Source organism: Homalodisca vitripennis, chromosome 4 (assembly GCF_021130785.1).
Source record: "Homalodisca vitripennis isolate AUS2020 chromosome 4, UT_GWSS_2.1, whole genome shotgun sequence".
NCBI classification, from domain to species: domain Eukaryota; kingdom Metazoa; phylum Arthropoda; class Insecta; order Hemiptera; family Cicadellidae; genus Homalodisca; species Homalodisca vitripennis.
Window position 1 is genome coordinate 68,766,563 of NC_060210.1, and position 72,089 is coordinate 68,838,651.

At 32.7% G+C, this 72,089-nt stretch overlaps 1 protein-coding gene and 1 pseudogene across 2 annotated transcripts; one reads left to right on the forward strand and one right to left on the reverse strand.

Moving 5' to 3' along the window:
* The window catches only part of LOC124359480, a 17,454-nt pseudogene extending 8,890 nt beyond the window's left edge, over positions 1 to 8,564 (forward strand).
* Positions 8,565 to 12,951: 4,387 nt separating this feature from the next.
* Positions 12,952 to 37,846, reverse strand: LOC124359481 (probable cytochrome P450 6a14). 2 transcript variants are annotated; one of them, XM_046812243.1, is made up of 5 exons: positions 37,780 to 37,846; positions 20,233 to 21,167; positions 16,480 to 16,701; positions 16,110 to 16,361; positions 12,952 to 13,262 (listed from the first exon to the last, which is right to left on the reverse strand). In XM_046812243.1, exons 2-5 carry the CDS (start codon positions 21,164 to 21,166, stop codon positions 13,084 to 13,086), a joined length of 1,587 nt encoding a protein of 528 aa, XP_046668199.1. In that variant the 5' UTR covers position 21,167; positions 37,780 to 37,846; the 3' UTR covers positions 12,952 to 13,083. The 2 variants fall into 2 exon arrangements, with proteins under 2 accessions (XP_046668199.1, XP_046668198.1); XM_046812242.1 differs by lacking the exon at positions 37,780 to 37,846 and adding an exon at positions 25,222 to 25,244.
* Positions 37,847 to 72,089: the final 34,243 nt, after the last annotated feature.

The window sequence follows — 72,089 nt, forward strand, 5'->3', positions numbered from 1 at the left end:
ATTTGGATAAGTGACAGTGAGGTGGGTCAGTACAATTTGCCTACTTTCTTGTTAAATGTTCAATGTAATAATAAGTACCGTGCGGGGGGCGTGGCGGTGTTTGTATCCGACCAATTGAATTGTGTACGTCAGGTTAAAACAACAATGGCGACGGCAGATGTCGTACACCTTCACTTCAATCTTGAACGGGGCATAGCTGTTAATCTTTTAGCAGTTTACAGATTACAGACGTTCTCAATCAATATGTTTAATGACGAATTTCAAAACATACTAAGCGGTATAAAATCTGAAAATTTTATAGTGAAAGGGGATTTAAATATTAATTTGTTGGATACATCTATTAGAAGTGTAGAGGACTATTTAATTTTAATGGCAAGTCATGGACTCAACTCACTCGTCAATGAACCCACAAGGGTAAATAATCATTCAGAAACCTGTATAGACCATGTTTTTTGTAGAAGTAAGTTTGATAGTTCTGTTAAGTACACAGCAGAAGTCTTGAAGATAAATATAACCGATCATTGGATGACAGTTTTGGTATTAAATATTAAAAATACTTGTATATCACGTAAAACAAAAAACTTTTTTGAACATGTTTCAGTAAATTTAAATACACTTAAATTACTTATAAGCCAAGAAAACTGGTTGGAAATATACAACTGTACTTCAATATCCGATGCATTTGAAATGTTCCTGATTAAAATTCAAAGTTATGTTTCAGTCTCTACGAATTGTGTAAACGTTAGTAATAAGTTTTTAAAACCCTGGGTCAATGCAAGTATTGTAAAAGCCGTTAAAGAAAAAAATAATTTGTACAAAAAAGTTGTCAAGCAGCCTAATGATGTGAATTTAAGAAATAGGTACAGGATTATTAACCAGTTTAAAAAACCAAATAAAGCGCACTAAACAATTGTATTATTCAAATGTTATAGAGTCAAACAAAACCAATACAAAAAAACAGTGGAAAACTATAAAGGAATTAGTAGCGGATAAAGTTAAAAACTCAGGTGTAATTCTGGTGAAAAACTACAATGATATTATAACTTCAAACCCGAAAGAGGTGTCCAACATTTTGAATAATTTCTTTTGTTCAATTGCAGTAGACCTGAGACAAACAATAGAAGCAGAAAACACTAATCCCACTCGTATGAATAGTTGTCACCAAAATATCTTTCATACTGTAGCGATAAAAGACTCGATGTATGAATGAAAGAAAAGTGTGCGCTGGACTATTTGTCGACGTCATGAAGGCGTTCGATACAGTGGATCATCGAGTACTTTTAAATAGAATCAGGCATCAGGGGAATTGCTTTGAAATGGTTTTGTTCTTATTTGACAGATAGAACCCAAGTAACTAGAGCTAATAAAACTTTTAGTGAAGTAGGTAAACTAGGTATAGGGATACCCCAAGGATCAGTTTTGTCTGGCCCTCTTTTTCTAATTTATATTAATAATTTGTGCAATGGTAATTTCAAGGGCAAGATTGTAGCATTTGCGGATGATACTGCTTTATTTTATAAAGCAGACTCACTAGCACAAGTACAACTGAGTATGCAACATGATGTAAATGCTTTAAGATGGTGGTTTTCTAATAACTTCATGGTAATGAGCCCTAAAACCAAATACTTATTATTTAACTTATGTAGAAAAGTATCCTTTATTTCACCTGTTAAATACCATGTTTTGAGTTGTCATTCTAATAATAATATAGTGTGTAATTGTTCAAACTTAGAACAGGTTGATAGTATTAAATATCTTGGATTACTGGTAGATTCAAAGTTGAATTGGAAATCTCATATAGCTGAAGTTAAGTCTAAACTAGTGAAGTATGTTAGACTTTTTTATTCTCTTAGAACGGTATGCTATACAGGATTGCTTAAACAAGTTTATTTTGCCTTTATAAATTCTAAAATTGAATACGGTTTATAAATTTGGGGAGGAACTTATATTACAACCCTCAAACCAATTATTACTCTGCAAAGACATTTCATAAGAATAATAAAATTTAAGAATAAAATGGAGAGTTCAGCTCCAATTTTTAGAGATTTAAATGTGTTACCGATAAAAAATCTGTATATCTATAAAATATTAAAATCATTTTATAATCAAAGCAGCAGTTTTTACAATGCAAATTCACATTATAGTCAGAGAAGAATAAACGTTCAAGTTCCGAGACCCCATCTAACCTTGTTTAAAAAATTCTATCTTTTTTTAGGACCAAAGTTTTTTTTAATTCTTTACCAGAATATTTAAGAAAATGTAAAATAAAAAACAAGTTTGTTAAAATGCTTCGGCATTTTTTGTTATTAGAAGAAGATGTAGACAGGTTTTACATTACAGTATGATCATTACACTTTTAAATTGTAACTTTATATTATAATTTACCTGAAAATCTGATCAACATTTCACGTATATTCCGTTTTATGTTACTTTTTTTTAGAAGTTAATCTAGTTATAGTTGTTTTAGAGTGTATCATTACGAGGATCTGGTAGGGCAGTCCTTTTTTTTCGAGTTGCTGTTTCTTTCTGTGTACTAGTGTAATTCCCGAACAGGTATTTTGTTACCTCGGGCTTTATTGTTGATTTTAGTTTAAGATCTACTGTATGTAAAATGTAAAACTGACAACAATAAAGAAATTTTTCACTCAATTCATTCAATTACCCTGCGGTATTCAGATTTGAATTCACTGGAATCTGCCATGTTTGTTGAGAAGCTGCAGAACTCAAACTGAACCAAATGAAGAGATATCATGAGAGCGTTACCAAAGAAAGATAAGAAAGGAATCAGCCTAGGAGATAATTCTAGGATGCTTTCTTTAAAGCTTTATCGCAGAACTTTTTGATCCACACAAACAAACATTTTCACTTAAGTAAGACGTTCCATATATTTTATATTTTTATATTATTATCGTATCAAGACAACTGGTATAAGATTATGTTATTACCGACGCAAATAACAGGCTGTAGAAGTTTTTTTTAAAATTCGTTATTGAATACGAACTCATCTTACAAAATTTGTTTTTGTTTCAGGATGTTCATTGAGATCTTAGTGGGGTTGGCTGCTATCTTAGTGTCACTTTATTTATATCTTACACACAAATATGATTATTGGAAGAAAAAAGGGGTTATATTTATCGAACCAAAATTTCCTCTTGGAAACCTCCATGATCAGTTCTTTGGAAAAGCAGATTTTGGGACTATAATGCAAAGGGAATACACCAAGTATAAAAAAATGGGACTGAAGTATGTCGGGTCCTTCACTCTTCGACAACCAACCCTCATGCTGATTGACCTGGATCTATGTAAACAGGTTCTGTCGAAAGACTTCAATCATTTTACTACTAGAGATTTTACAGTTACGACTCATGAATATATTTCTAAACATCTGTTTGCCCTCGAGGGCCAAGAGTGGAAGGAAATGAGGACAAAACTGACTCCAACATTCACATCGGGGAAGATGAAGAACATGTTTCAGCTGATGGGAAGATGTGCGGACCAACTCCAGGACCACATCGAAAAAGTTGTCCTACAGAAAGGAGAGTTTGAGGTGAAGGATCTGATCGCCAGGTTCACCACAGACATCATCGCTACTTGCGCTTTTGGGCTGGAGGTCAACTCCATCGAGAACAGGGACGATGAGTTCTACAAAGTTGGCCAGCTTATATTTGTATCAACACGAGAGTTTTTCTTAAAATTCATGATACACCGAGCTTTTCCTATAATTGCAAGAACACTTAAATTGGACATGTTTCACCCAAGAATATCAGAGGTTCTTCAAAGAATCATGAGCGATACTATCGAATACCGCCAAAAACATAACGTTGTAAGGAATGATTTTGTCGAATTGCTTATGAAAGTGAAGGAAAACAAAAACCTTGATGATGAAGATGATAAAACTTGCACCGAAGCAAATACTTTCTGCAAACTTACGAACATAATTAAGAATGGTCATCATAGTAATTCAAAAGAACGTAAGTATGAATTTTATTCAATACAATAAATATTACTGAAGTAGAACATAAAAGAAAGTATAAATCATATAATGTAGTTAACTTAAGTGGTAACTTAATTAAAAGATAATTACCATTTATAAAATTTAATTGGTTGTTTACTGAAAGTGTTAAAAGTACTGGATTGGCAGTACTTACAATAACGAGTTTGCCAAGTTTATAATCAGTTCATTGTTGCAGAGTGATTAGTTAAAACTCTATTTTAGTTCATTTAAACCAGCTACAGAAGATTAATGTAAACATTAACTTTATTGAACATTAGAGCAGATACAATGCTGTTATACATTCATGAACAATCTGCACAGAAATCATAAATTCTTTTAAAATCGTGCTTTTTGTTGCCAGAGCTGACACTTGAGGAAATGACCGCGCAAGCGTTCGTGTTCTTCGCTGCGGGATTTGAGACTGCGGCTTCTACCACCAGCTTCTGTCTGTATGAACTGGCCAAGAATCCATCAGCACAAGAAAAACTTTCTAGAGAAATAGACGAAGTGTTGGCCAACTATGACGGCAAGATAACATACCAAGCGCTTCAGGACATGACTTACATGGACCAGGTCGTAAATGGTAAAATTATACTGCCTGACATCCTGTCAACATTGACGGGAAATTAATTTAAATAACATTTAAATGTAAAAACTCATGTTAATCTTTTTCCAACTTAAAATATAAAAGAATATTGCCTATCTTGTTCACAAAGTCAATCACAGGTATTCAACATGAATAGCAAATTGGGTAATATGTTTTATCGTTTACTTTCATAGTCATCTGAATATTTCTAATTATTTTATATTTAAAAAGCTTCCCAAAATAAATGTTTAAAGGTTATCACTTTGAGCCATAATGACCGTATCATCAAAAGCATAATACTCTTATTTTAATAAGGATTTTCATATCCTATTTGTGTTATAAATACAATCTTTTGTAAAGAATATTGTTTGAAAATTTCATTGTGTGTTTGGGTATTTAGCAATTTGATACTTCAGGACAAAAAATCTAATGGACATATTTTAGTACAAATTTGGCATGTATAGCCTATTGCTCATATATAAGAATAACACATAGTGATGTGATCCTAGAAGGAGGTCGAAGAATTTTTCTTCTGATGGCCAGAAGGTTTTATGTCCAGTGGTTTCAGTAATCTAAGCCTTTTACGAACTGCAATACGTATGTTGAGATTGAATTGTTATTAACAAGAGCTACTTGATATCTTTACTTAATATCTGCTAAGTTAACGTTTAAAAGAAAGCTTCGATCGCTCGTGTAGACGTCGCAATCTTGATCAGACATTCCTGGTAGTTGGAGTTCTCATTATACATGATGTTTCAGAGACTCTGCGGATGTACGCTTCTCTGCCATTTCTGACCAGAGTCTGCACGGAAAAGGTACCAGTTCCCTGGCACCGACCTGGTCATCGATAAGGATGTAAGGGTGAACATCCCTACTTACGCCATCCATCACGATCCCGACATCTACCCGGACCCTTACGAGTTCGATCCTGACCGCTTCTCTGTGGAAAACTCCAAAGACCGACATCATTACGCCTTTCCTCCCCTTCGGCGAAGGCCCTAGGATTTGCATAGGTAATAATAAATCCTTATATATAAGAGTAATGCAGATATTTTAGCTTTGCAGATGCTGTTATTGTTTATTATAGCTACGGAACAATATAAATTTTGTGATGTGTGGAAACATACTTAATCAAATTCGATATGTAAAATTCATTGATATTTTTCATAATACCATAATAAACTTCTGGAATCTCTTATCATTAGCAATATAACTTCTGAAAGTGAGTAGGGGAGGGGGTTGAAGATCAATTTCAATTAACGATTCCATCATGTTCAAAGACAGCAACATAAGGAGAAAATCGATCGCAACTACAAAACTCTTCCCAACTTTATCATCACATCCAGATGACTTAACTATATTCTAAAATGACTTGTTTTAACGTCCTTGCATTCTTTCTTCCGGATGTCAGGACACATACCCTAAGTATGACTAGTGAGTTGTTAAAATACGAGAAGTTTAAAAAAATTGTATTTTTACATTACATTCAGTTTGTTTTTGTTTCTTATTTTTAATTTATATTTTTAAATCAGAGGAAGTTTTTTTGTAGTTTATGATAAAGTTGAATAGAAGGTGAATAGTAATACAGTTTTGGTTTATTTGCGCATGTATTCCAAAAGTTGCTTTAAAATAAGGCATATTAGTTAATGTTTTTTAAGCAGCTTGCTATAAAAATGTTTGTTTATTCAAATTGAGTATTAGATCAGTATATTCGTGTAATAAACTTAACAGGGTTTTTTAGAGAGGAATTAAACATCTCTGATATATATTGTGCTTTAGTCTGTATAATCTTTTAGCCAAATAATAAACAAACCTGATTTGTTGTAGTAATTAATATGAATTAATGTACTATTATTAGCATTTTGGGTTGTTAAAGAACTATTCTCTTTATTTGTGAAAACGTCTTTCTCTGTACACTGCGGCATATCAAACATTAATGTTAACTATACCGCGAGACGAGCTATTTACAGTTGATTTGTTAAGTACAGTTTATCAATGTTCTTTTAATATATGTCATAATGGATCATAAATATGTGCAACAAAAATTATAGTTTGAATATATGATCGTTGGTGTCTCATTTTTGACTGTTATAGATTTTAAAAGGAGACCATTATATACTTTTTTTTAACTTTTTTTGTGAATGAACAATCAGTCTTGAAAAGCGGAATTATAGCGTTCAGTTGTGCATACAAAACAACACTGCAACCTTTGGGGGTAACACAAAAAGGTCATTAAGTTTGCCCTTGGTAAGAGTCAATTGTACTCATCAGATACGGTGTTCAAAGATCTTAAAGTTTTTGATATTAGGAAATTGTGTGTTAGACATCTGTTAACCTATATCTTCAAATATTCAGAGGCCCTTTAAGATCAAGTGACACCAATATCAAACGAGGAATGCAGTTAAACTGAGATTTCGTTTTCCAAGACCTCTTTAAACCTATTTCATTACTAGTATTTTCTCAACTTCGCACTAATTATAAAGAAATACACTATAGCCACTTCGGAAATTTGAAGAGTACATACACATTGTCTATTTTTAAAGTTACAGTAAATGATTTGTTGCTGTGTATAGGAAGGGTAAACTCGCAGTGTAGATAACACTAACCCGGGTATCTGATCCACCACGTGGTTGTTCTGTGTGTGTGCGTGATATGGGTATGCGTGCGCATGAGTGCAAGTCTGGTTGCAGGGTCTGAGAATGTGCAAGTCAAAGGACACAAAATGGTAACAAAGCCCAACTCCAACAGTCATCTCTCGCAGTAGACTAGACCATCGAATTACTCTTGCGCCCCAGAACTCGGCATTTGCGGTTAGTGATGTGCCGCTCCTGGACATATAAGATTACATAGATTTAAGTGACACACCGGGTTTTGGTGTACTCAATGTGGGTTCACCTGGGAGGTTCAACTCTTCGGCACTTTGGAAAATGATGATAGATTTTCTCTGAAACCTCGAAGTTGTTATCAGCGTTTTGTATAGCCACGAGCTTTAACACTGTGTGCCACTAATGCTTAATTACATTTCCGTAAAGTAAAACTGTTTCGTAAAGGCATCTAAAAGAAGAAGAAAATTAGGTACAACATTTATTTTAAATTATTTTACAGTTTATGTTTTAGATTAGTATAATTTAGATTTATTTCGTATTTAGGCCTGTAACTTCATTCGTTCTTTCTTTGTATATATATATATATATATATATATATATATATATATATATATATATATATATACAAACATATATATATATATATATATATATATATATATATAATTTACATCTCTGATCACTCATTTAGTAGGCTAATTAGTAGACATTAAATAAATGAAACTTTACTCCTTCGTCTAGAATCTTCCTAGGAGCATTGTAATACATGTATTATCAATATACGATTTTTAACGTTTTAAGAAAAATATAATTTTATTGTACTTTATTAAATTAGCTGAAATTATTATATTTATTTTTAAACTTATTTTATTTCACGACTTTATGACCTTACGTACTATGATGTTTGTAACAGCATGGACTTTTAAAAACAAAATAAAATTTACGCCTAATTCTAGGTTTTGGCAGGCCAAGTATTTCATTAAAACTTTCTGGATCTTCTAAATGTATCCATTTTAAGTATTATTTTCTTCCAGGTTTGAGATTTGGCAGGCTCCAGGTGAAAGTCGGTCTGGCCGCCATATTGTCCAAGTATCAGATATCTCCAGCTCCAGACACTCCCTCCAAGCTTGAGCTCAACCCTCTGATCGCCTTTACTACTGCCAAGCACCCTTTTAGTATTAGAATCACTAGAAGAAATGAATAATTTTAAAATTTTTTGAAACCTTATATGAAAAGTATACTAATTTTAAATTGAATTGTATATAAAAATACTAGAGTAATTTAAATACGGTTTATAAGAAGTTTATTGCATTTTTACACGAATTATTGTTATTTAGTACTCTTATTGTTATTATTACATTTATTTTCGAACTTTGAAGCAGTTTTATTTATTTGTACCAAAATGGTTTTCAAATTTTTATTTTGCAGCCCAAATTGGAATGCAAATTAACTCCTTTAAGAGCCGGATGTACCGGCGATGGCCATCCTGATTTTGGGCCTTAGGACCGCCCTATTACGTTCATTTTGGAGTAAAATGTATTTTAATCAGGTAAATATTATTTAACAACCATCCCAACATAACCTAATTTAAGCTGAATACATTAATGACCACTTGTGGATCAGTACAATATATATATTGTTACATCATTCCAACCCCTATGGGTGATTGATTCTAAAGAGAGCAAAAACAGCATAAGGCATATACGATATGTATGGGTGTCAAGTTTTATTTTTATGTTGTTATAAACAAAAACTTGTGGATCTTTAGAGGTTTGTAGCCCATTTTAATTCCTATAGATAGTTAGCTTCATGGATTTATTTTGTTTGTTGAGAAAATTTCTGACAAATTTCATCTATGTAAGACAATGGAAAGAAATAGCCAACAGTATACTTCTAACAGAAAGCACTCCTATTTAGAGTTTAAGTTCAAATAACATGACATCTAAAACCTAAAAGGGGTTAAACAATTTCTATTTCAATACCTATAGGTGGTTGACTCCATTCAAAATATTAATTTTGTCTGTTAAGACCATAAAGCACACGTGTGTCAAGTTTTATTTATCATCGGGAAGTTGAACAAATGTATTTGTTATTTGAAACCTATTTCAGCTTCTATAAACGCGCGATATTCATGAAAATGCTTTTTTATATTCAAGCTTTGAGGCATATGGAAAATTGAAAATTTTATATATCGGAATGTTGGAAAATTAGTTTAGCTGCTGTATATGTTTTGTATAAACATATACAGGGGATACACAAAGAGGGGATACACAATAAACAAAGAGGGATTTATGAAAAATGTTCAAGGTAGTTAAAAAAAGGTTTAATTCTAGCTAGGTAAGAAAACATAATCGATATTTTCTATAAAAGTTAGAGATCATAGTCGATTGAACATTATCAGCACTAGAGAACGTAGCAATAATGACAGTCATGTTGGAGACTTATGAAAGATAAATTTTTAAAGACCAAGAGGAGCAAGAGAACAATTTACTAATGGACCTAGGAATTAGATCATATTGAAGAGAAGTAATATCTGGGGAAGAACAGGGTAAGGAAGAAACTTGGGAAACCGATTTCTTCAGAACCAAGTTCTTCTTGTACCAGAGAAACTGAAAAAGAAAATCTTGCTGTTTTGTTAACAAAAGAAGGGTGGAACACTCATAGAGACAGTATACGAAAAATACTGATGATCGAAGGTTTACTGCAAGATATTTGGAGAAGGAATAGGAGGTAGAGCAGTGGTTTGTGAGGTGACAAATCATGGAGGAAAGAGGAAATACGAAAGAGAATTTACTGAAGAAGAGTTAATAGCCGTGATTAAGCAATTAAAAGATACCAGAGCACCTGGCATCGCTAATATCGGGAAAAGATCACTGACCAAGTGGAATTGACAAGCTGATGTACGGAAGAATTAGAATCTCTCTACTGGGTCTATGGTACATAATATAAGAATATTAATGGTATTTATGAAAATTGAGTAACAAGACCTAAGTAAAGAACATCGTACAGACTAGTATCGTAACTACTGTATCAGAAAAATGTTGATAGATAATGGTTAAGGAAAAACAAACTAAAATGTGAACAATATAAACTGATTTAAGGAAGAGGAGTACACTTCGCTATATAAAGGTAAGTACGATGAGCAGATTCAAGAGAAATATGTGATATGTTGGAATTCTGGATTTATTTTATTTTACCATTATTATTACCTTTTTGTTATTTTTCCTTGTAATTGGTATTAGCCAAACTTATCAGATTTATTGTGAGTATAGGTTAGTGAATGCCAACTTTGTCTATTGTATTGTATATTTATGTATGTGTGTATATATATGTAATGTTTTTCATTATATGCCTCTGGACGTTTTAGTCCGATGCAGACGTCATGGAAAGCAGCTTGTTGGCTGTAATACAGTTTTTATTTTATTACGAAAGGACTCATTTTATTTTATTTTTGTAAATTGTTTTGTTTTTCGTTACGCTGGCCAGCTTCTGGTTTTTGGTCAGTGTATTTGCAAAGAATGTAAGTTGTTTTGTATTTGTTTGTAAATGGTGGAAAATAAAGTATTTAGTTTACTCAGAGAGTAGCGGTGCTCCGCAAAAGAATTGTGAACTGAGAGTCGTCAATTGGGAAATATACAGGATCAGGATATGAGAGTTGCTAGCAGAGAAAATGTAGAAGTGTGAAAAGGTGGAAGATGAATTTTATGCATAGTAAGCAGCTGAACGACAGTCACATTTATTTAAAGAAAACTAGCTGTTTCTCGCGGCCTCGCACGCTTTTCGTAAGTTTTGCCCGTGTATGAGCATTTCAGGTTTAAGTGAATTATACTTCCAACGCCGATATAGAGTTTGCCTGGTTGCCACGATCAATAAAATGTGTAAAGTGTATGTTTATAGTCATTGCACGTGAAGATATACTTTATTATAAAGTGGTCTAACATGTAAGCTTTAAGTTCAATCATAAATTTATTTTAAAGGTAAATATACATACAAAATTTACTTTACAATAATGAACGTATAGAGGTTGAAATCTAGATATGCTAAATGTAGTCAGTATTCTAATTAATTGGCAACATCTATAATGTCTTCTATCTAAAAAATTGGCGTATGCCATCCTATTTATTACTCCCATTCTGGCAATTTTATCGTCAGGAATCAATTACTACATAATCCCCATTGTTGTATGGCAAATGTTTTAAGTATATGATGTTTGATAACGGGCGAATGCACGAAAAGACTAAGTGGAACATACGTCTGACAAAGTTTTGTGTTCTGGCTGACTTTCCATATGTATGTTTTTTAAATTCGTAAAAAGTTTGAGACAGAGTGTTCAAATTTTATACACATGCTATGATATGAACTTTCTATAACTACTAAAGAAAAGAAAAGAAATTCGTTTTATACAATAAAAATTGCATCTGTTCAAAATCCAGGATGAAAAATTTCATAAAAAAAGAATGTTTACGAAACATATTTAGGTTAGCTAAAATGTCTATTAAAATACGAGAAAATTCACCCCAAATATAAACATTTCGCTTATTTCAATACCGTTTTGACCCTAATTTGTAAATAATGTACTTTTACAGAGAAAGAGAGCATTCATATTTACCAACCTTAAGTTTACCAATCTCAAGTTTACCAATAGCTTATTAGAAAGTGCAGTTTTTGTATTAATATAGAAGGAGGACACTTTGAGCATTTGCTTCAGTTTTAAGATTTAAACCTTTTCAATATTGCTTATAACTGGGTTACTGATATTTCATTTTTATCACAAAACTTAAAAACAAAAATAACACTAAATAAAAAAATTGCCATTAACACGAGATTTGTTTTGCATATAAGTAGTATAAAAATTTGCATTGGAAAATAGTTAAATAATTAAACAAAACAGTAGCCTACTTTTTATACAATTATATCATAGCGTTACCTAGTCTAATTACACATATTCTAAATCTAAACATGGTATCTCTATAGCAGTAATTGTTTTACACATTAATGAAAAAAACTATGATATTTCAGGGTTTGTAATAAAATTGTTGCATCCTTTTCCGTAATAAAATTGTACACATTTAGACAATTTAAATTGATTTAATAAAAATTTCAAGTTTTCTTCAAACTTTGAAAACTCTGAGATTAAAAATATTAAGGTTAATATTTTTAATCTTAGATTTTGAGCGGCTGCTTTTTTACAATATAAATAGTAAAACGTTTGTTTTTGTACAGAGAAACTACTTTAATAAAATATGTTTATATTTATTATTAAGTCTAAGAGAGGACTAAGTAGTTCTAACCTAACAATTTTAAAATTGTTTATACTATTCAGATTTAAAAAATTTAATTTAGTTTTAAATACGGTTTTTTTAACACTTGTTTTAAATGGTTTATAAATAAAAAATATTTTCTAAAAACCATTAGGATAGATAGGTACAAAAGCGTTCTCGGACACATGTTTTATTACATTTTTTTCAATATCCTGAACCGATTCCCAAAATAGCAACTGCCCGGTACGAAAGACCTAGTATAGGCAGAGAATAAGCAACAATTTAATTTATTTTAGTAGATTTAACTGCGAAATGTGATAAATGCAAACTCAAGGAAAATAGTGAATAAAAATATTTAATTAGTAAAATTACGTGTGGATTCGTCATTACGATTTATAATTACGAAAGCTCAGCACTGTTTAAAAGCTCCCAACTTACTTCACCGTTCTGACAAAAGCTCTAATTTATTAGTTATTACTTTTAAGGGAGAAATAAACACTTCTATACAATATTAGCATTTTTATATTTTATGCACAAAAGAAACAATACAAATAGTTACAGGGGAATCAGATAGCACACGATTAATATATTAATATTAGATAGCATTTATATCAAGTAAAGTAGATTTTACTGATATCAAGGCAAACATTCATCCCTGTTGATGATCTTCAGACTAAATGGTTGTTTAGGGGTTGTGAATACACTAAAAGGGTTGAGTTGCAGTCTGGATGGAGTGTCTGGAGCTGGAGATAACCGGTACTTGGACAAGATGGCGACCAGACCCATCTTCACCTGGAGCCTGCCAAACCTCATGCCTGGAAACACCAGATTGTTTGTTATATTGGCAGTTAGTATTTTCGTGTAAATAATACAGAGATGTGGACGTTTACTCACCACTCGCTCACTCGCTTACGGTATGGTAACTGCAGAATGTTGAAGAATGTAACAATAAAAATCACTTAATATTCTCTAGTAACTCTAATATTAACTAGATTACAAACTAGATCTATAAAAAAGTTAACAATCCCAATCATCAATAAGTAAAAAAGTCATTCAAATTGGTTGTAAGTAGAAATAACCTTTATTATTTTGTAATTGAAAGTTGTTGATGTTTTCGGGGTAGTGTATAATATTACTTATTTTTATATTCCTTGTTCGGTTTTATATCATTAGACAAAATTTTGATTTATGATTAGAAAACAAATAAAAGACTAATATTGGCCTGAATTGGCAAAGAAATGTAAAACAAAAACTAAATGTTGTTAAAATAAACTTGTAAATTAAAAATCAACTTGACTTAAAAATCATTTGATACTTCGTTTGTGTGTTTATTTTAATGCCAGATAAGTGAATTTTAACGTCAATTAAAACTTTCAAAATTAGTCCTTCGCATAACAAATATTTTACAGATCGAACTACAAAAATTGCATATTAAATTGCCTATATTTCTATTATTTCAAAAAAAAGAAAAATACATATATCGAGAATATTCCGGGCATTTACAATTGTTCAGTGATACAGTAAAATCGGTAACACTACGTTTCGAAATCTGCAATCTGATCTCTTCTTTTTGTAAATGACTAAATGCATGACTGCAGTCTGTATCACTGGGCGATGGCAAATGTCCGGAAAGAATATTTCATAAAAATAAAACTTAACACAACAATTTTCTACATTCACTGAATAACATGTTGACCCCGGGATGCTTGATTATGTGTTTTAAAATTGCTTGCGGCATATGCAGAATAAAGGATAATATGATTGTCCAAGGTGCAGGTTACTGATGGTTACCCTGATGAAGTAAAACAAAATTTCAGGTCTGGTTAAGAGGAGTACAGTGATTAAGATTTATCCCAATGATTATCAATGATTCTGCGAGTCTGTTGATGGACAACTCGCGCTTAAGGAAAGGTCAGTAAAGGTTAATGATAATCCTCAACTTGAGGCCAGGAAAGGATGACAAGAAGAATATGAGGAAGGTTGTAATGGATTCGCCCAACAACTAATCTCAAAATAAGCTTGAAGCTGTCACGATAAGGTGGTCCAGTTATTCATGTTGAAAGTTTTGATACTCCAGATAGTATAAAATGATAGAAAGATTCATTAGATTTTTCCGGACATTTGCCATCGTTCAGTGAAACAAAAAATCAGTAACACTATGTTTCGAGATCTCTAAAACATGCACTTACAAAAAAAAAAAAAAAAATATATATATACACAACACTAATCATTAAAATTGAACTACAGATTACAGGTCACTTGTGACTGACCAGAGGCCAATAGCAAATGGCAATCGTCACGGCAGAAAGAAACAAGATGACGGAAATAAAAAGGAAGGGTGACAGGAATTGGATTTTATTATTATTATTATTGGTTCATGCGAGATGAACTTCTTAAAACCACATTATGACTCCGCATTGGTTTATTACAAATATCTGATCCGTTTGATACTTTTGTTTTTCTTTTTAGTTAATTTTTAGAATTGGCAACCGGAGCGGCCTAATCTCGACTGATGGTTGACTGACTGATTGGTTGGTCTGCCAATTTAATGTAGGTTGCCTCTATTAATTCCCTTTTGAAAAATATGGTTCCCGATGTATTATGTTGGCTTCATCCCAATTCATATGATGGACTTCATACCAACAATGGTGTGCAATTTTTGAATTTTCTGTGAAACCCATTCTCGAGTTTCCTTTGTGCTCTTTTATCCTTACGTTTAAAGGTATTTTTGTCTCGCCTATGTATTCCCTATTGAAACTACATTTTATACTGTAAACACAGTTTTTGGAATCCTTTGTGCCATTTTTGGTTTTGTTTTTACGATACTTTGTCTAAGAGTATTGTGTGTTATAAACGCGGTTCTAATGTTGTACTTTCTACTTACTCTTCTAAGTTTCTCCTATAATCCCGGCACATAAGGGATTGACATAAACGCAAATTTATCACTATTCTCTTATTCTGACTCAGGAATAATTCTTCTGGTTCGTTTGCACTTATTTATTACTAATTGAGAGTATCCATTGCTTCTAAGATCCAATTAAACATTCTTAAATTCCTCTTTTATCTGTCTTTGTCTGAGTATAAACTCTTTGCTCTATCAAATAACGAGTAAGCTACTCCTTCTATGACAGATTTTTGATGGTTGGACTGATAATTTAAATACTTTACTGTGTGTGTTTTCTTTCGAAAAACAGTTGTCTTAAGGACATACTATCTCTTCATACACACACATCCAAAAAGGGAAGCTTGTTTTGGACTTCCACTTCGATTGTGAGGCGGATGGAAGGAGAAATTAATGTGACTCAAAAACTTATTTAATTCAGGGTCTCCATGAGGAAAAATAACAAAAGTATCATCCACATACCTCACACATCGTGTTATTCGTTAGTGAAAGAAAAATAAAAATTATTATTTTTCATGAACACGTCAAGATTCAAACTATCACTAACTCAAAATCGGTGTCAAAGTTTTACAATTCCAACCAGAAATATTTGATTATCTAAGCTTTTAAAGCATGTTATTTAAGCATGTTAAATACAATAGTGATAAATATTAAGTATTTGTAGATATAGTTTATGATATATTGTTCAAATATTGGCATGTTCTAAGTTATTTACATTACAATTAGAGCTCAATTTACTCAGCTCAATTGAAACTATTACCTATGCAGTTCCTGGGACCTTCACCGAAAGGCAGGAAAGCGTACTGGTGTCTTCCTTTAAAGTTGACCTCGGAGAAACGATCAGGGTCAAACTTGTACGGGTCCGGATAGATGTCAGGATCATGGTGGATGGCGTATGTGGGGATTATTATTCGTACTCCTTTGTCTATAATCAGATCGGTGTCTGGAAACTGGTAACTGTCCGTGCAGACCCTCGTGAGAAATGGAAGGGAAGCGTATCGCCGCAAAGTTTCTGTGGAAACAAACATAAAAATACCACGAATTCAGTACAAAGATATAGATGATTCAGTATAAAGACTATTGCGTTAATCGAAAGGCTTTACATGTTTTAATTACTAAAACAATTTTACCGTTGATAACCTGGTCCATGTAAGTCATGTCCTGTAGCGCCTGGTAGGTTATCTTGTTGTCGTAGTTGGCCAACACCTCGTCTATCTCTTGCCGCAGTCGCTCCTGTACTGTCGGACTTTTGGCCAGCTCGTACAGACAGAAGCTGGTGGTAGAGGCCGCTGTCTCGAACCCTGCCAGGATGAACACGAACGCTTGAGCGGTCATTTGTTCCAGAGTAAGTTCTGAAACAAACAAGCAGACAACATAACAGAAACAAATAATATTGGAAATGCTAAATTAAATAAAATTCCTATCAATATTTGGTTTTGTTCAACCTACCCAGATAATAAACCGACACAACGGGCCTGACAGAACGTATCTAAAGAGGTAGCGCACAGAACAGACAGACGGACGGAATGCTTCGTCACTCTTATACTCTTTTACTCTTCTTGGACAAAGAGGAACATAAATGCCATGTTTCAAGTCTTTAAAACTGTTCTATCAAGTTTACGGACAGACAGACTGCCCTTTGATAAGTTCATCCCAAAATCAATAGCATTGTTCCTTGCCCAAAGAGGAACTAATATATATTATCAAGTTTTAAGTGTTGATATAAATAATATATATATATATACGGACGGACGGATATACAGACACGATACGGTTTTAATAAGTCCCTATCGTGTCTTCAATAGCAGTATAATAATATAGTACACTGGACATACATAATTGAATTGTAATTATGTTTAATTTACATTATACCGAGAAATCAAGGGTGGTTACAATTATGATTCTATACTAATTTTAACTAACCTAAATCTCTGGAAAAAGTGCTGTACACACAAAAAACCTTGACGTCATATAGGTACAAAAGAAATGAGTTTTGATATTCCCGCAGGTACCTTGCCGCAAACACCACTCTCACACTAATTAGAGAGGCCATATAGATAGTGTGGGTGCTCTACATGAAATGGACTGTGGTTTCATATTATATGGTTACCAGTTTAATGACAGGTACTCATATTCTATTTAATGTATGATTCATTATACTTTCTGGTTTGAAATTATTAGTGCTCTATTATGTAAGTTTATAATCATATCACTAGACACTTGGAAGTGACTAAAGACTTTTACAAGAACAAAAATATTATGAAAACCCATCGCAAGAGCTCTTTAGTGATATCATTAGGAGGCTTATCTGTAAGTCAACAACTAAGGTTTTTATCAGAACCTGATAAGCAGTGCTTTACATAACGTCGGTTGATAACTAAGTCGGATCCAAGATCTATAGAGTATACCTATACATCTATACAACTTTGTGTCGGATCAACAGACGTGTATTTAAGTCAGTTCTGTGGGGATAGTTATTGTACCCATTTGTATATGTACTGTTTATTGTACTAACGGGACTAAAAATATTTAAGATCAGTATTCATCGGGACATTCGACTAGAAGTGACAATTTTGTATTGTAAAATTTTTGACGTATAAATTTACACGTATTACACGTATAAATTGCTGTTATTTATGTATTGTGTCTTGTTATTTCTTGTCTAATCTTGTTTATTCTCATTGTTTCGTGCTAATTTATTGCTGTTATTGTTCGTTGTTTTCCATAGTTCAAATCACGGTACACTAATAATTAATTACGTTATTGTCATTCATAGTTTATATCCGTTTCGTCACTTAAATAGTTTATTAATCGTTATTGCTCTATTTGTCACTGTGGTTGTTTACTTTCATTGTTTAATATTATGTTCAAAACTGTAAAAATGGAGATGTCCGTTGAAATGTAAAATAAAATAAAAAATAAAAAATAAAAAATAAAAAATTCATTTCGCCAGAAATTGACTAAGCATTTTGGCAATAAGAATAAACTAACCGTTTATCCAAAAAAAGTGAATGTTTTGTGTGGTATGTGAAGATGGGGCTATTAGAGAAATAAGCCCAAGACTTATGAATTTTTTTATAATTTTAATAAGCATCAGATGGAGAAGACGAGACGACCATTGTTTAAACCCAATAAAGTAAGGAAGAGATGCATACAGCTGACTTAAGATACAGATTTAAGATGCTGACTTAAATACAGCTCCATAAATACCTTCATATTAAAATAATTAAGTATAAACAAAAGATATTGCTGCGTCATCGCATAAATAGCGTTATGTTGAGAGACTCGCAGGCACAGTTACCACTATTTCTTGGTACGTGTTGCCTTGATGCTTTTTTGATTCTATTAGGAAAAGAAGCTTAGAAAATTGTACCTAGTCCTATAAGGACCTTTGCGCTGCTTCCGAAGTGACAGGATATTCTGGACGGGGGGTAGGGGCCGCCTCCTATCTAGATTCATGAGGAAAAAGTTAGGGCACTAATCTCAATTCATGTCCCCTAGGAAGAAGGGAAAGCCAGCTCTGAACCAGCCTTTCCAGTCAAAACCGGCAGAAGGTGGCACACCCTTTGTCTAGGCTAGCAAGAACCTTTGACTCTTGGGGAACCTACCAGCTCCAACAGTCATCTCCTGCAGAAGACTGGACCTATCGAATTACCCTTGCGCCCCAGAATTTCGACATTTGCGGTTAGTGATGTGCTGCTCCTGAGCATCCATAAGGTTGCTGGGTTTAAGTGACACATCGGTTTTTGCTGTACCCAGTGTGGGCTCAACTAGAAGGCATAAACCAGTCAGAACTGAACCTGCTGGGGATACCTTGACGCTACACATCACTCCACCCAGATGACATTGACTGGAAAGTAAATGTGTTGTAATAAGCAGTTTACTGATAGTGGCAGTTCAATGGCGGGTCAAAAAAGGGAAAGTTAAGCTCGTTCGAGCGAAAGCGACCATGCGATTTGGACCCATTGCATGATCCATATAGAAGCATTAGTCGCTGAGCATCTCATTAAGGAACTCTACGATATACTTATATATATGGGTTCAATCAAATACATGTAAAACACTCCTAAAAGGTAAGATTTTTGAACAAATGTACAAGGATGTGGGATCTGACTGCTAATGTTTTATTCTTTTGCAGTTCTTGTTGGTTGCCTCTTAGTAACCACCTTTATAAGGCGTTTAGATCATTACACTGATCTAATTTCAAATATTATAATTGCTGAATGCTTTGATCATAATTTTATAAAATTTATAAAAAACGTTTAGTTTTAGTTTTGCAGTAGTCTGTTCACTTTTAGATGCATTGGTTTTATTACCCACTAAAAACAAGGAAGGAGTGCGTCACACCATGTGCAGCGTAACAGAATTTGCTGACGTTGCATGAACAATGTCAAATCTATGTTTATTTCAGTTCTGCGGATAGGTAGAAATCTTACAGAATTATAAGAAATGTTTACATATCTCAGGGGGGGGGGGAAATACGGTGACAGCCTACTGAGTGATAGGCTTCAATGGCGTTCTGCCAAATCCCATCAATGGACATCATCGAACCCGATAGTGCGCGTATGAAAATAAAATTGTATGCATAATCTTAGACGTCTATAATTCACTTCGTTCTCGAGGTGTCGAGCAAACATACAAATAAACAGAAATAAAATTTTTTCAGTCCCTCGAGTAAAAGCCAACAAATTAATGATTCAAATTATAGCACATATAAGGGTTTCAAGCACAACACAATAGTCGAAACTGTAGATGATCGAATCTACCTAAGATGAGCATTTGTGAAATAACCTACATTAACAATCTTGTTTGCCCTCTTCAGTACACTGACGTTTTATACAAATCAATATTTTATAACACAATAATTAAAATGTAATACTTACGTTCTTTTGCGCCATGATGTTCTTGGTTTACAGCACCTAAATTCGATCTGCCAGTGATTTCTGTGTTATCAGTGTTGTCATAAGGCTCCTGAGGGTTTTTGTCTTTAACCTGCATTAGTAGATCCACAAAGTCGTTCCTAACAACATTGTTTTTCATCCGATATTCTACAGTATCCTTTACTATTCTTGACAGAAAATCTGTGTCACTAGGATCCGTAATATTCAATTTTAAAAACTTAGCAATTCCTGGCAAACATCTGTGCATTAGAAGTTTAAGAATCATTATCAACTTTGGTGCAAACATCCGTAGGCCCACTTTATAGAATTCGGTTTCCCTATTCTCAATAGAGTTGACCTCCAGTCCGAACGCACAAGTGGCGATGATGTCTGTGGTGAACCTGGCGATCAGGTCCTTCACCTCGAACTCTCCTTTCTGCAGAACAACTTTGTCAATGTGGTCCCTGAGTTGATCCGCACATCTCCGCATCAGTAGGAACATGTTCTTCATCTTCCCGGAGGTGAATGTTGGAGTCAGTTTGATTCTCATGTCCTTCCACTCTTGGCCCTCGAGTGAGAACAGATGCTTCGATATGTACTCGTGAGTGGTGGGGGAGAGATCTCGCGCCATGAAGTGTTGGAAGTCCTTGGTCAGAACGTTCTTGCAAAGGTCCAAGTCTATCAATATTAGATTCCGCTCAGAGACCGAAATTGATCCAACATACCGCAAATTTTGCTCCTTGTACTCAGTGTACCATTGCTGCATCACCGTACTTGTGTCAACTTTGCCTAGAATCTGGCTCAAGATTAATTTATAAGTGGAACTTGGCTTGATATAGACTACGTTTTTCTTCTTCCAGTAGTCGTTGTTTCTCGAGAGATATAAGTACATCGCCCCTACGATAGCCGCCACTGCCGTTGCCAATTCGATCAACATTCTGGAAAAGAAACATTTAAATATATTATTACCATACTTACCTAGTTTTCAACAGTTTAGTTAAAAAGTTTTTCTTAATACAAATTAAAAAAAGAATATAAAGAATATCTAGCAATTTTGTGTAGTAAATTTATTTGAAATATACTTGAATTATATCTAAATAATTTACCTACCAGCGAAATCTGGTAACCAAATACAAACTATATTAAGTATTAGTTTTGTTATCAAAAGACTACCTATAAATATTAACGTTTACCAAGGATTTAATTTCTTTTGATACTTTTTTCCCTTAATATACATAAATGGTTAAAAAATTTGTAAAACCAGTTTGTTTTGTTCAAATACACAAGTAATATAACAAGGTATAAAAAATATATTCCTACTTTGTTAAAGTAGAATTTCTTGTGAGCATGCTGTTAGGCATAATAAACATACTTTGCTTTCCTTTTCCGATTAGTTTTGTGAAAGCATTTGATTTTTTCTAAGCGTTAAACCTATTCCTCTTCAGTCTCATTTGTAAGCTCCTTTTTGAGCTTATGCTTCTCTTTCACTAAACGTCGCTTGCATTGTGTTGTAGTTTCTTTTTGGATTTCCATTCTCATTGGCCGTTTAAGTAGCCATTACCGTTGATCATAGTTTATTAGGTTAATTATTTGAATGCATTTTGATCCCACGCATTATGGGAAAAATAATAAATAATGTATAACTATGTTAAATTAATAATTTGGCTAAAACCAACATTAGAAGAGATACACAAATAAATATATTGATTTGTGTGATTAGTAGTTTCCAAGTATACTGATTTAATTTTACATCTCTCTTAGAATCATCGCTATATGTCTAATGAAGATATAAAAATACTCTTTCAAGACTTTTTAAACACAACAGTGAGATCAGTGAACAATATTACACGTATCGTTTAGATCAGCTTTTGTTCACACCCCATGGTATGTTTAAAACTGGTTATTAGTAAAGCCACCATAGTGATGCAAATTAAAAAAAAGTGACTACAGCTCAGACTATATTTTATTCTCCAATGCATTTGATATTGAGATTTCTGCAACTTTACTTTAGAGGCCAGTGACATGGGGTTTGAGTTTAAATACAAAACTGCAAGGTGCAAAGATCGAGTAATGCAAAGTGGTTAAATTTAAGCAATATAATTTGCGTCATGACAATATACATGGGTATACTTAAAATAGTAGAAGTCAATTTAATTTAAAACAAAATTTTGCAGGAAGATTAAAATACGTTACAATAACATGTGGTACAAACATCAGCTTGGAGAGCTGATGGCTGATTGGCCGCAGAGCGGTCTAAGATGTTGGACTTTGCATCTGAGTGAAATATAGTACAATTTAATATCCTGTCTGTGACAGTACCTTTTTATCAGTTCAATCGACCTTGTCCTAAATCGACTCTCCCGCTTACTCTGTTTGGTATGATCGTCGCCTAGACCAGTGTTGGACCCTCATAAGGTGGACAATAACGTATATAAACATTCTATTAGTAAACATTTCAGAGTGTAATAAATAAAAATTGCGTAATAGCACATTATACTGGATGAAATGAAATTTATCTTCTTAGAGACAAACGGATGTGTTAACACTCATGTTAGCTACAGAGAGGTTCTTTAGCATAACACGTTGTCTGTAGCAGACACATTTACGTCTAGTACATTGTACCTGTCTGTGAGATTGACATGACTGTGCCATGTTATACTGTGCCATGTTATATTACAATGGGATAATTAGTAGCTTAAATTAGTAGCTTTAACCGGTCTACGCCTTGTAAGGAACCATATTAGTCATTTGCAATTGATCAGAATGTAAGTTGAAAGCAACATGGTTTATATGAAAATGATTCTTACAAGTCTAAAGTCAACAAGAACGTAAAATCCGAAAAATCTTCAAGTAAATGTACATAAATGATCACTTTCAGATTATTGGTCCAATAGAATACATTATGCGAAAAATTAAGGTTATAACAATGAAGAGAGAGTAAATACATATTTATTGAAATATACATTATGTAGTAGTGAAGACATACTAACACCTCATCGAAGATAATATACGAATTAGAATAAATGTAAATATATAAAATCACATTAACATAAGTCTAGAGCCTTACTAAAAAAAACCCACAAGAATGACAAGCTTGCAAAGGATAATCGTCTGATCCCAAGGTAAGCGCTATCACAGGCACAAAGTTCCCGCTTCTGTTACTTTGACAGGGTGTAAAATACTTCTGTGACTAATAGTACTTGTAATTTCAAACAATAAATGTCCTGTACTTATAGGTCGAGAAATGTGTAGTTTAAACACTAGCCGCCATCTGTATTTGTTACAAAAAATTATTATCACATGAACTAGTAAAGCTACCCATACTAAACTTGTTTATGAAAAATAAGAGGAAATCAAAAATGTTCTTATTTACTTCAACACAAACAAAATAGCGTCTGTTAAAATCCATAAAGTACAATAACAAATAAACCAGTATACTTATAAAAGGTGTACAATATACCAAATTTATTTCTATTACAATTCTAACGGCCTATCTTTGGTTGATAGTTCTCATCATTTAAAAAACTAACACTCAGCTAACTATACAACCAACTTAAAAGTAACTTTGAAAACAGCTGTAGTCTATCACATTTTTTATTTCAGCGTTTAAACTATTGAACAATTAGGTCCTACATACTGAAAAGATTGTCAAAAAAAACAACTTGTTTACTTTAGATACAGGAAATGTATTCTATTGTGTACTTCTAGATCTATAACATAGACTTTCTGTTCCTTTATCCCCATTGCAGTAAAATACTTGAAACCCTTTTATAAACATATAGATGCTGTACTAGTAATATTTTCATTTGGAGAAAGAGTGGAAACGAGCTCACTCTTTTGGGCTGCCATAGAATAATTCTTAAAAAGTAATTTTGAGTTGTTCTTAGCCGATTTATAAATGTTTTGAAAATACCTCCCCAGCATGAAATACCATATTTCAAACGTGAATGCATTAAAGTAAAATATAGACATTTTAGTCAATTATGATTACAAATGTTTCTTTGATAATAAAATGACTCTATAGAACATTTTATTTTATTGTGCAATTGTAATGTGTGATGTTCCCACCTTAACTTTTCGTCTAAAACTATTCCTCAATATTTTAAACTACTAACATTTTGTATTTTTTCCCAACTACAATTGAAATTTAAACATCCAATTTTGTGAAACTTAAGAGGGCTCTGGAAATCAAAACTTCAAACCATAAATTTAAGTATTTAGTTTTTTTTACATTTATTTTAATTTTATTATTTTCACTCCAGACTCTTAACCCGGCAAGATCCTGAGTTATCTTCGCCCTCAGCACAGCAAAAGTTATATTAGAATAAAAAAGCAAGGTCATTGGTGAAGGCGCTTTGATGACCATTACAATTTTGTTGTAGCAAGTCGTTGATGAAAATTACAAACAAAGTTGCTGATAATACTGAGCCTTGCGGCACTCCTCGCCTAACTTGTAGTGGTGCGCTCAACTGATCACCTACCCTCACTTGCTGGTCTCCGTCAGTAAAGCCGCGTTTACACGAGGCCAGTAGGCGGGCAGGTTACTTGGAGCAGGTAACCTGAGGCAAGTTACTGTACTGGGGACTTGCCGTTGACCCTGTCCACACGACTCAGTTGCGAGCGAGTCTGTGTTTAATTAAGTTGTATTAAAATGGCAGAAAGTGCATCTTCTGTGTTATCTTATGATGTCGTACAAGAAATTACGCGTAATCTTATACTGGAATTTGTAAGTGAATCCAGTGAAATATTATTGGAAGAATTGGAAAAGAAAAAACTATGGGTGAGAGAGTGGCTTAACAGGACAGACACCAGTGGAGCATCTGTTCAGTTACTAACAGAACTGCGTAATGAAGACCCAGCAGAATATCGAGCATGTTTGCGGATGTCACCTGAGAGTTTTGATGCACTTCTTAAACTTATAGAACCTGTGATAACTAAACAAGACACAACTATGAGACCGGCTTTGTCAGCTAAATTGAAATTAGAAATTACCTTGTCATACCTGGCTACAGGAAATAGCTACAGGACTCCCCAACATTTCTTCCGTGTTTCAGAGTCAGCAATCTCATTACTTATCCCAGAAGTGTGCGTGGCTCTGTATACATGTCTAAAGGAGTACATACAGGTAATTATAAAACAATGTTTGTAAATTATACGTCTATTTCAGATGAAAGAAATTGTAAGAAACTAAAATTGTAATTTTCTACAGCCATGTCATTTTTTAAATCGCATGTAGCTAAAAATTAGTCTAAAACATAGTTAGTTAGTTGAATACACATAGTTTAGTTATTTCCTGAAAAACTGTTCTCAAGCGTACGTAATGCTTCACTAACAGTGTTAAAAACACCGACAATTGAAATGTTTGACTACATTATTAACATCAACTGAGTTATTGGACTGTACAAAAAATTCTTCAGAACCATGTCCATTATTTGACGTTTGTGGAGAAGAAAGTGACGAATAAGTTTCGTATGGTGACGCTTTAGAATCAAAACTTAATTGTCATCTCTTCGGTCCAACGTGGAGCCATTGAATAGTACAGTATTACACAAATATATAAAAGTTTACAATTTAAACAATAAACAAACATCCAATAAAGCACTGTTTGTCACCAATTCGCTCTCTTGCTCATCAATGAGTTGTCCACACGGCGTCAGTGCAAGGCAGGCTGTGTGGCAGGTACCGTTTTCGAGTGGTGGGGGGGCAGGTTGTCTACTCCTCGTGCAAGTCGACCTGCCAGGCAGGTTGATAGGCAACTTGCCTGTGATTTACAAGTGTGGTCGTCCACACGGGGCAGGTTACTAGCCTCAGGTTGCCTGCTCCAAGTAACCTGCCCGCCTACTGGCCTCGTGTAAACGCGGCTTAAGGAAACTCCTGAACCAGCTAAGCGCCACACTCCTTATACCCGCAGCTTCCAATTTTTACAACAAAACCGCGTGATTTACAAAGTCAAACGCTTTTCTGAAATCAATAAATGTCTAGTTGCCATTTTATTGACTTTCAGACTACTGTAATTTTGTTCATTTACGTGTATCAAAGCGTCTTCAGTCGATTTTCCTTTTTTAAAACCAAACTGCTTATCGTCTAATAAACTTCTATAATTTCTAAGATTTTCTAGAAGATTGACAAAAGGCTAATTAGTCTTATAATAATATTTATGTGAAGATAATTTTCTTTCTTTTGAATAGGAATGATTACAGTAGATTTAAGCTTATCGAGGAATTTGCCAGTAGTAAACCTAAAGTTAATTAATTATAAAAATCAAAATTGCTGAAATCAGATGAGCTATATTTTTTAATATTATAACGTTAAATTTTTTTCAAAACCTGATGATTTCTTATTTTTTTTAATTGTTGGACAATTATAATTATTTTCTCATCCATCACTGGCAATGGGAAGAATGAATGCAAGGAATGCATGCAGGTAGGCACGGGCAGCTGTGCCTGTAACAGCTGTTTAATTACTGATAAGATAATTATTGATAGCCTCGACATAGTCTCATGATACGATGAACATGCAATTCATCCTTTTGTACAATATGGTACAAATAATGTCATTTGTCACATACACCCATTAATGAGACATATGTATCGAATGGTTTAAGTTACCTGTCCCATCTGGTGAAGCCCATTTATGTTAGCATATTCATTCATAAGATTAATAGGCAAAGTAGGTCCGATTGGTATAAGAGAAAATGATCTAAAATGAGACTGATTTTTACATGGTTGACAAAAACACTTTTTTATGATCTTTAAGATTTTATTTTAAAAATATATCCTTTAAAGAGTTGCAATAATTCCAGAACTAGTTTTGCCTTGCTTGTAAAGTAGATATATTATGTCAACATCTTATATGATGCTATAGATACTTTGAATAAACAACAGCTTTCATCATAATTAAAAAACCTGTCATTTTATAGCTGATAATTTCCATCACTGCTTCTGAGATTTAGTAATTTTTCAGTTTATGACCTGGTAATTGTGGACCCCGCGAAGATTAAATACGTAGTTATAGAATTTGTTGTCCTACAGTGTTCAAAAACTTGAACCGACTTTCTGTATTTCAATATATAATTTTATTTAAAATTATAATAAGTATTTTTTTTAATGTTACATGCCAAAATACAGTAAAAAACCCCAACTGGGGCAATTAATAATAGTATAAATACATATTTAGGTGGGTCCATGGTTAGCCAGTAGTCTTGCAGATACAATCCCATACTAACTCCACATTTAACTTACATGACTTTCAACTCCAAACAGACTTCGTAGGGAATTAATTAAGTATAAATGATAAGTCAAGTACATTACATGTATATTAAAAATATTGTATTTGTAAATGGCATAAGTTGGATTCCACACGATTCACGTCGTCCCCCACCGTGAACTGCCTTATACAAAGTAACAAACGTTGTTGTGTTATGAAAATTAACATTCGGATAGGAGAGGAAATGTTATTTCCTACACGGTCATCGAATGTCAAGCTACAATCGATATAAACACCCGCCTTTAATTTATTCTACTGTAGAAATTAAATTACCGTTCAAATAATAATTGTTTTCAATGATTTTTTACCTGCTAAACGACATTACAAGACATTTTGAAATATTATATATTTAAGTTTTATTATTTTCATTCCACCGGAAAACATTATCCAAATATCGTCACGACTCATTGGCATCTCAATGATTTGATACGTTCTTAAAGAATTTAAGGTCGTATACGAATACAATAGGTTTAGCTGATACAACCTAGTCACAAATATTATTTATCATTATATTAAATAGAAATGGTCCTAGGTTTGATCCTTGAGATACCCAAGACTGTTCAGTAAAAGTATTTGATGCAAAAACTTTATAAAAAATGTTTTGTTTCATATTTACTAGATAGAACTTGTTATCAAACTATTATATACTCCATAGTAATGCATTTTATGTAATAACATTTAATAATCAACCTCTTTAAAGGCCTTGGCCACGTTAAGAAAGACAACGTCCGTCTGAGCCATCAAATCGAGGAAATATAATTATTCTGAAACGAGAACATATTTGTATTTAAAAATGGGCCCGGAAGAAACTCATGTTGATTTGTAATATGATTTTTAAAATATTGGAATAGTTTTTTTACAATAACAATCTCAAAAACTTTCGCTGGAATAGAAAGTAGAGCGACAGGCCTGTGGTTGACAATAAGGGATTCTTTTCCGCTTTCAAAAATTGGCGTTTCCACTTATCAGGAAATATGTAGCACTTTAAGCTTAAATTAAATAAGACTATAAGTGACTTTGTTTTATATATATATATATATATATATATATATATATATATATATTTTATATAAAACCTTTAACTAAATATTATGGAATACGGTCAGGTTCCATAGTACTTTTAGATAAAAGAGTTTTAATATCAGAATAAACATCTTGTTCACCAATCTGGTCAAGGGTCACTTCGCTCGCCAAGGACGACATGGATAAAACCATCTCGAATGTTGGTTCTACACTATATTTTGTACACACTGAGCTGAAATAATGTTCGAGTGCACTAGCAATTTTCTTACCGCTATTTAACTAACGATTATCATATTCCGTTACTAATAAGCCATTTCTGACTTATTTTTTACAAATTTCCAAAATGTATTACAGTCTGAAACAATCATATTTTCTTAATTGTGAATGTTATTACCGTAAGGCTCCCCTAATGCTCGTTTTGCTAATGCTCTAAGACGTTTAACATTTTCAATGTCCTATTGCTTACTTAAATGTTTGAACATCCTACGAAATTCATACTTTTGTTTAATATTATTTACTATAATTTTGTAAACCTAAACGGATATTTTAATTGTTTAATTTTGTTTCTGGGACAAGTTGCATAAAAAGCTCTATAAACGTTTTGATAAAATATATCTACAGTTTGATTTGTATCCTGAATATGTTTAAGATGTTTCCAGTCAATTGCTGCTAGGTCTCGATAAAGTTCCAGGAAATGGCCCTTTTAAAACAGTAACCCGGCACCTCATTCGGCCTTGACTCACATGATAAAGGAGCCCCAACAGCGATGGTCACCCCGATGGTCGGATGATAAGAATCCTCCTTAACTAATGGATCATCACAACATAAAACCCGTGTCAGTCTCAGAAATTCTCTGTTCGCCAGAGTCACTATTCATTAATGTAAACAGGGTTGTCGCTGCCATATCCCAAGACGGAGGCTCTGAGGTTACGCTTCATCTTGATTAGATTAAAGAACTCGTTTTGGTTAATCCGGCTGACAAATATAATTATGACCCATCCGGTCGACTGCATCTATCAATCTTGTTGACCAATCGGGAAAGTCTATGGCGTTAGCGATGCACTTGGTAAGAAGGTCTATGTTTCCGGCCTTGTCCTCTGGAATACAACAAATGATCAAATTAGTGTGAATATTGTTCTTGAACATCGATTTCACCTTGAAACTGATTTAATTTCTTTTTTAATAGACTATTTTCTACCTTAATCTTAGCAATGTTTTCTTCGCTGGTTCATATGTGCATGTCTTGAACTTCTGATGTTTGCTTAATATAATTTATGCCACCGTAACAAAACTCTCTCGAAAAAGCCAAGTCTTTATGTTCTTGTTTTATGTTGCTAATGTCAGTTGAATTCTACTCCAAAATTTGCAGAATTGAGTTTGTCGTCTAGTGATTTAAGAGTCGGTGCTTCGTTATCTTCCTTATCAGACTTGCCTATCTGCGTCGTAGGCTTAGTACCAGCTGGCATTGTGAGTTTAACCCACGCTATTTACAAGCTGCAACACACTTGATGTATTTTTACGTGAAACCACATCACTAAGCTACATAAAATTCGTACCAAGTACTTATGAACTGCTAATGTGTAACACTGTACATTTTCGTGCGAAAACAAATATTACAACTGTTACTCAACTCTCACCCTCACTCTAGTCATCCGCACAATGCGTAGTACAATTTGTTTTGAACGTTTTTCTCTAATTGTTTTATGACCAGAATTACACACAGTGTGTTATTTTGGTGAAAACATTATGTGTTAGGATAACTTACATTTTTAACTCAAGTAACAATTAAAATTTTCAAAAGTTACTTATTTATTATACAATTATTGATTACTCATTTATGATTTATTACATGGTCGGATCACACACTATAACTAAAGTAACCTTTTGTTAGTTTCTAATAATTTCCATGTTATTAAAACAATGTTAAAAAGGCTTTATCCTGAAGAAAAAACTTTAATTAGTATCTACATAATTGAAAATATAACACTTATTTTATTGTTACCTTCAACACTTATAATTAGTCTCTAATTTAATATTTTGAGGTTACAGTTGTGTATTAAATCTACCTTTCGTAGTATTGTACCAGTAGAGATATTTTGTTTATAGCATTTTCTGAATCTATAACTTGAAGTAAAAAAAGATTACATGTTACCGATAATTTCACGTCATTGATACAATAGTGTTATTGCAATACTCCTACAAGGTAGCCTAACTTTGAATAAAGTCATGTTACTCACATATCTAAACACTATCAGTGTTTATTATCGCAACTTATCAGTAGTTGTTATAAGTTAGTTATCATCGGAGAACTCAATGTCAATATGTCGCTTATATTTTAGCTATAATGCTTTTCACCATTGGTTATGTCCCATATGTTTGTGCATTATTGTTTTATTGCCTATTATAGCACTAAGTTGGCTGTTGCAATGTTAGAATTAAAGATAAAAATTAGAATAAAATGATGTAACATTTTATTTTGGTAGATCCTTAATCGGCCCAATTAGTGTTAAACATACTTTGAGAGGTATCAAGTCGACTCATAATACATTTTCATATTTTACTACGATAATCTAGAGATGCATGTGAAATTAAAAAAAAAAAAAAACATAATTTAGGCCCCGGAAAGTTTACGTAAATGAAAAATAATACTGAAATGAGCGGAATTTTGATCCAAATTAACAATGTTTTTCTTAAATTTCGAGCTACAAATTAATTAGTTGTATCGAGTTGAAACGAGTGCCTCCGGCCATCAGCGCGGGCTTCGGCAGCTGCCCCGCGCTGATGTCAACGAAAGAAAAACATCCCTCGAGATAGTACCTATCAGTAAAATATCAAATTCTAGAGAGCAAACTTTGGTGCGTTGCAAAACGCCGTGTTCGTACAAAAAACGTTAAACGTGTCCTGATCTTCACTTGAAACCGTGAAACTAAGTAACGTGTTCTCACACCTGTCACATAAAAAAGGATTATCGGAGGAACCACTAGCCATAACGGTAATGTCACTACTGGCCTTCCGCGCGTCTCCCGCAAGCCACTGTTATCGCGTGGACTTTGAACCTTCTTATCGCTCGGCAACCTGTAGGACGGCCTTGCGAGGCTTCAATTATATGTTTCTTGCTTTCTGAGAACATCCTTATGACCGTAGTAAAATATGGAAAAGTTTGGGGTTACCAGGTCATTGCTCTGAATTACCTTGGCTTTACTTTAAATCGAAGTTTCATACGTACCACAAATACTTTTCTAAAGCCAAATTTATTTTAACTCTCGATCGATCCTCGTAATTGTACGCGTACTGAATGATGCCTAATAATTTACAGCAAATACGTGATACTTACCAAGACTTATTTCCGATGTTTTATGTACACTTTATACGAATAATATTATTATTGTATTAAAATTTAAGAAAAGTAACTGTCCTATTAAATTACATACAGTAATGAATATTATAATACATTTGATAAATATCATCAGGAAGTTATGTTTTCAATAATAATCAAGTAATGACTAATAATTCAAGCAAGGAACCGTATTTGAGGCTATATCACATTGAATACAATATTGTTACTTTTAAAAAACGATATTTTGTTTCGTAGCGATCAATTCTTGTTTTTTAATTTAATTATTGTTATGTAAAATTTTAGATATGCGGAATTATGTGTGTGAAACATTTACTAATTCGGTTTTTATCTTACTTTTCGCAACATATCTGTAGTTACTTACTTTCTTCCAAATCCTGATAAATACTGTAAATCATAAAATACTGTTGTCAAAGCATGAAATATCTAAAAAGGTTACAGAGATAGGTTCCAAACGTAATATCTCCTTTATGTAAAACTGTTGTTATGATTCTTGATAATTGGATAAATCACGAAAGGTACTTGTGCCTGCAATAGAAAAATTGCTTACAATTAAGTTCGTAATAATACCTAATTTTATAGGCATACAGTTAAAATCTATTTAAATTGTTAATCCAATTAACAGATTTTAAAATTTAATAATTCCATGCAATAAGCTGTTGATAGCGTTGATGTGTTCTTCTTCACATTTCGAAGAACACATTAGTTTTAAACACTCTATTTCTAACTTATTATCTAAGGTTGATCGTTCGTATTTTGCAACAAAAACGATATTATTCGAAGTCGCTATTAAATTTCAAATCGGAATAAATTTGTAGGTAAAAGTAAATTATAAGTGTTATATTTTAATTAAATGAATATTATTTTTTAATGTGATTTCTTAGTAATCATTTGATTACTTTTCAAAAGATGAAAATGTTCCATATTGATATTAGACATAAAAAGCTAGTTAGATTATGGCGATGACTTTACCTTTTCAAATTGAGATCTCAAGAGTAGTCACTAAAAATCTTAAATGCAATCAATCGTAGATTACATTTGTATAACTCTGGAGATTTTGATCGTCAGAATAATAGTAAATACCACATAAATTATTAATGACATACATGATAGTTATAAAAATAAGGAATAAGTGAGATAAAACATAATGTATCTCAAACGAAAGTACAAAAGGATTTCGACTACTTTATGTAGGAGTTTTCTGAAGGGTGAAACCACTATAAAGTTTTCAGTCTTATAGAGGGAAACATATAATTTTATATTTATTTATCCTGATTTTGGTTTTGTTGCGTTTTTTATGAAACGTGTGTACAACCGGGTCTATGTAAACAAAATCGACACCATCTCTTTAGAATGCCCCAACTGTACTAGTTATTAGACCCTATCGTCTCAATTATACCTTATAAAACATATTTAACCTTCGTTCGTGTGTATATTTATGACTTTCCAACACCTTATAGGACGGATTCATGAATGATACTTACTATGTGGTAATAAAAAGATAAAGTAGAGGTCAGAAATCCACCTGGAGACAATCATGAGTTAGCGATGACTCTTTCAATACCAGTCTAGCAACCTTTAGTCTATTTTCTTTCAGAAAGATTCAATTTGATCTTGCAAACTGTCACTCCAGTGACAGCCATAGAAAAGTTGCGGTAGAAACAAAAAATATTTGATCTATCTATCGTTTATAAGGCAAGTACAGCTTAGTGGTAATTATTGCTTGGTACAAAGTACACACAATTCAAGGTAAAGTACACTTCATGGTGTACGTCTGTGTGAAAAATCTTGATACAAAAGTACTAGCAATTTGGAACTTGGTACATAGGTTGCTCTCCGCCCAAAGGAAATCCCACCGGTATTGCTTTTCAGGTCAAAAGGTCAAGGGAAATCAGTTCCGCTTTGCAATGACTATTTGTAAAAAGATCCTAGAGACTTGAAACTTTGAACATAAGTTTCTCTTGGTCCAAGGCACAATTCTATTGATTTTGGGTCAAAAGGTAAAGGAGCAATCCTGCTTGTCTGTCTGTTTTATAACTTGTCTGTCGGTTCCTTTGATACTGGTACTCCGTTGTATCGGCTTATACTCAAATATTATACTACAAAGCTGTTTTCCCCATGAAAAGGATGTAGAGTATGGTGCGTACAGTTTGACGGTACCTAGAAAAATATTCGTGGGCGGATGGTTTATGTTTGCTGATATTTGAGAATCTAATCTTACCTTTTACTGCCAATATATCTATCCCTTTTAGAATTGAATTTGAGAAAATGTAAACCAGGATATTTCACGAGGCTGTGTAAGGATAAAAGTAAAATTGAGGTCAATGGAAACTATTGAAAACAGTATAATATGTACATCAAATACATAAAGATTGGTTAAGTCAATAAAAGCAATGGATTATGATGAATTATCATAATTATAACAAATTACGCTCAGTTACAGTTAGCTACCCTTGTGGGCAGATTGAACCAACTTCAATGTTGATGTTTAATGCTAAAAACGCTATAAGTTATTCTCTATTTTAAGACTAATGATTAGATTTACGGTGTTATCAGTGACCAATACGAGTCAAACTCTTATCGTTATACAGAGTGGGCCAGATAAAACCGGTCCCGAGAGGCGTAGGCGCGCCGATGTACAGCATGACGGGACATTGACCTTTCCCCTTCCACTACTGTCTGCCGTCCGTTCCTGTCCTGTCTATCTGTCCACGTCAGTGTAGCTTGAGTGTTTGACCGAGCAGTGTGGATCATGCCGTATTCAATAGAACAGCGTGTTTTCATAGTGGAGGAATATGTTCGTACAACTTCAATAATGTCGGTCCGTGAAAAGTTTCTTGAGAAGTATCCTGAAGGTCGAGTTCCTGCTAATCAACCATTCAGGATTTAATTAAAAAGTGGCGTACAACAGGCAATGTGTCCAATATGAAGAGAGACAAACAACCAACTGTACGAACACCAGAAGCTGTGGCCAATGTACAGACCATTATTGGAAGGAGTCCTTCAAAGTCAACACGACGATTATCGCAACAAGTCGGAATTTCTCGAACATCTTGTCGGCGTATACTGCATGGATTAAAAATGCATGCCTATCGTGTGAGTGTTGTTCAGGAATTGAAAGAGGTTGATTTGGCTAGACGTGTACGTTACTGTCAATGGGTTCTTCAAGAAATTGCAGAAGGTAACGTGGATCCATTTTTATTCATTTCTACAGACGAAGCATGGTTCCACTTATCAGGGTATGTAAATTCTCAAAATACGCGGTATTGGGCAACACACAATCCTCATGTAACCCATGAGAAACCATTGCATGACTTTAAAATTGGTGTTTGGTGCGCAATGTCTGGTCGCCGGATCATTGGACCAATATTCTTCGAGGAGACAGTTAATACAGACGTTTATCTACGGATCTATGAAGAATTTGTTACACAACTGAATCCAGAAGAAGTGTCATATGCGTACTTCCAACAAGATGGGGCAACCTGTCACACTTCTGATCGATCTCTCGCTCGAATCCACAGTGATTTTACTAAAGAGAGAACCATCAGTAAAGACTTGTGGCCAGCCAGACCGCCCGACCTATCGCCTTGCGATTTTTATCTCTGGGGCCGTCTCAAAGGTAATGTCTATCACAACAACCCACGGACTTTAGAAGAATTGAAGCAAAACATACGACAAGAAATTGCCAACATTCCAGTAGAAGAATTGCAGACTGTTTTCCTGAACATGATTCGCCGTGCTGAAATTTGCATACAAGTTGGTGGCTCCCATTTTGAACAGAGACTGTAAATCCTTAAATGTACATGTTGTAAAATAGACAAAATAAAATTTCATTTTACTTAATATTATGTATTTTTTTTATTTCGCCTAGTCACTTTTTCAGTTTCCTGTACGCATTGTATGAGTATTACGTAAACTCTCTCGGGACCGGTTTTATCTGGCCCACTCTGTAGATAACGGACTTGCGGTCACCCAGAGGAAGTTCGCTTGTATCGCGTTCGAAGAGTCATTAGATAACTAAGGACCCAAAACGGTTTCCTTGTTAATCTGTATGTCTGCCCGGACTTATTAAATATAACTCTTAAAGATTCGAACCGTGGTACATAAGTTCATTTTGTCCACGAAAAATGAAACGTACAATATTTTTGGCCATACGCGTCACCATGTTGGAAACGAGAAAATCACAGAGCAAACAAATTGTTAAGCAAACTGAGTATAACATGTTGGATTGTTGGACGACTTTCGTTACAATCTGTTGGGTCCTTCGATATTCTGTTGTATTACTTAATTACCACAGTATTCGATATGAATGTGGTTGATAAACAACCACTACGCTGATAAAAGTATAGACGCTTTAACACCCATATTTTTCCTTCCCTTAGCAATATAGCACATTCCTAAGGTAAAATTGTGTTCAACAGCTGACATTACTCTTAAAAATTGAATCTAGCGCTATTATCTTACTTATATGTAATTTAATGCCATTTCCATTTTAGAGCTGAATTTAAGTCAGTTAATGCATGGGAAGGAATGGTGTTGGTGGTGGGGGTTACAGTTGAGCCCGAGTTTTCGGATTTTGGAGTTCGACCTTACTGTAAACCAAACAAAGTCTTCCCCTTCTAAACACAAGTTAATTTACTAACCCACTTGTTAAATTGTAATTTATGGTTAAATTAAAAAGCCCCTGGCAACAATCTGTCCATAAAGAGGAAATTAGAAGGTGAGAAATGGTGAGGATACTGTCTTGCGAAACACCCAGTTTATAGCAAACAAGACTCAGACCGTACTACTTAAGAGTGTGCCGTCACAGACTTCGCTTAGGTTGCATGACCATTTTTAATGTATAATATTTCATTCTTGAGATGTGCTGGTGGCAGACATACATACAAACATACAGAAAATAAATATGGTTGGACGTGCACCACCATAGAACACGTTCTTATTTATGTAAAGTTCCAAAATGTAAAGCTTACGGATGAAATATTTCTCTGCATTTCTTGCTAAATGACATAGACCCTACTCACAATTTTGTTTATTAAGTTACGTTTTATAGTAGGCATAGTAGCATTCAAATAATCAAGTTCCGGTGTGCTAGGGAGAGAATTTCAACCTTAGGGAACGCTGAAATCATATCTTGTTTCCGATGACTTAACATTGACTTCCCACTCAATTATTGTTTCGTTTTACTCTATGAGTAAAACTGTTACATCTTCAAATCTTATATGGTTGTATTTTCATTTAAAAAACATTTTTATTCTGCTGTTTCTCGTTGCTCAGTCAAATTTCATGAACATCATGGAATACAGCACCATCATCGAACTCATATAACGAACAATGTAAGTGTTTCAATGCTTATATAATCGCATTTCCTTGAAAGCATAAAGCAAGCTTGATTGTAACAACACTTCATATTTAAACTTTTCTGGAGTCGCTGTTGAGTACAGATTTGATCTAGATAAAATAATTAGAAATGTATTAGACAATGGTGTATATATATATCACATTACTAGTTGGTGTAACCAACAAATTTATAAATAAACAATTTTTATTTCAGTTCAAACTTGGAGATATTTAAATACTTAAGTCATTAGTACAAGTTCATAGGATATTTCATAATTTTTATTATAGTCAATTTTAATGTTTCGATGGGGTGGGGGTCTTCAATACGCTACTGTTGGCTATAGGTTAAGTTTATTATTAGTCAGCTGATTTCATCCACAAACAAAACATTGTTGCTATTGCTTTTTCGACCGGTTTTTATTTCCTGTACAATTCAAGCAGTAAAATATGAAGTTTGTTAATTAATTGTCCACCCTACGTGTAAACACTCAAATGCATATTACAACGTAGCCTATAAACTAATCAAACAAAAGAAATAAAGGCAATGATTGACAAGAGATATATACTTGCTAGCTGTGTTGGCTGCCCTGCTTCTCGCCTGACACTGACAAGTGACAACACTGACGCCCAGCATTCAAGGTCACTTTTGTTGTGACGAGATGGCGCCACCAATTATCGATCGAGTAACCGAACTTTCGGTTGTTATTTACGGATTGTGGGCCAATGGAGTGTATTATCTGAATTGTAAGTAAATGTCTTTTACAATATGTAATATTGTTACTTACACTCAATTTGGAGCAACGCCAAGACTTTTTTTCTCTGGTTGGCAGTGAATTCATATATACACAATTAAACGAAAATCAGATTTCAAGCTTTCATCTGTCAAAAAACAAATGTACAAAGTGATTTCTGGAAGTATTTTTGGAAATAAGTTTACCCAAATATTCTAATGTTTTGTATATTATTATTGACGTTTACTAAGATTTCAAGTATTTAACAATATGCCATGTATTGTGGCGCTCGTATCTATATAAAAAGTAAACTTTTGTACAAATATACGGAACGGCACAGTTAAACTAATTCAAATGCTATCATTATGCTACATAAACAACAGATGTAACAAATTATTTTAAAATATGTGTAGGCTATATTGCTTATTCTGGTATCCTAAGAGAATTTTATATTTGAATGACAAGCTCTAATCTAGTTAAAATTTAATCCGTTTTTTTATCATATTTGAGGCCAAATTTGCATTTTAGTTGAAAAGTGAACGATTTAATTTTTCAATTTATACAAATTCAAGGATAATGTCCAATACACAATAGGAAACAAGATTTAAGAAAGTGTGAAGTACATATAAAATGTGTATAAAATATCACATAAACCTTTTATTATTACCATATACTATAACCATTTCGGACATAATTTTACTGGTAAAATGTCAAATACCCTATCGAACTGTCCTAAATTGCTGATGGCTTGTGTTAGCGACCATGCGCTTAGAGCCCTGGCCAGTGAAGTTGGGTTAGTGACGTTATCTCCCAATGACCATTATTGGGTCCTTGCCTCATAAGGGTGCTCAGGGACCAAGATAAGTGTTCTAACGGCGCTGCTTACAGGAGACATTGACGTTGAGAGTCTCTAGGGAGCGTAGATAACCTGAGAGACTGCTTCTGCCGGCTTGTACGTTGTGTACGGAAGTGGAGTGCAGGCTGTATTGAAACGATCTTGAGAGTATCAACAACATTAAACTTCCAAATACCTTTTCGGGCTCAAGTCTCAACGTAACATCATGCGAGATATGTCATTTTAAAGACTTAATTAATAAGTATCTAAAAGTTTTTGAGTTTTACTGTTAAATATTTACTTCTTATAATATCAATTACAAACTGTTGGGCCAATCTTGAGTAATTAAAACGAAAGTGTAAATGTTTCTCCAACAAACCTAAGTCTGGGATGAGCGAAAAAATAAATACGTAATACAAAGCTCTTAAGAACAATTATCCAAGCGAAACCTTTTACAAAAGATTTTTTAAACAACGGCAGGAGTTATTTGTGAAGTTTAGTTATGTACTTATGCATTTGGGCTACAATAACAGTTTGCACTACAAATTAGTTATACATATAACTGAAATTTATATAGTGTTCCACTTTTATAAATATATCTAAAATTCGTAAAGTAGTGTGAAACACGACATATGTTGCGACTGTAGGCTATATAAAACTATACATTTCGAGTACAATGTTTTATATGAGTTTATTAAATATTAAAAATAATGGGTCATGAAAGTTAAGCAAGTACTTTCATAATCCTTAATACAACCTATCCACTCGTATTTTGAACCTAGTAGTTATTGTTATATAAATTAACTAGCAGTTACCTATGGCTTTACACGTAATTTTAAAAATTAAAAGCATTCATAATGTAATATGATGGAGTCCTAACACTTTTTAAAACATATGTAAGTAGACATATTAGGTATATTTTACTATCTACGATTGAAAGATTCAAAACTATATTATATAAAATATCTATATAGATAATATATATTTTATATATTATCGTATATATATATATATATATATATATATATATATATATATATATATATATATATATAATACGATAATACAACATTTAAAAATTATATAACTAAAATGACTAAACACAAGTAATAATACCATCACAGAATTTCTTTTTTAATCCAGTTTAGCCCGGATTCCTTGATCTCTTTATTGCCTGCGTTGCGTTCCCGACTCCTTTCCCCAATCCACCCCTCTGACTCTCCACCTCTATCAATTAATCAGTACGCAGACGGTCACGGTACGCAATTTATGATTGTGGTTTTTAAGCTTATTGTTCATCGCGTAAATGACGGTGACGTGGATGATAAAGTGGTTTATAAAATTGTATTTTTAAACGCAAATGAAACATTTGTAAACATTTATTTTAAACAGCTTGTAAATATCTTGTTCACGATGGTTTAATTGAATTTGTGTATGTTTTATGTGTTTGGTTGATAAAATGGTATTTAAACGGAAATGAACATTTTTAAAAATTTATTTTTATACTATATGGAACCATTTTGTTCATGATAATTTATTATAATTTGTTTGTGTGTTTTATATGTTTCAATTAGTCCTTGTTACTTGATATATATACATTGTGTTAATTTATATTTTTTTCTTAAATTGTTATGTTATTGTATGGTTCCATAGAAAATATAATAAAATGTAAAAATAGTGCACTGTGTTTGCAATATACCAGTATTATTTAAATCGTTGATTTTTGTCTATATTTATTATCCAATCCAACCATTGTTTGTTATTGAAGTCTAAAGTAATTTTATTTCAAAATTATGATAAATAAACCTCTTTTATTATGTTTATTTTATACAATGAGTGTTTTATGTTTATAGTTTACTAATTTTCATTTTATATTATATTAACTTGTATTATATTAAGATTTTCATTACGTTTTAAGTTACTAATTTTGTCTTCTTCTAATGTATTCTTAGTTGAGATTTGATTGGAAAATGTTAAAATTACTTGAAATAAATGTCAAAAACTATAATTGATAACCAGGTTTAATTTTTATTTATTTATGCTCTATTGCAAACATCCTATTTAACTCGAAATCGAATAACTTCCATACCAATCAAGATTATGTAGGTGTTATGGTCAAGATGTTTCGTGAATGATAAAGTTTTGTTCATATATAAAATAGGACAATTTATTATATTAAAACTAAGTTAAGGAGAACAGTGGACTATTTATTTAAGTGTATTTTCATATGTAAATAAACTCTGAAACAAGAATAATAACCTATAATATTACTAAATAAATTGGGTGTTGTAATTCAACTAATTCATCTGATTAATGTGAAGTGTAAACAATTAAATGAACCAGTCAATACGGATTGAAATAAAAAAAGTAATCGTTTATTCATTCGACTAAATTAACCGATTAACGTCAATAATAGCTAACTGATTAGTCGGTTATAAAAACCGTTCGGTTATCCCATCACTCCTAGAACTGTTGCGGAGATGCAGCTTCTGCCATCTAGCGGTTATCTCAGATACTAGGAACAGTCAGGCCAACGAATTATAATAATGGAACACGCTCTGGGCCGGAGAAAACCGAGCCGAAATCCTGGGCTGCGTTCCGAGTCTGCAGGCGCTGGAAATGGGCAAGAACTCACTCCGCCCATATGGCAGGCATTATACCTGTAGTAATGATCTAACATCACTTTAAAACGCCTTCTAGACTTAATACAATTGTTAGATACTACAATTTATTTATTGTTTACAAAATAATGTTAGTAGCTTTTACCGAGGATTTTTTATTTTTAGTTAAAAAACTGATTTTTGTACAATATCAAAATAATTTAGATTTTGACTTTTATTTTTCTTACAAAGTCGGAAACAAAGATTACAGGCATTAAAATATTTCCCAGATGAAAAAAACAACTTTTTTATTGATAGTATTTTATTTCAAAGTAAACTAAATAAAATTTACAAACATGACACACTTAATCTACGTGTTGGATTTTTTTATAATGTCAAAAGTTTTCTGTTTTTTCGATGTGATGAGATATTATTTAAAAAAATAGTTTAGTCACCGTTTTAATTAAAAATAACTCGTGGCTTCCAGTGAATTCGTCATTAGTTAAAAAATGCTCTTTGAAAACACTACCAGTAAATAGTTACAAACTCTCAATGTCAATTAGAAGTGGTCGCATTTGTTTGAGATAACTAGAGCAAATAACAATATTTTTACAATTTTCAATACATCATCACTTGATCTACTTAATTTACCCTTAAATTTAAAATCAATAAAAAGTTAATGTCTTCTAAGATCAGCATCATTGGCATGGAGTACAGAACTCAGTGAGTTCTTGCCCACTTTAAGCGCCTGCAAATCCACGGATACACCAGTAACGCACAGCTGTGTGCGACCGGAAAACACAACATGTGGCTTATGGGCAGTGCGCGTTCCAGTAGTATAGTTCGTTGAGTCAGGCCGGTCGGTAAGTGTAGTGTTGTGCTTGGAAATCGCCTTCAATTCATCAATGCTAGCTTCGCTGTTATGGATTTGGAGACGCTATAAAATCTATCCACGGGGTTGTTTGGGTGATATAAAATTTAAATTCACTGGTAAACTACAGTTCAAACAGACTTTAACTAAATGGAATGAAGTGAAAATAATAAACGTTATGTTACCACTACACTGGTAGACATTGTGTTATTATGATCTGTGAGTCCTGTTAGTGCCACTAGGCTGACTAGACTAGATCCTAGACAGATCCTAGGGTCGTTGGCTGAAAGGGACCGCACGATATGCCAGTACATAATTAAATAATATATAGCCCATATTATAAATATAGAACTGTTTATTAATCAAAAGCAGTACACATAACTAGAGATATGAAATTTCAAACTATGAAATTATAATATTTCATAACACCAAGAAAGTCATATACAACCATATTTGAAGTAACAATTTGGTTTAATATATTTTTTATAGTAATATAAAAGTTTTAATGGAAAAGACATTTTTTGTATACTTCCACATACAATTTATTACAATAGCGCTTTCGCCGGTTAAGGCATCATCAGTTTGACATTGTTTACAGAAAAAAACATATGTGTAAAATAGAATAAACATATGATAAAATAGAATAAAATTTAAAACTAACTGTAAAGACCAAAAACTAATAAATTATAAAAGAATTATGTAGAAAAATATGGTTTGCAATTCATAATTTTGGAATGGATTTCTTTTTTCACTAATGGTATAAAAATATCAATGAAATTTACGGAAGGTTGGGAAATACAATTATCTTTTAAAACTGTCATACACGCACTTTCAATTTTATTTCTTTTAGTCCAGAAAGATTCTTTAAACACTACACTAGACGATAATTGTATTTCCCAACCTTCCGTAAATTTCAGTGATATTTTTATACCATTAGTGAAAAAAGAAATCCATTCCAAAATTATGAATTGCAAACCATATTTTTCTACATAATTCTTTTATAATTTATTAGTTTTTGGTCTTTACAGTTAGTTTTAAATTTTATTCTATTTTATCATATGTTTATTCTATTTTACACATATGTTTTTTTCTGTAAACAATGTCAAACTGATGATGCCTTAACCGGCGAAAGCGCTATTTTAATAAATTTTATGTGGAAGTATACAAAAAATGTCTTTTCCATTAAAACCAACTTACTTCCACCAAGGATACAAAGCAGAAAATATAAAAGTTTTCGAAAATTAACGCCTTTTATTCTACAAGTTTTATTTTAAATCTACCTAATAATCTATATCACAAGTAAATTAAATAGGATTAATTTTAAATCCAAATTACAGAACTCGGAGAATGTGCCGCACAAAAATTTGCCCTAGGGTCTCATAATCTGTAAATCCGACATTGATTATGAAAAGCAAAAATACCGACTATCCTAATAACAAGCCTAATGTAGACTCGGAGCTAGCAATGTGTTTCCAAGTATAGCAGTGAGTTACTCATTATCTCAGCTTACACAGAATATTGTACACATATGAATGATGTAGTTCTTACATCAAAGGACGAACTGATGTTCCGGACCAAAAAAGGAACATTAACAGCCATGCCTGACAGGTGCGTTCCAACAGTCCTAAGTTAGTGTTGGAATACAAACTCATATTACTGACTTTTGCTGGTTGTGGATTTTTGGTAGCGTAGAATGTAGAGAATGACAGTGAGGGCTACTGCAGATTACTTGGATTACGATATCAGCAACCGGGTGTTCTCATCAACAAACCCCAAAAGGGGAGAAGATGAAAGCAAAACACGGTAGTCACAGAGTGATACAGTATATCAATGAGGCCATCAGACTGTGATGGTCAATTTTGCGCACAGCGAAAATGACATAAGGTTTTCTACGCTGTCTTGTGTTACTGTATATCCTGCACAAAGTCATTTTCCTAATTGAGAGATAGTTCAGGTAGAGCATGCCAAGATCGGGAGCTGCAGGGATACAAGTTTACGAGTATTTCATCACACTCGTGAGTGATATAAGTCAGTAACTTTCATAAAGTCGAGAGTGTTCCAAACCTTACAATATTACTCTCCGCTCATAGGCTGATTACTGGCTACGCTGAACTACTGATTCCTGACTCATCTCCTCCGGCTTCTACCACCTAATTTAACTTCAGGAATGTCAATTGTAGCTAAAATCCAAAAACGATGAATTCGGAATTTATTTTGAATACAAAAAATAGACAATATGCTATTTGCTGTAAGAGTACAATTATACAAGAAAATACAATTAATTATAAACCTATTATAAAGCACGATTGAGAAATACATTCATGTCGTCCTAAATAAAGAAAGTACAATTAATTGTTCAACCAATTTGTCTGTTCTTGCTAATTTCAATGATTATGAATGAAACAGGATTTTCCGGACATTTGCCATCGTTCAATGAAACAAAAAAATCAGTAACACTACGTTTCGAGATTTGCAATCTGATTTTTTGTTCAGGTAAATAACTAACCTAATACATAATTATAAACTAGGTTAAAATAAACAAGTTATACCTGAGCGTTGTGATACGCCTGTCAGGAATTACAACCACAATGTTGTGTGTCACCTTCACCAACTCTAAAATATGCACTTAATAAAATACTAAACACAACACTAACTATTCAAACTGAACTACAGATTACAGGTTACAAAATAAACTTCAAACAAAGAATTCGATGATTAAGTGAAACCCAGAAAAATTATAAAAATATATTGGTAAAATATCAGGAAAGAAAACTTTAGAGATAAGTAGTTGTTTTAAGTTATATTGGTATACATTAAATGTAAGTAAATCATATCATAATCATTACTTGTTTTGACAGTATTTTGATCAGCTCAAGAAAAGAGATATCATAAATCCAATGTAGAAATAAGGATGACTAAAGTTTTTCAATCATTTATATCTGCAGATATTAGAAAAGTTTCGAGCTATCACGAAGTCTTTTGAAGAAGTATATCTTTTAAAAACCTTGGATTTCTCCAAGTTAAATTATCACCGAGTAATAATATAAAAGTCAAGAAGTTTGTGATAAGTTTTGCGTGATTATTTATTCTGCGTTATCAAACCATTCGTTACTAATGTTCTTAGTTTCATTCAAAACACCGAAAAAATAGGCATAAGTGTATTCTTTAAATATTTTGAACTCTTAAATAACATTCAATTAAAAGTCTCAACAACCAATATGAGAAAATAGTAATTACTATCAGGTATAAATTAAGGCATTAGTTGATGTGTTTTTTATCTTTACACATTTAAAATCGTTACGGTCACACATTACAATTACATTACGCCAGTTAAAATTACAAGAATTATAATTAATTATAATTCGGGTTCTCTTGATGCCTTTTCCTTTGGTTTCATTCATCATTTGTCACGGCTTCAGGCCCTTTTCTAATACTCACTACTGATTCTAAACAAATAAAATGGTGGTAATATACAAACTATCTTAAATAATAAAAACTTATTACTAAAACTAACAGCAGCGATAAAATTTTATTCAGTATTTGATTCAATAAACAACAAGTTACTGCGGGCAAAAATGAATCATTATGGCTTTAAATTTACGCCAAACAATCACAAGTTTGCCAAAATATAAGGTCGCAAAATATATGTCCATATGATATTTTTCCCCTGTATTGATATCCTTTGTGCTTAATTATTAATACTATAAATATTAAAAGGAGCTGAAGCAAGAACAAACTTCAAAGAGAAGGCATCATCTAGCTGTATGATACTGTCCTCCTTTTAGTAAATTAAGTCTTCACTAAATGCTCACTTATCTTACAGATAAATTGGAGAAGACTGGGGAGAAAGCAATAACGATTTACTATACGTTCTTCACAACTATTAGTACGTACTATTTATAAAACAATATATGCCTATAGTTGGCTATAAGTAGTCCATGAAGTTGCCTAATTGCCAATTAAAATTCAATAGGTTGCGATAATTTATCCTGGAGCAAATAAACAACACCACGCTCATTAGTTTTAAGTAAAGGTGTTTATTCATGCATCATAAATAAACAATATGAACTTTGCTTAGCCGGAAGATGAATCAATGCCATTGGATACATAAATGTATTCACTGCAAATGTAGGACGAAATGATTGCATCAATCAGCTTTATTTAACACTTGATTACACTGATGTGAATTTTTTCTCAATATATACATTTATGGAGCTACTTATTCCAGTTATACAACTTTGGAGTATTTTTATGCCTTGAAAAAATCACATGTATAACGCTCTAATTTTATGACAATAAGAATGAATGATATGATATTGTATACAGGGTGGAAAAAAAGTATGGAAACGCTTTCACTAATTTTGTATGGCTTCACTTATACAAATTAAATTTTGTACATCACCACTTGTATTAAGAACCTAGTTTTTGAGACCAGTGGGGCCATTTTATCTTTTCAGGGGGACGGCCCGTGAGGAGTTGGACGAAAATCTTAAATGTAAGCATAGGCCAAGTTTGGTATCAAATTAAAGGTCTAGTAAAGAGAAACTCATTACCGCAAACCGCACTTAAAAAGGTTGACCCTATCCAGAAGTACGGGCCGTATGAATTTCATGACAAAGAAATTTTGTAATTTTGTCTTGTGAAGTAACTAATTGAAATTCAGTAGTATATTTTATGTCGGTTATTTACAAAAAATTATTTTTTTTTACCTCTAAATTCTAAATTTCGTTGGATAACAGTAAATAGGGGTTTTCCTGTCTTGTCTTGAAAAACTGAGAGTATTCAATAATACCACCGTAACTCCTTATCAACATGAGGTCAAGGTCCAGTCCCTCCAGCCCTTTTATCTCAGGCAAACATAAACTGGTTTAGGCAATACAAACAGTACATGTCACAGCAAAACTCCCACAGTTTTGTATTTTTAATATCAGCTTGGTTTTTAGTCTACGTTATAATTTCGTCCACGTAAGATAAAGTTGAAAGACTTCACTAGAAGGTACTGCGATAGTTATAAATTTTTTACTTAAGTGTTTACATTTTATTCTACTAGTTTTAAAAAGCAATGTCACTTAGTGAGTTTGAGAGAATCACGCTGCTTATGATGCGTGGGTATGGATATCTAGTTCGTCCCTATGAAGAAACAGCGCATTTGTTTAATGACACTTTTCTTGATAGGACTCCCAATTAGTAAGTCAACAGTGTTTAAGACAGTAAAAAGATTTGAAGAAACTAGAACAGTCAAAAATCGCGAAAGAAGTGGCAGGCCTATATCGGCAACAAATGAACAAAAATCTTTGGATGTACTCCAAACATTTGTTGAAAATCCCAGCACCTCGGCCAGAGTGGCTGCAGAAGATCTTGATATGAGCCATACCTCAGTGTTGAATGTTTTACACAAAAACAAGTATCACCCTTTTAAAAGTAACCCTAACCAAAGAACTTGCAGAGGATGATTTTGATCGAAGGACTGAATTTTGCGAAATAATGATGAGAAAGTGTAACGAAATTCAAATTTTTTTTAAGTTCGATATTGTTTTCAGATGAAGCTACATTCTTTGTTAATGGACAAGTTAATAGGCATAATTGCCGTTACTGGGCCGACCATAATCCACACTGGATGATAGAAAGGCCACACACAAAGGCCTCAGAAAGTGAATATGTGGGCTGGAATAATAAACAATAACATTGTAGGACCGTTTGTGATAGATGGAAATCTAACAGGCAAAATTTATTTCAATATGTTGACAAATAACATTTTGCCAGCAGTGCGTGCTCTTCTTGGGGCAAATTTTAATGCAGTATGGTTTCAGCAAGATGGAGCACCACCCCATTACTATTTGCGGGGTGCGCAATCTGTTAGATGAAGTGTTTCCTAACCGTTTGGATTGGTCGCAGGGGTACCGTTTGAGTGGCCGGCTAGGTCACCGGATCTTAATCCACTAGATTTATTTTTGTGGGGGTTTCTTAAAAGATAATGTGTATAAAAACTAAACCAGCCAACATTGAAGGAGCTGACAAATCGTTTATTAGAAGAAGCAAGAAGAATTACACCCGAGATGCTTCAAAATGTGACTGCAGTAGGTTTTTATAATAGACTAGCTCATTGCCAAACAAGTGTTCGGAGAGCAGTTTGAGCACCTCATTTAAAAGGTATGTTTATTTTTTGTAAACATAGATAATTTTTAATTAAATTCTTTTGGATAATTGTGTTTCCATAAAGTAATCATTTTCAGTCAGAACAGTTTACTTGAGACTGTGAAATTGCGGAGAAATAATAATTAATCAAACGTTACTTATGAAATTCAAACGGCCCGTACTCTGGATAGGGTCAACCTTTTTAAGTGCGGTTTGTGGTAATGAAGATTCTCTTTACTAGACCTTTAATTTGATACCAAACTTGGCCTATGCTTACATTTAAGATTTTCGTCCGACTCCTCACGGCCGTCCCCCTGAAAAGATAAAATGTCCCCACTGGTCTCAAAAACTAGGTTCTTAACACAAGTGGTGATGTACAAAATTTAAATTTGTATAAGTGAAGCCATAAAAAAATTAGTGAAAGCGTTTCCATACTTTTTTTCCACCCTATAATATTCATTATTTTGTATTTTGTATTATAAGACAGTGTAGTACTAAAATAACAGTAATGTAAGGAGCATCTACTTAAACACGGTAACGTCATATTTTGTTGTGTCTAAACCTTTTGGTCTTGATAACCTTGTTAGAAACAAACAACGTCTTATGTCACCGGACGTAATAAGTTTATTGAAAACATTGCCGCAAAAATAGACGCATTGTAGAAGGAATATTATGTAACGACAGAACCTCTTTAACCTAAAAGCTTTTACAGAGAAAATTGAAATTTATACCGGAAACCTTTCAAAGGGAAGTACAGAATATGATTTATATTTACTGTTTTTATTTTTAGAACAGATCCTAAAATAGTTAACTCGTTATTTACATCCTTTTTGAAACAGTTTCTGTTATGTTATAACTAGGGAATGGATTCTGTACACAATCAATTATTGTGATATTATTAAAAATAACGAGTTGGTTAAACAACATTTCCACTATAATAAAAAGCTTGATTTTACCAAACTGTGTGCACATAGGCTATTGTAACCCTGACCAAAATAGTATCGTGACATTTAAAACATCAGTGTTGCCATTTCACTGCCAATCATGAACTTTTACCGCTATTGGCATATACTGCTTACTTGATTTACACGTTGTATGCAAAATAGAAGAATGAAATAAAATGCACGTATATTTATTTATAGTAAAAGCTAATGATGTGCGTTTATTGTAACAGATTTTGAGACGGGATGGTAATTTTCTACACACGTAACATTAGGCTTACATTGAGAATTCAGATGTACCCGCAAGCATCCAACTATTTTCGTGTGGTCTGTTCAAGTGATGATGTTTGATTAATAAGGTCTTGACTTCCAGAAACGAACACGCCAACGCGAACAATATTGTTTCTATGACCTTTCTCTCCTTTGTGCTTCATTAAAATATAAAGGCTTGTTACAAAAGAGATTACGTTTTAGAATTTCATTTTATTTATATTTCTGTATATTTGTTTCAATTTAAAGTTTCTTTAATGCTGAGTTTCGTGAATTCTTACTAAATAATAAACGCAGTTATTGCTATAGCTACAAATTAATCAATTAATACCATTAATTACATTATCAACAAAAGATTTTGTTATACGTTATATAAATGTATCTATAAAATGTCACTCGAGAACGATTACAAATATCAATCTCATTGTATTCATAAATGATGTTACACCTAATTATAAAAATCTATATACATGTACGGATTACTTTAATATTTTTATATTTTACTATGTACGTTGATTTTCACTAATCTGATGTCATAATATAATGCTGATTATCTGCTTACGTAGAAAGATATGACATCATTACATTAATTAGAATGGTGCGAGAGTAGTTCAAACAAACACACAGGCAGTATGTGAACATGGGAAAGAATTTTTATTTCGTTTCCAAGGACCAAATGAGTAATCCTTTAAAAGGGCCTTTATGAGCATAAGGACATGTTGTCTGGAAAAGAAACGATAATATGAAAACAAAGTCAATCCTGCTACATCTTTTCTTTACATGACTTCATTTAATTATAATTCTAATCTAATTCTAAAAGTAACTCTAGAAATCTTTGATACTGACTTAGAAAATTGTTAAACTTAGAAGTAGAGTATATCACATGCCAATTGTGCACAACTTTAGTATTAAATTTTCAAGTTTCACTACAAGCTTCTCTTGTAACTTATCTTTGGTGTATGCTGTTTGTCTGCACAAATTAAAAAGAAATTGAAATAAAAACAAATACATAATGTCATAATTAAGAAACTAAATAAATTAGGCAATGTTATAATAAAAGTATTTCTAAAATAACAGTTTTCTTGCTGTGTTAAATATTTATTGAAGAAACAGGTTAATATTTTTAAGGTATAATAAAATTGCTAACAGCAAAAAGGTGTAGTTATAATGTATCATTTCAGCTTCATTAATAATTTACAATCGTAAAAGCAAAAAATTGTAAACCAAAAAATGTGTATAACGTACAAAGCATTATACATATTCAATGAGTTTTGTTTTTACGAAAATTTGTTTGAGAAAAACTATTTCGTATAATAAGGTAGGATTGTGAAAGGAAAACACAAGACAATACGCCCTTGTTATACCCACCCGTAAGAGGAAAAAGGTCAGATGATACATCCGGTATCGATATCCAATTTGTGATGTGATCAACTCCTGGGAACTTGTTTGACGGAGATCTTCCGTTCTTTGATCCAGTTCAACCTACAATTTTGCAACTTTGACTCTTAATGCAGCAATGTCTGATGAACAAGAAACCAAGAAAATAGTTGTATTTGTAGGCACAAATTATGCTGATGGTATGGATAAAGAAGTAACAGGATACTGTAATTCTTTATTATTTTGTAAAGGTAAAGAAATTTAGATATTTGTGAGGAAGCTGATTAAGGTCTTATCGATAAATTTGATAAGTTATGTTAAAGATAGCATAGAAATATAACGAGTTTATGCTTTTATTAACATGCTTAAGTTCTTTGTTTGAAGTTTATTTTTGACGATGAAAGGATTGTGAAGGAAACAGGATTTTCTGTAGTTTAGTTTTAATAATTAGTGTTGTGTTTAGGTTTTTATTAAGTGCATGTTTCAGAGTTAGTGAAGTTGACACACAACATGGTGGCTGTGATTCCCAACTTAGGCGTGTCACAACGCTCTGGTATGATTTGTTTATTTTAGCCTAGTTTGTAATTATGTGTTAGGTTAGTTATTTACCTGAAGAAGGGATCAGATTGCAGATCTCGAAACGTAGTGTTGTTTAAATTATCAAGTTTATTTTTGTGAAACTTTGTTAAACGGAACATTCACGCCTCTGAAATAAGTTATACAGTATCAAAATATAGATGTGGTTAATATGTTTACAATAATGAAGTGTGGAGCGGCCTTTCTCTGGGGGACATATTAACTTAATGAATATGAACTGTACGATGTTTACACCGCAACAGAAGGCATAGTGTGTTCCATGGTATGCAGAATTGAAATCGATCGTTAGTGTGCAGTCTCCAGTTAAACGTACCAAAATAGACAGTAGACGATGTTATTCATAAAACATTGAGACCAGTTGAATGTCCTTTCAACACACTTCCTGTGTCTAGTACTTTTACCGCGCAGTTTTTTGCGCATTTGAAGGTTAATGTTTTATCCTTTGTTACATGGATAAAAAAACAGTTATCTCAACTTCGATTTAACGTTAAATCGTATAGCTATTTTGAAGAGTTATAACGGCTGTTACTAATTCTGGCATTCTTTTTCAGAAGCCCTGTGTAGTATATAATTTGTATAAGCAACGAAAGGAAACTTTCAGATTTTGAACTTTACATCATAGTAATTGATATATTTTTTATTTAAATATTTATAGGTAAACAATGTTGGCCGTTATGTGCAATGAATGTATAGTAAATATTATTGCACTACGTGTTTATGTACATAATATGAATACCTTTCATGGCCGCTTTCTATTTTAAAACTGCATCCCTATGTATCACACGCATATCCTTATGTATGGCTTTGAGTAACTCTCGTGTTTGTCAAATTAAAATTATTTATGTCCTTGATTTTAGTTCAAGTATTAAAGTCTGTTTAGTTAATTTAACAAACTGAATTTATTTTTACATTTCTGTGACTAATGTTACGCCATTATCTTCTGTAATTAGGAAGACGTATGAAGATGTTCAAGGACTACATTGCAACATTTAGTGAATCTATTGTAGGAGAACGTACCGATTCTTAATGGAGCATTAATTTAATCAAGGTAATAACCTGAAATTATTGCGTAGTTGTGTACTGAAATGTTTCTTGGCATCCATGAGGTAAATGATACTAATGGCTAGAAAGATACACATCGGCAACATATTCCACCTTGTTACTCTTTGTCATGTTTCAAAGGTCTCTTGGAGGAATCCCAACAAGTAGAAATATCTGCAAAGTGTCTGTAGGGTAATCTACGTTTGTTTATTTAAAGTTTCACAAAAACAAACATATTAATTTAAGCATGTTAATAAAATAATAAACTATTTAGATTTATATGTTATCTTTAACATAAATTATCAAATGTATCCACTCTAGATTCGATAAAACTGTAATCAGCTTCCTCAAAAACATCTAAATTTCATTACCTTACCAAAATAATAAAGAATTACAGTATTCTGTTACTTTCTGAACACTCTCCTATCTTACGGTTCTAAGAGAGATTCCACAATGCTTCCAATAGAAATTTAACTCAATGAATTAGTATATATGAACGATAGCGTATTCCCTAGCATCTGTGAGTTAAGTTATGGTCGCTAAAAGATATATACACCAGAACAACATATTCAGTCCCGATGCCCCGTGCCAAAGTATTCCTAGAGGAAGTTCCTTTGGAGTCCTAATGTAACCTGAGAAGCTTACTATATAGCAACTCTCAGGTAGGTACGAAATTGTGATTTGAAAAATTTAAATCTCGACACTCAACCCTCTCTCATCCTCCACATTTGTGAGGAAGGCTGTGGCCAACATAAGAAAACTATACCTCGGCAACTAATTGTTGCTCCATATCGTATCGTGTTTCAAAGGATTCCTCCATTATCTGGAACACTATTTTAGACTAAGAACCTTCTCACAACAACTGTGACGTAGCTGATATATATAATGATATTAAAAAGTAGAATCTCTGCACTCAATCATGCCTCATTGCTCCAACAGGAATTCCACATTGTCTGTAACAGGGTCTTTACTCGGATTATTACTATGGACAACGATATGTTGTGAGGTAAACTATAGGCATTCGAAGAAGACATCTCGAAATCTTATACTGTCTTGTTACTCCATGTCATGTTTAATATAAAGGACATCTACATAAGTATTATGTGGAACCCAAATGTACAATAAGACGCTTTCTACAGCAAATAATATTTGTATTATAATGATTTTTTTACTACAGGGTAGATTTTGTGTATTGCCTGTATGAAAAATAATACGTTGCTTATATTTGTGAGGTATTCCGTATCGGTGCTCCATGTCATGATTCAAGAGACTCTAGAACCTTAGACCCAGTTGTAGACTAGGAAGCGTCCCACAGCAATTCTGAGCTAACATAGTGATTTTGAAAATCTCAAGTTCCGCAATCAATGCTGTCTAAATGATGCAAGAGGAATTCCACATTGCATTCAACAGATACGTCATTACCATGAACATAGAACATTCCCCTAGAACATGTGATGTAAGGTTGGACACTGGAAGAAAACTATTTCTCGACATCTTATTCTGTCTCATTTCTCCATGTCATGTTTCAAAGTGATGTTATAGGAGCGTTTTCTGGAACTTAGATTGAGATCGCATCTCCGAGAGGTGCTTTACCTGGTTTTTCCATATATGTAGTATATATACAACTTCTAAAATGATTTCCTTATTATATTCTTGTACTATACATAAAATGTAAAGTGGGGCCAATCTGGGGCAGTCCTCTTTCGTTTAAAAAAGTTTTCATCGAAATCGGTCCAGTTGGTTCTGAACAATCGGTGGAGATAGGTCAAAAAGAAATATAGAAACAGGTCAAATCCTATAATCTCTCTCTTTTTGAAGTCGGTTTAAGGGAATTATTCTCAATTTTTACATCTGTACATTCTACAAATTAAATTGATGTAATAAGGTCTCTACTATATGTCATTGAATGAATAATCACATATTTTTAAACACAAAATTAAGTAAATATAATGTACGTAAAATATCTTTTATAGTATATTATTGGTATTCTCTATTACGTAGTAAAAATCAAGATGTGATTGGGTATACATTTCACTTATAATTTATAAATATGGTGGAGACTAGACCAAAACAATTCTACTTATTATTATACTCACACAAATCTAGAAGGATGTCTGACAGGCTTCATGTAAAACCCACTGGCCCAACCGTTTATGTATGCCATGTGTATTCCCAAATGACAAAGAGAATATAGGGTTGGTTTTATTTAAATGTTTGCTTCAGAGAGAAGCTTGTACTCGTTATACTAGATACAATCTGACATTTCTTGTTTCACTGCGGAGGTCTTAGGAACTTCTTTTGAATATTAAGTTCGAGACCCCATTCGCAATACCGAGTATAATGCCAAGAAGTACCCTTACAGACAAATCAATATTTTACATGATAAGTAATGTAATTAATACATAGACACGGACTAACTTGACACAAGTAGTTTACAAGAGGCTGTGATATCCAATAACAATTCAAGTGCGAGCCACCTCACATAACCCTACGTTATAATTAATTGGTCTCCAGTCTAACAGCCTGTTAATCGATAAATCCAATCAAGCCCGGTGTGTTACTACCATTCATAATTGATTAACTACTCTTTCACTTGGCTTCACATAAAGAGAATATGATTGGCTGAGTGTCAGCGAAACCTAGCATTCGACAGGATGGAAAAATTCTACTTCTGTCTATCTACTCGTATATGTTTGTTTACCCACATGATATCTCCTGTACGAATTGAGATATGGACTTGAAGCTTAATAGCTAACCATCATCGGATTGACTGATGGTGCATTACACTCCATGGAATTTGGTTTGGTGTTAGCGAACGTTTTAAAATTAGTTATAAGATATAAGGTAATTAACATGCCGACAAAAACACGCAGATAAAATAAATTTATAAAGAAAGTGAGTACAATCATATGACACTTTTACATATAAGATATTAACAACATACGTATTATAATGAAATGACTTATAGACTTGAAAGTTTGCATGCAACTCCAGTGAGGCCTGATACACGACATAAGATGTGGCGTCGTTCTTGTTTATAGTGAAATATAAACACATAAAATGAGTTTGAGTGAAGGTATTCCTAATCATTGAATTGAATTATTGAATATGATATAATGACCTCTACCCAAAGGCCTACTCATTCGCGGCACGTGGAATGTATTTAAGTTGAATACTTATGTTGTAATTAGCAAATTAACTATTAAAACAAGAAAAAATTTAACGCAATGTGGATATGCATTAATCTCTATATAAGTATATCATGTATTCATTAGATTAGTCTTCTCTCTATTGTTGTCCTAAATATAACCAATTATTTTCATAAAACATCTTTCAATCTGAGTAATTAATTTTGTGTTAAAAAAATTATGTGCAATTTAACACACAGCTTACACATTGTTGTTTTTACAAAGCTGATGTTTTAGTTATTTTTATAAAAGAAAGATATTTTTAAAGGCATAAATCATTTACAAAATAAATATTTTTATTACGTTTTAACACCCTACTTAATCAAACTAAATTTCTATTAAATTAGACATTATTACACAATAATATAATGTTAGAATAATTAGCATTAAGTGAAAGTAATCTTTTATTATTGTTTCTTCAATTAAAAAACCATTTATTCAACCAATTAATACAAATTATAATAATGCATTGATATTTAACTAATAATTGTAATGTAATCTAAGTTATACCTCAGAATTAATTAATTGTCCTTAATTTCAATCATTTCACTAAATCGGGAATTTAACATGGCTCAGTGAGCAATCCTGTCTAAATGGGAAATTTGTGTGCTGTAGAGAATCATATCTAGTCTCAGTTGTGAAATAAATAGAGCATTTAACCTGGTAAAACAAGAAAACATTTAAAATAGGGAAGCCACTCTGTTATACCTATCTGTCACATACATGAGACCAAATTCGGGAATTTAAAAATGCACAGTAAAGCAAACCTGTGTAAATGAGAAGTTACTGCGTTATAGAGCATCATGTCCTGACTCAGATGTGACACTAAATAGGGAATTGAACCTAGTAAAACAAGAAAACATTTATAATAGGGAAGCCACTCTGATAGCGTATCTGTCACATACATGAGACCAAATTCGGGAATTTAAAAATGCACAGTAAAGCAAACCTGTGTAAATGAGAAGTTACTGCGTTATAGAGCATCATGTCCTGACTCAGATGTGACACTAAATAGGGAATTGAACCTAGTAAAACAAGAAAGCATTTATAATAGGGAAGCCACTCTGATAGCGTATCTGTCACATACATGAGACCAAATTCGGGAATTTAAAAATGCACAGTAAAGCAAACCTGTGTAAATGAGAAGTTACTGCGTTATAGAGCATCATGTCCTGACTCAGATGTGACACTAAATAGGGAATTGAACCTAGTAAAACAAGAAAACATTTATAATAGGGAAGCCACTCTGATAGCGTATCTGTCACATACATGAGACCAAATTCGGGAATTTAAAAATGCACAGTAAAGCAAACCTGTGTAAATGAGAAGTTACTGCGTTATAGAGCATCATGTCCTGACTCAGATGTGACACTAAATAGGGAATTGAACCTAGTAAAACAAGAAAACATTTAAAATAGGGAAGCCACTCTGATAGCGTATCTGTCACATACATGAGACCAAATTCGGGAATTTAAAAATGCACAGTAAAGCAAACCTGTGTAAATGAGAAGTTACTGCGTTATAGAGCATCATGTCCTGACTCAGATGTGACACTAAATAGGGAATTGAACCTAGTAAAACAAGAAAGCATTTATAATAGGGAAGCCACTCTGATAGCGTATCTGTCACATACATGAGACCAAATTCGGGAATTTAAAAATGCACAGTAAAGCAAACCTGTGTAAATGAGAAGTTACTGCGTTATAGAGCATCATGTCCTGACTCAGATGTGACACTAAATAGGGAATTGAACCTAGTAAAACAAGAAAACATTTATAATAGGGAAGCCACTCTGATAGCGTATCTGTCACATACATGAGACCAAATTCGGGAATTTAAAAATGCACAGTAAAGCAAACCTGTGTAAATGAGAAGTTACTGCGTTATAGAGCATCATGTCCTGACTCAGATGTGACACTAAATAGGGAATTGAACCTAGTAAAACAAGAAAACATTTAAAATAGGGAAGCCACTCTGATAGCGTATCTGTCACATACATGAGACCAAATTCGGGAATTTAAAAATGCACAGTAAAGCAAACCTGTGTAAATGAGAAGTTACTGCGTTATAGAGCATCATGTCCTGACTCAGATGTGACACTAAATAGGGAATTGAACCTAGTAAAACAAGAAAGCATTTACAGTAGGGAAGCCACTCTGTTATAGTATATCTGTCACAGACGTTACACTAAGCCGGGAATTTAACATGTCTCAATGAGCAGATTTTAGTATAAGGAAACCACTGTGTTACAGTATATCATGATCCGTTTCGTATTCGATTGGTACCAGGAATTGGTACCAGTTTGGTAACCAGGAATTTAACCTGGTACGATTTACTCCATCGTGATATACTCCATCTTGTTCTGTCACAGACGTGTCATTATGTCTGGTACACCGAGCAACATTATGTACAGAACAGATTAATGATCGTGTGACACATATTTAGATAGATTGAACCTGTTAAACACTGGGGTTTTCTACGGGTATGAACAATACTTACTTTTAAAATCGTTGCTATATAATTTAAAATTGTACATTTTTCGAGGTTTAGAGGTTCAATAATAATTATTGAACCAATAATTATAGAATTATTGTGAAGGTGTATCATTATGAACTTTGAGGCATATGTGTTTCCAATTGAACAATATTTACAATTGGGTTACTTCTCTAGATGACATTATACGAATGTGATGATTGTGTTATTCGTAATTTAATAACATTGGCGGATTTGTTTACACATATCACAAACAGTAAAGAAACTGTTAGATCAAATTTACATCAGGATTGTCTTTAAATTCTGCTCTAAGGTTGTATACTAAAAAATAATAGTGGTACCATTTATAAAGAAGTAACAGATTTATCAAGTTTAGAAGAATTTAATAGGATGTTTTATATTCAAATCTATTACCTTTTTAATACTGAGAGCAATCGAATGTAATAATAACTTATATAATTAAACGTTACTACGCGAATAAATTAATATTGCGTAATAAATACGTAAAACATTATAAAAATTAACATTACATATCTGTTTGTCAGAAATCTCGTTAAGTGTTGATACTTTTTATGTTTTATAGGTATACATTATCGTATGTTTTATGAGTTACACTTTATGTAGTATACGCAATATTCATTAAATTATTTTCAATGTCTGATAAATTAATCTTCTTTTATGAAATATTGCTCGCCTGCAATGAGCTTATTGGGGTTTGAATTCAGAACGGGTTTAGACTGAAGCTCACTAAATAGCTATTACTGTCCTAACAGTTACTTCGGGTTATCTCAAAATCCAAGGACAGTAGTGTTCTCATTAAAATATTCCTCGTCGTTCATTATTATGGATCTGCAGAAAATGCAGAATAAAACAATCCGTGATTAAAGGACTGACGAGTGAGACGAAGAATTAAAAAAATAGGGATCATTTCCAATTGCCAGTTAGATAAGCTTAAGAAATCCATTTTGCCCCATCTCACTCATAATGTATAGAACAGCTCTCTCTCGATGATTTACTTTTTTAAGGGAATGAGTTCTCGAACCTCTTTGAAACGAATTGTAATAAGGAGCAATTTTATTCATTGTCCTCTAAAATGACTCCTCTATGCACTCAAAACTACCTCACCATCCAAATAACGAACTGTAATAGTTTCCTGTTGAAATATACGAGGTCGAGATTGAACACGTTACCTTGTCTTCCCTATACTAAACCAGATGTTTTCTATCACCATCTACTGGGGTATGAGCGCAGGCTGTTTAGCAGTGTAGATCGTCTGTTAAGTTTAATTTGATTCACGTCATAACAATATGAGGGAAACAATGTACATACCTGTTACAGGGAACATTGATAGGAAGAAATAGGGCTAAGCAAACTATTTACAAAAATACACAACACGTATTAAGTATTACAATTAATACAGTCTTTGCCACAGTTATAGTGGATTGCAATTTGTAAACCGATTTCAGAATATAGATCATATATTAAATCTGTCTGTATATTATGTTTCATGTATGACATGCGGTTATTAAAACGATTGGACGAATTTTCATGATAATTTTAACTAAAAAAAGAGCTTTTCATAGCTGTCTGCCTCTATTTGCTAAGAATTGGACCACGAAATTTATTATTTATTTAAAATTATTATAGTATACATTATAATTCCAATTAATTCATTTTTGAAATTGCTCATATAAAATATCGGAGCAATCCAGATAAACTGAGTTCAGCGATGGTGTTTTCTTCAAATATAAACTACCCGAGTTTGGCAACGGAGACGTCAATGTTGGAGGACATTTAGAATCCATCCTACAGTTTCGGTAGTATACAGTCCAGATATGCAAGTTTTCAAATTTTTCACAGATAAAAATTAAACTGATCCACCTTTTACCCTTACTCTGCCCGTCCTCATACTTCACTGGCCTGTGTAAGAATATTATCAAAATATAAAAATCAGAATCATTAGAGTATTAGTCGACATACTAATGAAACGCCCTAAAAGTCATAGTCAGTTTTTGAACCTGCGCTACCTCTAACTCAGGGCCAAAGTCCGAAGCTTAAGAAAGCTCTATCACCGGATCACCCCCCCCCCCCAAAAAAAAACACAAGTTACCTCGAGATACTGTGGGAACTCCCCTGCTTACGGTAGGGCTTCAGATAACGCTTGCAAGGGAAGGCTTAAATCATAGGATGAAGCTACAAGACCTAACAGAGTTCATGATGAGATTCTATGAAGTTGTAGCTTCTTTTGTGAATGTACTCGAATTAGTTCAGGAAATTTCCAGACCATTTACGAAAGAATTGTTCTCTGTAAAGATGCAATTGTTAGGTATGTGTAACCTCTGTCCATATTCCATACTCAACATGGTTTTGGACCAACAATCTGAAAACATTCAAAAATCTACTTGTTAATAGTAATCTAGTTGGCGATCAACTTCTGTCTATTCCTCCTAGCTTTTGAAACAAGCCTGCTTACGTGTTAGGAGAAGATTAATTGTTATCTATGAGAACTCTAAGATCATGCACAATGTGCTCCTCTCGACCCCACTCCCTCCAGTGTTTTAAGAAAAGAATAAAGAAGTTCCCTTTTCCACTAAACGACTTTCCATAATTTTGTTGAGGTTCACTGACATATGATTGTTATCAGCCCACCCTACAGTAGACAGAATGTTAAACTTCATGTTGTGTTATAACAAAGATTAGTACAGAGTACTTAGTACCATCAGCATTAAACTGGATTTTGCAAGTCAGAATAGATCTTATACCATTAATATACAACAAGAAAAAAATGAGGGTCCAAATCAAGACATTGCGAAACTCCCAATTTTATACATAGTAGAAATGTTAAAAGCTTATTACAATCAAGGGTAGTATTGCTAGCTAAAACGTTAAAATTTACGGTATATATTATAGAAGAAATAACGGGCACAAAACGAAGACAATCCGCATATATTCTATATTTTATTAGTGATATGTTATTTCAATTATATAATAATCAATACTAGCAAGTCAAAGTCTAGATAGTTAGTCGTCCGTTTGTGTGTACTCTTCAATAATTATTATATTGATGGATGATTGTAGAAACCGTTGATCTGAGGTGTGAAGACATTTATATAAAAATATTATGAAAATAGAAGTAGAGATGAGTTAGTTGCTTGCTTAGTTGGTATTCATTGACTGATGACCTTAAATGAGTATACGTAAAGTGTAAAATATATATCGGATCAACTATCAAACTTTTTCAACTGCTGAAACCAATATACATTTGAGATAGTTTGAGTAACCAATGGTTTATTGAAGTCAAAGTTTGTACAAATATCTCAATAACTGTATGAGACGTGATAGTGCTCTACAAATTCCAAATTTTTATCGTAATTAAAAATGAAATATTTTTCTAACGCGTAGAAAAAAATAGTATTAATTTGTATACTATTATCGTTGGGAAATCGTTATGGATGTATGTGTGCTACCTAAGATTTTCAGGTAGATTAAAAGTACTAAGCAGAGTGAAAAATTATTAAATTGTTTTAATCATGAAAAGAGCTGTTCTCAATTACATACACAACAGAAAATAAACATAGCTCATAACCGGTTTGTAATATAATAGTATAGTTTTGTACAAAACCTCAAGAAACCTTTAACTTACAACCGTTTCTGTAGGACTTAAAAATGTGTTTTTCTCAGTAACTAACAGTCAATGGTCACTAATAATGTTTGCTAAGTTTGAGTTGGGTTTTTTAAATCGTAAACTTAAAATCAATAAGTTCCCTTAAATTGACTTAATATGTGCTTATATACACTTAAGAATAATTTTGAACTAGTTAGCAAAGTAACTGGTGAATTCTTTACTTAGCAGTCATACATTTAGATACATCGTCCTGACTGTTTAATGCAGCATTCTGCTTACGCCTGACATTCGCGTGGACTGCAACACATGTACAGCACGTTGTGCACATTGCAGTGATTTAACTACGGTGCACTACAAACTCGCATGTTGTGATTTTAAATGAGACGATTGGAAATCATAAGATTTTTTTTGTTAAATTTATTATTTTAATTTCATAACTAGTTTTAGTTACTGGCATTTATATTAAACATGGTTGTATTTCGAGCTAAATTAGCTACTGATACCCTAGAAAATATGTTAAATGTAACATTTAATTTAGACGATACCTCTGTAAATTTTGTATCTGAACTTTGTTTAAAATGGAAAAGGTTTCAAGCAAACTATCCTCATTTAAACTAAAAAGAGCTGGAAATGTGTGTCTCTCAGCTCAACAGGAATCTTAATAAAGCATATGGGGATACCGCCTACATTGAATCTTCGATTGAACTGGAAAAGGTGAGGTCCTGGCTTTAAAATCTAAGTTAAATCGGAAAAAATATTCGTTTTGAATTAATCTTTACACGCTCAGAACATTATCACAGAAGAAAGTAACGCTATTCTTACTGAAAATGTACAACTAAATATAGTTAAACTGCATTTAATTATGAAATAAACAGAATGGAAGACCAACATAATTTATGCAAGAAGAGAAAAACACTTTACTTGAAACACTTAATGTAAAGATAAATGTGTTTAAGCAAGAAAATATACACTTAGCTAAGAAGGTTAAAGTTTAGTATCTCAGCTCAAATGCGCAAATGACTTCGCTCGGCAAGAGTGCTACTGAGTTGATGACAGAATTCTAGACTCATATTTTGGAGAATATGTTACGTCTGGCTATCACTTTGATTCTCTTGCAAGTAGCAACTTAAATGCTGCCAAAAAAACTTTTTACGGAAAAATTAAAATTTTTTGAGAGTAATTTTTTTGTAGCCAGATTAGGGGTTTTGAATGTGAAATACATGCACTTGTTAATGCCAGACTAATCGACGATAGCTTTTGTAGTAAAGTAAACTCAGAATGTGCCTCTTTCAAAGATTGGCTTAGCGTCTCTAGGTCAGTAGGTGTACCCCTATCAAATACACACGATATATGTAAAAGTAAATCTGAGAATAATGTAAAAAAGGTATTGTAAGCCAGAGCCGGGGAAAAAAGATATATGGCAGTATTAATTTAGTTATGAAAGAAAATAGTGTCAAGAAAAAAAAAACAGTGGGTGAAAGTGAGCTGTAAGTCCAAAGGCAAACCTAGCCAAACTGCCCCTAAAAAGGCTAAATTTGGCCATAAAAATCGATATGATTTACTGTAGGTTTATGTGGGCTGGAGGATGTAATTGTTAGCTTCTGACATTTTGCCAGTTTTTTATTTATGTGCTCCGCTAGTTACTAAGTGGGTAACCAAAAAGAAGGTACATTGGCGGAACTGTAAAATAAAAAACCTGACACAAAAAAAAGAAATTACTGAAAAAGTGTTCCGTTTCTAGTAGAGGTATATTTGTAAATAACATTTTTGCAGAGCATGTAACGACATAAACTACGCAATTCGAAAAGCAAAGTGGGATTATTTTGCTGCAAAGCTGAACTGCAAGGACTCTAAATCCTAGTGTGCAACATTACGTGCTTGCGCGGTGACATACAACGATTCAATTGAGTTGGGAATGTTCAATGTGACATCCGATGACATAAATCATTACTTTGCTGCTATGAGAAGTGGAAAGAAAGTAAGCGAAAAGAGGCTTGCCTTTTACAAAAACACAAGTGACAAGCTAACAACAGGTTTTCAATTTTGTGATCGAGACCGAGATGAAGTATATAATAAATAGAATTTAAACTACCGCCTTTGGATTGGACGGAATTCCATACAAATGATAAAATCTGTTAGTCCATTTTGCATCAGCACCATTACTCATATAATCAATCCTTCCCTATTCAGTTTCCATTTTCTACTGATAGGAAAAAAGGCCTCGTTAGACCCCTGCCAAAGACTGACAATCCTTCTTGTTTGTCTGATTTAAGACCAATCTCCATATTGACTGCGATGTCCAAAATATTGGACAAAGCTGTGTTTAATGAGTTATTTTCCCTCTTGGACTGTACAATACGTAGCCTAAGTACCAATAGGATTCAGAAAGGGCTTCAGAACTACATCAGCTTTATTGAATATATCCGATAACCTGTTTTGGCCTAAGGATAAGGGCCTCTGTGAGGGTATCAAAATAAAGACGTTATTTATTTATTTAATCTTAGTGGTGTGATGCTGACACAGTTAATACAAATTCCGATGTATATAGATAATAGTTAAAATGTAATCTAGTGTTGCAGAATGAGTAAGCAGTAATAATATGAAGTTTACAAAATTATTATTTTGGCTCTTAAATTCTCATCTTCGTTTTAATATTAGATCTGGAGCTGTTAATCTACCACTGCAATTAGACCACTGCAAAGTTTTTGATTGTTTAGTTGATGAAATTATTTGTATTCTTCTGTAAGTTTTGTGAGTTGAGCGCATCTCTAAACTATTTCAGTAACTAGTTTCATCTTTCTTACTGATCCTAAGATAATATGACTGAGGTTTACTTTGTACTAGACCTTAAATTAATGAAGACCTTTTGAAGTGTTGTGTAGATTTGTTTTTAGGTTATAGAAAAGCCATCAACGCCGAAAATACTCAATCACTGTACTTTACAAGTAGACGAAAGTTCTAGAAAGTTTACTTGAAGAAAGTTTAGGAGATTGGCAACCTTTTTTGAATCGTTTAATTTTAAATTCACTTGGAAATGTTTTACTTTTGTTCAACATCTGACTGAACCTTAAAGTGATGTTTCACATTTTTAATTTAATTTATGTAGATAAGAAGTGTGGAAGGTTTTTGAAAATATATCAGATCGAGAAGGACATTTAAACTAAACCTTTGGTTTGCAAACATTCATGAACACATTTCATTTTGAACTTAAGAAAATCAAACCGTATTCGTAACTTAGTCGTCTGTCATATATTACAATACGGTAATGTCATTTGGTAGAAAATACGATTGATATCTAGTTGTGATTAGTTGACGAATATACGTACATATGGTGCCTTTAACACGAGACTGGCATATTTAGATTTAAAACATATATGATAGCGATACAAGCGTTCGATGAAATTCGAACTCAGCATATAATACTGTTTTAATATATGAATTGTATATTAAGTGTGGAAGTTAATTTACCGAATCTCTTTTTTGTTTTTATAAGTTTAGTTACAGAGGCGGTATTAGTTACAGAACTTTCGAATACGATATTTATATACTCAGAACATTCATATTTTATCGTATTTAGGGTTTTGAAATATATAATTTAATAAATGGTTAAAAATTTTACTAGACTGAAAACGAAACCAAGGAAAGATAAGGTCACCACATTATTCACTTTACAGTTCATAAAACTTTCACTTGTATGAACAAAATATTTGAAAAGAAGCTACGTGTGAGAAAAATAAGCGGATTATTTATAAGCGTAAACAGAAAACAAGAACTTAAGAATGTAATAGTAAGACAGTGAAGAATTTCCAAGCGCTAGATATAAAAGTTTGTCCATAATTAGGTTATATTTCCACATGTTATAAATATAACAATGTAAGAGTACGCCACAGCACATTTCACAGGCTTTAATGCAAAATTCCAAATCTGTAGCTCATGCATTGTTGACCAATAAAACGACATAAAGTAATACGGAAGAGAACTTTGTACATTATTACTGAGTGGTAGGCTTCAACGACGCTCAACCAAATTCAATGGTTGGACAATACACTATAAATCTTATTCTTGTCTTTGTAGATATAAAGATGGAAGAATACATATATGGAAAGATTGAACTCTACGGATGAAATCTTTCTCCAGATGTGGCAAGACACGATACATTGACTTTTTTGTTCATTACATCGGATTTTATATCAGTGTTTAATAGTGTATGTATATGTTTTATATGGTGTTTTATGGTACCAAGTTACCATAAAATAGTTTGTTGGAATGTTAGGCTACATGTACGTCACAAGTTAAAATATCTTACGGGTATAATGTGTTTGCTTAAAAATGTATGTATCTTCTATTTTCTCATTGCACTTATGGTTACCCATAAGACAAATGAAAACTAACACTTGCCCAATCACATCCTATAGAATGATATGAAACATATAACTCAGTGTTCCTCTAATAAAAATGAAGATTCATATACAATTTAAAGCATATGGGACGGTTCGTTTTCTTGCCGACAAACAGAGATAGACAGACAGGAATCAAATTTTGAGTCACAAAAGTGATAGGTTTCGATTATACTCAGCTAACTAGAGGGCAATCTTGTAGGCAAACGCAGGTATTTTATTTTACCTATTTCTCCGCCTTCCAAATTAGAAAGTTCGTTAAATACAAACTCTCATACACTCTCAGAACAAATTAATTTAAGCTAAAACACATAGGACAAGGACATTGGAATTCAATTATTTTTTTATTTATAGATTTTTTACAAAACTTTCAGTCTAATTGTTCTTGGTTAACATTTTGAACAAACACTGCTTAAAAAGTTAGTAAAAATAATTCATTTATTAAACGAGAAAAAGTCAATAATATTGTATACAATAATTATATTTTGAGTATCTCCAGATTAAAGCGATGTTATTCAATGCCAAATGATAGGTTATTAATTTTAAAATAATGCATATAAAGATTTTAATCTATGAACACGATCATTCAGTCATTTCACGCATGTACATAGAAGGAAATTGAATTTGACAAGAAATATTTGTTGATATACTTTAGTAAAGCTCCATAAATTCTTTCCTTTCCAGAATAAATATTAATTAACATACTGCTCGAAGAGATATATTCCGTAACTGTGAAGAGGTTTGAAAATAATTAATCACATTGATATTGAGTACAGTTTACGAGAGTGATGATCAATGTAATTGATTTACTCTCGAACAGTCAACGGAATTGGACTTAGCTTTGTAACGGGAGGTCTGCTAATCGTATTACATCAAACCTTGAAGGCTCCAATAGGATTATATCGTACATAGGTAATGTAATAAATATTTAAATGTTATAAAACTATATATATTTCAATCAGGTAATATAGTATTGTCTTGAAACTTTTGAAAGTGAACTTTTATAGAGAGCTTACCTGTTAATAACAAGATACTCAACCTGATGTGAAGTTATAAGCTGATAAGTGAAGTTATATTATGCAAGTAATTGTCTAATAGTAATAAAATAGATACTTTGATATCGTTTTTATTATACTTTTTAATATATAAAGGTATTAGATTTCACAAAAACAATAATTATATTAAGCACCTCAGACAACAGTAAACACAAAACATCTGGTTAAATAAAATGATTGTCTATAAAACCATCATACGCCATCTTCTCCTCGTCTGTCTTAAGAGTTGTACTTTAAAAATTTAACCTTTGAGATGATCTTATGATGCATCCAAAAGAGGAAATTTTTTTCTCTATTTAAAGACTCTTGAGAATTAACTTAATTATTCCATGTGAAATAGAAGTAATAATCTTAACACGGCTTCTTCACGCCGCGCAACAAACCATCATTTATGGTAACTGTGTAAGATCTTCAAGCAAAATTTTCAACAATCTTTCTTTTTGGTCTCCGATCAAGTGTACATACTTTATAACCTTTCCTGCCTTGATCGTCATTGTTGGTTGGAATATTCTGTTTGCTGACATGGACATTGGAAATCCTGTTCCCTAGATTGGTTAATTATTCTTGGTTTTAATTCGCGTAAATCATTTTTATTATGTTATTTAACTAAAAAAAGTGTTAGATTATTTACGAAATCATGAATTATATTGAACACCACAATAATAAACACAACACAAGCGTATAAAATAGAATGTTTATAAAACTACATATTATATATGATAACTTATATGATAAAGTAGGATAACGTAAAAATATTAGTAATGATCCTTCATTTGTACTACATAATATATTGTAGTTTTTATCGTTATGGGACAGTTTTGTAATTTAAAGCTAAATTATGGAGAAAATTATTTACATTGTGATCTAACTAACTTTTTTCTTCTACATCCAATAAAATAATTAAAACTTTAACTCAAATGAAATGAGTCATTCACAAGTTATGTCCTATTTATAATAATAATCAAGTTCGTAATTAAACTTGGGGACTACGTTCATTTAGACAACACTAATGTACCCCTGATACCAAATCAGTTTTGTAATGGCTTTTGAAATTGATTTGATTTTTCGGTTTATACCTACACTATTTTAAATAAAATTAATGATGATAAGAGAGTTTAAAAAATTAACACTAAATTTAAAACAGAAAATAAACGGTTTATATAACTGAAATTTGCAAACTTGTAATAAATACTTAGAAAATAGTATAAACCATGCTAAATTATTTAATATTTAAAATGCCATAGCGATCCACAAAGATAAAAACGTACGGCGTAATTTGTGTGAGAATAATTAAAACAAGGTAACCGTACGCCACACCAAGACCATATCTCATTTCATTCGAGATGTTCTACAGATAGACCGACAAACATTTCTTACAAAAAAGGCTTTTTCCAGATTCTCGAGTATTAGGCTTCGCTAACGCTCAAACAAAGATTAAGTGATGAAGAAGGTAAAGGAAGGAGACTTTCATATCGTAGTAAGAACTTTTAGCTTTTCAAAAACTTATACTGTCGGAAGTTAAATAACTCGTAATATCAATTCTAATTCATTATAAATTGTAGTAAACTTAACTAAGTTTATTCATTTAATTGGTAGGATGAGCAAGGAGACAATACACTTGAACGTAAACTTGGTTATTCAGTCAGCTAATGAGTTAGCTGGTTTGGCAAGGTTCCGTTAATGTAAATTAACCGTGAGTTGGACTAATATTTAATTGAAAATAACTGTTGAAAAAATAATAGAAAATTAGTAAATTTCTATCATGTATAATGCTTAAATTTAACTGATATGTCGAAAAAGATTTTAAAATAACTGCAATAGAAATCTTAACCATCGTAAAAAGTATATTTGTACACCGATTTACAAATAAAAAACCCTTAATTTTTAGATATAATTAACAAAATATTTACTTACAAAAAGTATAAAATCAGTTTATATGATAGGAACAGTGTTGTAGATGAATATGTTTATCAAATTTACGAAGAAGTATACATTTATTAATGTGATACAGTAGGATTATCTACAGCCCTGTAATATTTCGATATTTAGCGTTATAAAAAAGTATTTTTAACATTAACTATCGGTTTTTTCAGAAACCAGTCAAGTGCAACATGGTTGGTTTTGAAGAAATCAAATAAAACTGTCTAGTAACATAAAATCTTTCTAAAGAATACTGATTGATTATTTTTTCTAGCAAAGTAACAAATTCAGTAACAATTTTGTGAATTTTTATCTCTAATAATAAAATACTAAGATATATGTCGTGTAAAATATTCTAAAATTATAAGAAAACTTTAAATAAAAGCGATGATTACACTTTAATAGATTTCATATATGTTGAAAATACATTTTTAGAAACAATATTTCCTACCTTTACACATGTTATATAGCACATTATGCTTCTGTTGTAGGCCTTCACAGAATAGGATTATAAGAATCCTCATAACCAAGTAAGCAAGGTTTAGGAGCTTTTAAGTTTAGCATTTTTCACATTTATTGGGACCTATAACAATAATAAAGTTATTAATTCATCGAAATTTGTAAAATAATTCATTGTATTTTGAAAAGTATTGTAAAGTACTTACTTTTCCAGAGGGGTATGCCATCTCAGTAGATAAGGCAGTAGAAGGTTGAGGATATATAACAGTTTATAACAGGCTTAGCTGAAAACTTTTTTTAAGTTTTGTAAGATTTTGAACCGTTCCCTCTTGTTCTTTTAATAAGCTCTACCAGCTTTTAATCGAAGCTCTTTACCTTTTTTTATGATTTCGGCCACCAAAGTTTGAATGATTTGATATCTTGAGAGATAAACTTATGAATAGGTTTTATCTACTGTTTGTACATTAAAATTATTATTAAACATTTAGCATTGCACCTAAAGGTTAAACTGTCTAGGTTAGGTTTGTTTCATCAACTGTTTGCTTCCCCGAGTGTGAAATGTAAGCTTTTACTTTGACCATTGCATTTTTCACAACATTGCGTTTGTAGGTCTGTTTGTTGACCACACAATGTCTTCTCTTAGGAGCAGATTCTTTATCAGAACTAGATATTTTAACTACAATATTACAATTTTGTTAGTAATAAATTTAAATTAAACAACTCTCATACGGTATACTACTAATTTTTTCACAGTTTAGAACAAAAACCAGTCAAGCGTTGTCACTTGACTTCTTTCTACACTAAAACGGGATTCCATAGGCTTTACCGTACTATGATAGGCGAATGACGTTTAACCTCCTTCTGCATTAAACAATGCATTTACCTATACAAAACTCATATCCATTATAAACTCCATTTTGTATTTTTTTTTACTTGACTGGTATCTTTAATAAACGATTCAAATACAAATAAAGCAAATTGAAAACGACACCGTAATTAAACAAAAGCATATACCAAAATGTACCAACATTTAATAACATCCAATTAAAAGCTATGAATTGTAACTATTAGTAAATAAGGAAAAGTTTAAGAGGAATAATTTATAGCAACTTCATAATAGTCTTTTGGTCAAGATTTTCAAAATTAATTAGTATAAATCAACTGAAATTGAAGAACTTGAATAATTTAAAATTAAATGTACAGGCATTGATATATTTTATACGTTTTTTAAACTAAGTGGTAATTTTGTAAGAAGTTGCATGTAATTAAAACATACGTTCCAGTGCATAACAATTTTCAAGTTTTATTGGTGGTCTGCGACGTGCAGAGAAACTTGAAAAGTTTTTGTTTTAATTTATTTCATCTCTAATTCAATAGGTTCTTTTTGGTAGCCTACTACTAGTAAGAGCATATGATGAAATTAAACTACCAGTAGTACATAACATATACTTATTATATCTGTATATAAGTATGTAATGTAGACGTACGCAACACCACGTGTCGTAACAGGCTTTGCTTAGATTGCATGTAGGCTACAATAAAAAAAAAATATAGCTCAATTTCATTCTCGAGTTATCCTGGTAGAAAGACAATAATAATTCATATACAGTGCGAGGTAGTGGGTTGGTTTAGCTCCTCCACACGCCTTCAGACTTCAGTGTTGTAGATGTAAAACGTCTTAGATATACTGAAACTGAGGAATTGTGTCTCTAAGTCTACTGAAGATTAACACAGGGAGTTATTTAGTTCTCCATTGTACCTTGCTGATTGCTGCCATGGCGAGGTTGTAGGTTGGTTTAGCTCCTCCACACGCATTCAAACTTCAGTGTTGTACATGTGAAACGTCTGAGTATAGTGAAACTGGAGTATTGTGGAGTATCTAAGTCTACTACAGATTAACAGTGGAAGTTATTTAGTCCTATATTGTAGCCTACTGATTGCTGCCATGGCGAGGTTGTAGGTTGGTTTAGCTCCTCCACACGTATTCAAACTTCAGTGTTGTACATGTGAAACGTCTGAGTATAGTGAAACTGGAGTATTGTGGAGTATCTAAGTCTTCTGTAGATTAATAGAGGAAGTTATTTAGTTCTCCATTGTAGACTGCTGATTGCTGCAATGGCGAGGTTGTGGGTTGGAGTAGCTCCTCCCACGCTTTCAGTCTTCAGTGTTGTACATGTGAAACGTCTGAGTATAGTGAAACTGGAGTATTTTCGAGTATCTAAGTCTACTATAGATTAATAGAGGAAGTTATTTAGTTCTCCATTGTAGACTGCTGATTGCTGCAATGGCGAGGTTGTGGGTTGGAGTTGCTCCTCCCACGCTTTCAGTCTTCAGTGTTGTA

Bases quoted from the DNA above. Each gene is read 5' to 3' on its own strand.
- LOC124359481 (XM_046812242.1), bottom strand. The intron at 16,702-20,232 runs GTAAGTATTACA...TGTTTGTTTCAG, and splicing joins ACATCATGGCGCAAAAGAAC to AACTTACTCTGGAACAAATG. The intron at 16,362-16,479 runs GTAAAATTGTTT...TTGTTTCCACAG, and splicing joins CATGGACCAGGTTATCAACG to AAACTTTGCGGCGATACGCT.